The sequence below is a fragment of the Apus apus genome, chromosome 1 (assembly GCF_020740795.1).
Source record: "Apus apus isolate bApuApu2 chromosome 1, bApuApu2.pri.cur, whole genome shotgun sequence".
NCBI classification, from domain to species: domain Eukaryota; kingdom Metazoa; phylum Chordata; class Aves; order Apodiformes; family Apodidae; genus Apus; species Apus apus.
Window position 1 is genome coordinate 112324309 of NC_067282.1, and position 72089 is coordinate 112396397.

The 72089-nt window shown below is 41.6% G+C and overlaps 1 protein-coding gene across 2 annotated transcripts; it reads right to left on the bottom strand.

Moving 5' to 3' along the window:
* Positions 1 to 11844: 11844 nt before the first annotated feature.
* GRPR (gastrin releasing peptide receptor) lies at positions 11845 to 35004 on the bottom strand. 2 transcript variants are annotated; one of them, XM_051613913.1, is made up of 4 exons: positions 34922 to 35004; positions 33967 to 34773; positions 16656 to 17007; positions 11845 to 13149 (listed from the first exon to the last, which is right to left on the bottom strand). In XM_051613913.1, the coding sequence occupies exons 2-4, from the start codon at positions 34383 to 34385 to the stop codon at positions 12757 to 12759; spliced, it is 1164 nt and encodes a 387-aa protein (XP_051469873.1). In that variant the 5' UTR covers positions 34386 to 34773; positions 34922 to 35004; the 3' UTR covers positions 11845 to 12756. The 2 variants fall into 2 exon arrangements, with proteins under 2 accessions (XP_051469873.1, XP_051469863.1); XM_051613903.1 differs by having other exon boundaries at positions 33967 to 34969.
* Positions 35005 to 72089: the final 37085 nt, after the last annotated feature.

The window sequence follows — 72089 nt, forward strand, 5'->3', positions numbered from 1 at the left end:
TTTAGTATTCAAGACAAGCCCATGTTTCTCCATTTTGGAAGGTTCTGAAGGTTATATTAAATCCAAAGCAACACCTAAGTCCCTAATGGGTTCTCACAGCATCCTTGAAGCTGACAGACCATCCATTGCCAAAGCAAGTTAGAGGTGTTGTGCTTGTCTGTGCATCCAGTTCATAATCCTTGCAGCACACAGGGAGAAGATGAACTTGTCATTGGGACTGTAGTTTAAACTGATTGACAAGAGTGATAATTGCTTAATCAAAAAGACTTCATAAAGGGGCTGTCAAGGTTTCCCACAACTCATCATTTAGAAGCAGGAAAATTAACATTAGCTTTTTCTTTCGTCTTGGTATAAAGCCAAACCCTCCCTTGATATCTGTGGACTTGTAGCTCTTACAGTGAAGGTGCCTATGAAAGCACAGAACTAGTATTTTTCTGATATTTGAATTTTGTCTATACTGCACAGATTTTAATTATCAAATTTACTGCAGTGAGAAGCAAAATATAAAACCAAATAATCATATTTTTATCTTTAGTCACGTTCCTCTTCTTTTGTTTAGAAATTATGTTGGGACCTACCTTAACATCCTCCACACGCTGCCAACAGCCATGTCCATAGCTCTCATAGAAGTGAGCATAACAGTTATGCACATTCAAAGAATGTAATGAAAATTAAATTAAATTAATTAAAATTACATGTGATTTAAGTGCTCAGCAGGAGTGAAATCAGTGTGTCTTCCTCTTCAGTGCACAGGTTCAGCCAAGGCTAGTTAAGGCACAGCTGTAGCTCACTGCAGTGCCTGTGCTGGAGGTAGTGGCAGGGGCTGTGATGTTTTGAGAAGTGCCTGGATGTTTTGACTCTGAAAAAGAGAGCAGGGTAACCCTGGATTTTCCACTGAGAGTAATGCTGGCCTGTATGGTAAACTTCAGCCCTCCTCTTGCATTTATCCATCACTTTTTTTCCTAGTTGTTTCCCTGCCCATTTCCCCAGGCACAGCAACTCAAAACAAATCTTGCATTGCTTGAGAAGATTCCACTCATCCTTCTCCACAGTTTTCTTTGAAGCCTTATTTTTGTATGGCATCTAGAAGAAATCTGAGAAGGTAGTGCTGGTGGAAAGAGCCAACAGGGACTGTTTTACAGGGACTATTCATCACCCCTGTGCTTGTAACACCCTGTATGCTGGTCCTCTGATCTCTCCTGCCCATCACTGGGCAGTGGCTCACCAGTTTTGGTGCTCATGAGCCATACCTTCTTGTATGTATACACAATACATAAAGCAGCAGGGCCCTACTACAGGCAGCAATGGAAAGATAACAAATATAATTATTAAGGGTACATCATTAGTGAGTGTTGGTTCAGCTCCTGCTGACTGCAGTAAAAGAAAGCTTCTGTGTGAGCAGCAGAGTGGCACAGGTTTGTGCAGGTGGATGCATGCTTTTATATAGTTGCCTTTGTGCTTTCTTATGTGGAGCTGAGAAAAGACTTAGGTGCATTTATAAGGTTCAGGAGACTTTTAAAGACTGATCTGCCACTAGTGCCTTGGATTCAGAGAGGCTTGTTAACAGACTGCATTAAATGAGATTAGATTGAATGAGAAATAGAAGGTGTTTCCCTTCCACAGGGAACATTTTATCTCCAATGTCATAAATGTTTCAGCTCAAATTTCTCAACTGCTGACACACCTTAGCTTGGTTGTAGCAAGGTTTCAGCTTCTCCTTCCTAAATAAACACGTTTTTGTTTCCAGAAAAGTTCTATCCTTTGGGCAGAATTTGGATAGTATCTTTGCAGAAAGTTATCCTGGGCTGGCAAGGCAGCAGGGAGAGCACATTTTTCTGTCAGCAAACATGTGTTTGTTTCCCACAACACCATATGTTCTATTTCCTTTCTCAGTGCAAGATAATGTAAATCCTCTGCCTTAATTTGCATTTCATAGTACTTTCTAAGATCTGTGTGTCTGTCACTGTATAGTGACTTCTTATCAGATCTGTTCCCTTCTTACATAAAAGCTGCAGTCCCAAGTTTACTGGAGTCTCTCTTGGAGTTTTAACAAATCCAGGAACAGTTACTACTAATAAATTAAAACTGATGATAAAGAATATAATAATCTACCAAAATCAAAGGCCAATATTCTCTGCTCTAGCAGGACTAGCAAGCAGTTCAGATTACACAATAATTTGCAGGACTGTGCCTTACATTAAAAGGGGTGGAGAAAGCACAATGATCAGTTCTTAATCATATTAATTAAACTGAATTGATTACGGGGCTTGAAGTGCCTTAGAGTAACTCCCAGTAAAAACATTTTTTAGCCACATTTGACCAACTCTGAATGAGAGTGCAGCTAATCCTTCTAATATTAAAATAATACAGGAAAAGAAGCTTCATTAACTTCATTGCCTGGTAAGGATCTCCTTTAAACCTGTGCCAGAAAACCTAATAAAACCCAATAATCTGAGGAGGTACTAGATAGAAATTTGAAGTATTTTCTTAATGAATGTCTTAATAAACCCCTAAGTCGGTGGCAGAAAACATAGCAGAAATATATTTCCCAGTAGAGAGTCTGTAAGATCTCCCACACAATTGGAAATGCGTGTGAACTAGTAGTCAGGGTTAACACAGGACATTGCAGAAGAAATAAAAGCACAGAGAAGTGGGCAGAGACAGAAGTTGTGTTCTGGAACATTTCTACTACCTCCAAGTAACGTAAGGCAGCGTAAGGCAATTTTTTCTGTGTATTTTATGAGGAAGCTCTTCAAGAATTGCTAATGCATGCTGCTATACAAAGGTACAATTTTTTTCCTAAGGTTAATTAATAACCAATTTAGTATAATTTTAGAATATATGATCTGGCATTAATATTTAATGCTCCATTTATACGATAAAGCTATTCACGTAATTTCTTATACTCCACGATTTTTGAAAATATCAGTAGGCATTCAGATTTCTTTAAAAACTCCAGCCTTAAAAGCTAGGTAAAATTCTAAATTATTTCTTTACTCTTTCATGTGCTGGATTCATGAGATGGCTGATGTGCCAGCACAAATCACACTGGCCTTGTTTGGCTGAGCAGAGACAAAGCCAGCATGCAGACATGTCGAATTTGCAATCTCCAAGCACTTCAACACATGTAGTGCCACGAATCTTTCACACAACAACACTTTTCTACACTTATCTTCACACTACAGGTTTTACAAGGAGTACCAGAGAATTCCTAATTTTTGGAAAAAAAAAAAAAAAAAAGGCTACATTAAAAACAAAGCAAAACATTGAATGGGAGAGTATTGGGCTCCATGCCTTTTCATGTCAAATTCACAATGAAAGGTCTAAGTTCTCCTACCTGTACTGTCTGAAAGTACCTTCTCAAATGAAGTATTCTGTTTATTTTGTGGTGTTTATTATTATAATACAATGATCACTTGCTCAAAAATGCAACATAAGAAGCAGTTTCTTGTAATAATATGTAACAGAACTGTAACCAACAAGATGGAAAAAGAAATGTAAGCTTTAATCGGTGGATAGAGCTAAAGTGCAAAGAGAACTCCTTCAATAAACAGTCCTTTGTCAATTACCTATCCTGCTTAAGCTTTAAATAATATTATTAATAGTAAGTCAAACATGGAACAAAGTGCGAGCAGCAGTATAAATCTGGATCAAACAATGCCAAGCAGAAGAAACCAAAGTATGAAAGACTCAAACAAACAGCATCTGTTAGTGTGACATTCCACCTCCTGCAGCCCTCTTACATGTTACTGTCTGCGTCCCGCTCACAGTGTTGTTTGTCGTGAAGATGGAAAAGATGTTAAAGGCTTGGTAGAATGGATTGATGACCTCAGGTGCAATAATGCTCAATGAGAGCACCATCTCCTTCAAGCTGCAACTGACTCTTGGAGGGCCAAAACTCTTGTGTAAAGGATGTTCAAAGTGGTATGTATGTTACAGCAAAGGCCACTCACAGTTTCTTTCCAGCGAGGCCAGACACAAAGTCCACTGGTGCCAAAGTAGCACAGGAGAGCTTCCATAAAATGCCACTGCATTTTTCGTTTAATTAATCAATCTAATGCAGCTGAGTTTCACAGCTAATAATTGTTAGGCACATTAAATTATTCTAACACAATTGCTCTGAGCTTTTTGTTTTCACAGGTAACACCAACTGCAGCTTTTCACTGCTCTCTCTGGCTGTGGCCTCCTCTGTCCCCTGTTCCATCTACGGCTTCTCACATGGCGAATGTATCTCCATTGCTGCTGCACACATTACTGGCAGCAGAAATGGGAGTACTGAAAACTTAAAATACCTTTGCCAAGTCCCTAGGGTCTGCACATCTGTTGTTAGTCCAGTGTTGGCCACAGGAGCAAACTGGATCAGGGATGAGGATTCTCATCAGGAAAAGAGAATTCCTGAGGATTTTTTGGTGACATTGCCTCTGCCATTGTCTGTTTGTTTGCTGGAAGATCACCTTTTGTAATATTTGAAAACTGACAAAAAAGCAAGTGAATAAAAATTATTATGAAACTTGAGATATTTTTCTACCTAAAAAACAACAAAAGCCTTCTTATTTTGTATATCATTATTTATTGTCATGTCATTAAATATTTACCATTTGACAGTGTTCAGTTTGAGACCATATTTCTATAGGGGCCATTCATGACCATTTTTAAAAGCATGGTGTATAAAATTAGAAAATATATCCAAAGACAAAGAGAAAACCCCAAATGGAAAGGCATGTTTTCCCTTTTTGGTACCTTTTTTTCTAAATTTCCTTCTAAATCCTATTTCAAGGGAGCTGAGACATTAACATTTATGCAAATTCTCATTTGATAAAGACATTACTTTTCAGTGGTTTTCAAACAAGATTACATAGCCTCTGGAAAAGAGAAAAGCAAAGTATATTTCACGTAAAATAAACTCTGCCTCTACATTGCCTCTGCACACAGCAATTCAAAACATTTGCATTCCATACAGATGGCTGAATGCATACATACATTACTTTACAAAGCAATAAGTAATATTCATAGGATATATTAATTTTACACACACTTTATGAAATACATACAGTCTTGTGGTTAGTAACTAAGCTTTTGCACATGTGCACTTGGAAAATGATATGAAGTGGGATGTGTCTTCAGCTGTCCTCAGAGTGCGCTGGTGCCAGTCTATGATATGTAAACACTTCTCTCTGCCATAGTTTTTATAAAAAGCAAGTACTCTGTGGTCTCTGTCAGATATTTTTAAGTGCATGTCATGGTAAAGGATTGCTGTACTTCCGGAATCGATTCCTGGCAGGTTCTAGATTGCCAGCAACCAGCCCTGAATGCATATTCAGAACAACTAGAAGCACACAATCATTTTTCCTCCAGGAGCAGCCAACTGAGCTGGAAATGCCCTTCTGGAGTTCAGTGCTCCCCTATCATTCACAGGGCTCTACTGCTTGGAAAGAAGATGGGTTCCCCCTGGAGAATTCTACCTGCGCAGTGAGGGAAGTATTTTACAGCTGTAAAATTAGAGGAGTTTTCAACCTAAACTCAAGCCCTTGTCAGAATTGTCAGAATTCTCAGATTCTCAGAATGTCTCCATCACTGGAGACATTCAAAACCCGCCTGGACACGTTCCTGTGTGATGTGCTCTGGGTGACCCTGCTCTGGCAGGGGGGTTGGACTGGATGATCTTTCGAGGTCCCTTCCAACCCCTAGGATTCTGTGGTTCTGTGATTGTACAGTACAGCTTACCTCTTCCCTGAAATGCAACGCTGCTCTTACAGGGAGAAACACACCCAGCTTTCCCAAAGATCACCATATTTCCTTCTGGGCATAAAGAAATTATTTTGTTCCTACAGGTTGCCCCTTTCATGACAGATGTAATATTAGTGTGTATCAGCCCAAGGGCCATGGCTAGTCATTGCTCTTACTTTTCACCTTCAAGCTTTGGCATAGATAGCAAAAGCGTAAGCACTGTAGGTACGGGATTGGCTTGAGAATTTTCTGGAGGTGTTCTCTTGAATGAACCAGCCACGTGAGCAAAAGCCTGAGCCACCACCTGAAGAGGTCTCCTATGTGCCTTGTCAAGCTGACTTATAAGTAGTAAAAGCCCCTTTCTCCTTGTTAAATCATCTTAACAGCCTGTGTAACATGGCATCAGATGTAGTGACAGGGCTGCAGGCAGCAAGTGGTAAGAACAGAAGAATGGGGCATCATGTGTGCCCATCTGTGGGCCAGGCAGGCCAGTGAGGGGTCCTGGGCTGAGACAGGAGAAATGTGATGGGACTTGGCTGGTGAGACATCAGCCATTTAAAGGTTAGGCACCTAGCTTATGCTGGTCATCTGGAGTTGGTCCAGGTAGTAAGAGATGTGACACTGTGTCTCATGCAAAAGAAAGTGTTCAAAGCAGGAGGCATCATGTGCACTGGATGTGCCTGTCCATCTCCATGGATGGTGGAGAGAGGATGGCAGCTGGCTCAGGCTGGGTGCCTGATCTTTCAGGGTAACAGGTAGGATAGAGGCAATCCACCCCTGTGGATTATGTCCAGCTATGTTGCTGACCTCCAGTCAGCAGGCCATGCATTTCCAATTGCTTTGACTTGGTTTTAGGCCAGTCATAAAATACGGATAGAAATATCACTTTTTTGGGGGACAAAATTCCTTGAACCCTTTGGACAAGAAGACTTGCTCAATGGGCAAGTGCTATAATCCTCATTCTCAGCCTCACAGTGCAGAGACTGGTGTCAAACCCACCTCCTGCCGAAAACCAGGGAGATGGTGGTGTGAACAGCAGTAACACACTGTCTGACTCCAGAGCTGGAAGTGCTGATACAAAGCCAAGGCCCATCCACTTGAAAGCAGTGTATGGGATGGACCTCAGGGGCTGACTTGCCTTGGAAACAGAGAGCAGCACTTACAGAGTGATGTTCAGCATAAGGCAGGCATTTTACAATTAAGTGTAATTAATTTCCATTAATATAGATTAATTCATTTATTTTAAAAAAATAATAATTTAAAAATCTATGATCAATTCTCTTTAATTCACATCCACTTATGGTAAAATAGTCAAACTAATCACAGAATTAATCTGAAGTAGCTGTTTCCATAAACAAGCAATTAGGCATTTTTAAAATGAATTTTGGATGTGATGTTAATATAAAATTAGATATAGTTCTCATTGATAATCTTAGCACTAAACAGAGTGCTATTCACTCTTCATTCTTCAAAGATTTTACAATCTCAGTGATTAATTATTATGAAGTGCAAGGTAGACACATAAATATTCATTCAGCCGGCCAGCAGTGATGGACTTTCCAAGGCTGGACCCTTTCCAAACGGGACTCTTTCTTCCCTTTTGTGGCATGACCTACACAGACACCTTGCCTGGGTGAGGTCTCAGGAGAAAAAGTGTGAATCCACATCCAGCTCCACCAGTTTCAAGGTGCTGAGCCTTTCTGAGGCAGCCTGTGCAATTAAACTTTGGGCTTCCTAAGGAAACCGTTACAGAGGAGAAATAAGCTATAGGAAATCTGCAAATCGAACCCAAGTCAACTGCACTAGAGGTGCCTGAAGCCTGATTTGGAGATGAGTAAGGCCTGCCCTTCCAGGGGTTGGGCAGGGTGCTGTGCCCAAATCCCACATATCAGTGTTCCTCGCACCTAGCTGCTTGCAGCCCCATCTGCAGGGAGGAGGAGCAGGAGCAAAACCAAGCCAGCTCTTTCGGGAAGAGCGAGGTACTGGGGGCAAGGGGGTCTTCCCAGAGAGACGTGCAGGCATGCAGCTGGCACAGGGCTGCTGGCTTTGGAGGAGCAGTCTAGCTGCCTTCTGTGCACAGGCACAAAATGCCATGTGCAAGGCAGGGCTGCAGCAAGAGCAGCTTGTCCGTCTCAGCATCCACTGTGGAGACCCACTGAGTGAGCTCTCCTGGGAGGGATGTCTGTAGCTACCCAAGCTAAAATACTTTTTACAGCCCAACAACTTTCCTTTGCTGAATAAGTATCAATTTACAGAAGACCTAAACGAGTGATCTCTTTACAGGGACATTTTTCAGGCTTAAAATACAGTATAATGTATAAAGATTGCATCAAAAATAAAATAAAAAAAACTAGGGTAAGGATAGCACAAATATTTCAGTAAAGGTGCAAAAAACTTCCAGTTTTGAATAATGCCACCTAAATATTTCCTTGCTTCCTTGAACTGCTGCTTCCTTCTTCTTGGAAGGGGCAATATAAGAAATCTCTAATGATTTATTGTGAGTGATTCAGACCCATCACCTGCTGTGGTCTCCCGGGATGGAGAGCATAAGCTATCCCGTTATCATTGTGGTGCCTAGCAGTCACAATAAGCCAAGCAGTTAACATTCAGGGGATTGCTTCCTGCTCAGATAAGCAGCACTGAACTTCTTGCCTTTAAAGAAATAGGCTGAAAGACAGGGTGTTGTTTGTGGTTTTTGTTTTGTTTTTTTCCAATTGAATACACATAGATGGTTTTCTGCTGTAAAAAAAAAAAAAAGTATTTTATGAGAAAAATGAGGAAGAAGGTGTATGATTTCCAGCAAACCATGCATAAAATTGTAATATTTCTGTGTTTTAACTATAATATTCATTCCATGTAAACCAACATAATAGGAAGAATCAGGATGACACATATCACTAACAGATTTCCTGTTTTCTTGTTAAGTAAATAGAGGCTCTTCAAATTTTTTTGTTTGTTTAAAACAAAGAAAAAATCATTACCTTATATATTATTTGGTAGGGTGTTTTTTTTCAATAAAATAAATCTTTGGGTTCAACAAATATTTCCATAAATAAACATTTGTGCTCAACAGTACAAGCCTTCCTTTCCACCATGTGTCATTTTTTCTTGCTTACAACTATTGTTGCCATGCAGCAGAATCCTGCACCTTTGATGTTTCATTTTTAAATATTTCCTAAAGGCAATATTTGGAAACACTGCAGCAAAAATGTCCCTTGTAGGCAGAGCTGAGGAACTCTAAGTCTTTTACCTGGTGTCAGTATTAAAAAGTTTCTGTAATTTTTGATTCTTTGCAGTGATTTTCCAAACTTGCAAGAAATAATTTGAGAGCCAAGCTGCACTGAATAATTGTAAACTAAAGCAAGAACTGCTGAAAACTGTGATTTTTCTCAGCATCTTCATCTCCCACCATGTTCAGTGGGAGCAAAGGGAACTCAGGAATCTCAGAAAATCCAAATTCCTAACGAAGAACAATGTTTATTCCTATATAATTTCTCCTGAGAAATCATGCACATAACTCAATATGTCCCTGTTTAATATTAGTTTCATATTTCACACTGATTCATCTAGTGGCAGCTACATATTTTTAATAACCCTCTGACCTGTAGCACTTCTGACTCAGGAGGAAAGCACAGGGGCACTGCAGGAAACAGCAATACTCCCCCACTATGTTACATACAGCATCCTGATCCAGGGATCATTTTCCCCACCCACCCTCTGGAGCTGGTTGAACATGACACAGCTGCCATGTGTCAGACAGAGCAGACCAAACCCAAAGGGCTATCTGATTCAAGGGGAATCTCATGTGTTTCCAACCTCTGTGGACCACAACCAGAAAATTCCTCAGCCTCCCAGGAGCCAGGCATTTCAGGGACGCTGCCTTTAAGAGCCCTGAAATGCAGCATTTCCCAAACAAGGTGGTCTGAGATGCCACCACAAGACTCCCAGTGCTGGTGGAAAGATTTGAGCCAAGAACAAGAGCACAGAGCCAGCCCTAGGGGCTCTCTCCACCGAGGACTGCAAAGCTTCTCAGGACCCTAGCATGTGGCTCTGGAGTTGCTTGCCAGGGCAAGGGTTTTATCTTAGGCACTTTGAAAATTTATCAAGCACACAAAATGCTGCAGACAACGCTCCAGGCTGAAAGAGTCAGCACTGTGTGTGTGCCAGCAAACACCGAGATAGCTCTAGATAGGCAATTAGATTGCAGCAGAGGTGTAAAGTACATTGTGTTTTTGAAACCAAGGTAATGAGACAAAGAGCAAGAAACAAAAAAACAATTACAGGCACAAATATTTCAATTACGTGCTGGTATATTTCTACCAAATTTCTTGAATCCTCTTGCCCTGACCTGCATTGAATTTTTATTATTTTAATACGAGGATGAAATAGAAACAATTCCAACCTCAGATTTGTTCTTTATATGGTATTAAAAATGATTGTAAGTTTTTAAGATACATTCCAAAACACTTTGCAAGGAACCTTTTTAGTGGATTTTTTCACAGAACCACCTGATTGTCTTAAAGATATTAAATGTGGGCACAGGGATCTGAATAAAATGAAGAATGTTAACAAAAATCTCTGAAAAGGCTTGGTCTGAGTTGCTAAAAGCTAAGAGAAACTGTAGATATCTTAGATTATGATGAAAGGATCGTATTTTGCATGGAAGTCCCCCTAAATTTTTGCCTATCAGATCAAAAAACAAAGTAGGAAGTGATAGCAAATCAATGGTGAGGCTGTGACACATGGGACACCTGCAGTTGTGTTTCTGGAAAGCACTTTCCAGATCAGAGCCAAAACTATCTTTCCTGTCCAGAGAAGTTGCTAGCTCTGTTAGGAAGGGTAAAATCAACAATCACTTTTTAAATTCCACAGTGCTGTATCTTCATAATTCTCCCACCTTCAAAAAACTGTACCTTTCTCAAGGAGGCAGGATCTGTATCCAGCTTAGCTCTGAGGGAGCTACAGCCATGCTATTTTCTCCCTATTTATGATTTTCTCACACCAAAACTATGCTTTCCCTTTTCTGTCTTGGAGCTTCTTGTAAAGCAACAGTAATCTGTTGTTCCTTACCAACCAGGAGGACACAATATGTAGCAGAGATGGTGTGGCTGCTGTAGAAGTACATAATTCCTGCTTCCCTTTGATTCAATTATTACAAGAAAATACTTAATAAAAGTATCTTGTGCCAGATAATTTTTTCTCATTTTGAAATGCCATAAACAGCTCAAATCTTGACCAAATTCTCTGAAATGGTCACAGACTGGGCTTCTGGTACTGTATGTGGCTTCAATTTAAAGGTCAGGGCAAGTGCCATCCCGCTGAAAATTTTAGTAAATAATGAGCTCAGATAGCACAGTAAATTGAAATTAACACCGCAGCTACACAGCTAAGCAAGAAAGTTGTCTCAGCTGTAGGATAACCCCATCACACTAGTTTTCAGGGTGTAGGGGCACTGATGCCTGCAGGAGGGGTTGACACAGGTGGTAGTGTCCAGGAATGGTGGAGGATGCATCAGCAGCACATCAGCATGGTGTAGTCACATCCCACACTCATGTACCTGGGTGTGGAACCACACCAGAAGGTCATCGCTCTCAAAGGCAAAACCAGTTAAGAGTTTTCAGAGCTGTGCCTTGAGCATTGCAGCCCTTTTGCAGTCCCTGGAGGCACCTGCATCCCTGGGGAGCTGCAGTTGCATGGCTGGGTGTTCTCATACTGCACACATGACTTTTTCTACATTCATGAGGCAAGCCCAGCACTAACTTTTACTCGCTTTTGTTTTTCTTTTGCCATGGTAAGGAAAAGGATCATCATCAAATAACATGAGGACCATTAAAAGCTCAATATTCTGTTACGGTGATTGGTTTATGGCCTCATTTTGCAGCAGCTTTCTTTATCAGGTGTGCAGCTTCATTGCCTGTCCTATAGCCCACACACTTTGAGAGTTTGTTATCTGCAGGTCACTGTGCTTCTGTTTCTTGAATAGCCAATACCTGGCACAGGAACTGCTCTGGAGTGAAAATTGCAGAAGACCTGGATTTCCAGTCTCCTAGCCAGTTTTAGCACTTTGTCTCCACAGATTTCTGTGAAGACAGAAGGAAAAAAACTGTGGGTTAGGGATCAGATCTTGCATTGCTGATAGGTTCTACTCAAAAAAACGGGTGTTTTACAAAACACTACTATGAAAAATAACTGTGCTTCATTTTCTGTTAATTGGCTACCCTTAGCCAAACCCAACTAAAATGTTGTTATACCCCTTAGGTGATGGAACTATCTCACACCTTGAAGACAGGAAGAGCAAAACAGTAATGCCTGAAAAATGCCCTGCTGTCTCCTCCACAACATGGTTAAAAGCTCACACATTTGAAAACTGTAAACATATTCCAACTCACATTTATTCATGTTACTGCTTTCACATTGATGTGGTGCAAGATACTGCTCATTTCAGATGGAGCCACCAACACGCCCCAGTAAACTCTTGATATCTTTTATACCATGAATTAATACTGTACTCGGAACATTAATAAATACTTGAAAAGTCTGTAAATTACCTACACTGAACTCCTTTGTAAAAGTGTTTACCTTATTTAAATGGATTTATTTTGGTGTCAAAATATACCATGAACGGCTGGATGCAACTGTTCTGGCAAATTTTGTCCATCTGGTATGGTCTTTGTCACTGCTGTAAATCTGCCCAAGTTTGGGATCGAGCAGAAAGTGATGAAGAATCTGCAGAGCCAAACTAGATTTGATCTTCAGATGCTCACTTTGCTCTCGTTATAAGCAGCAGGTCTTAAAGCAATGCAGCACTTCCCAGGGAGCTCCTGTGGGCTGGTGCTCAATGATCTGCTGCTCTGGTGATGCCACAGTCCAGGATGAAGTTCATCTGGTTTCTTTGAGCACATCACACTCCCTCGCACTCTCAGGTGCATGCCTGTGTGTGTGCACATCTGTGTGCTACACACCACCCCCAGAGAGCAAAACCAAGCAGCCACATTAAGTACATGATGTGGTGGTCCCTGACTGTGCCCTTTAGACATAGCCTTCGTGGCAGACGTGGTTGCCATTGATAAGGCTGAAGGTGGCCAGGGAATGGTTGGTGCTCTTGAGAGAGGTCATTCGTGTGGTGCTCCTGGCCATACTCTGGGACCGGATGAGGAGGCGAGCTCTGCAGCAGAAGAGCTGGTTGTTGAACTGTTTCCGAAAGCTCTTGCTGAGCAAGTAGAGAGCAAACGGGTTGACACAGGAGTTAGTGAATGCCAGAATGCGAGCGCAGATGCTGGCAATGAAATGCAGCACTGAGGTGTCCACCTCCGAGTAGTGGTAGGACCGGTATAAATAGATGATGTGAGTGGGAAGCCAGCAGAAGGCAAAGAGGCACACAAAGACCAGTACTGTCCTGGCCAGGCGCTTACGGGATTCAATCTGGAAGAAGAAACAGAAATGCAGATGAGCAGCTATTCCTAGCTCAGACCAGCACCTAATTTTTCCTGGTGCTCCAGCTTTGGGGTTAGCACACAGCAGGTGGCACAGCCAGAAAAGGGGCAACCTGGACCACAAATGAACACAAAGAGAGTCAAGAACCCTTCTTGTCTTTTCTCAGTCCCCTTCCCCTAAAAACAATAATTCTGAAAATTTATTATGTAAGGAAGTATTCTTCCTTTTCTTGTTTAGAGATAAAACTCCAGTGGCTTTTGACTATAAAATCACAGCTCAGGAAACAAAAGTGTAGGCACCTGCATTAGTTATCCTCATATAATATATATGTTAGCATGTAATTTTTATATATTACCTTATTGTTATTACTATTATTATTATTAATTATGGGGTGGGGGTCTGGGATATTTCACAGAGCCCAGAGGCAGGACTTTCCGCCTTGGGGCCATGTGGTATATGTACACAGAAGTTCTGCCAACAGTTCAGAGCCTTTAGAGACCCAGTGCAGCACAGAGTCCAAAGGAGCTGGAGAAACCAAGAGAGGAAATTCTGTACTTGGAGAAACACTGAGACAATGTCAAAGTGGACCCTTCAGCTGAAATAGCTGGGGCCATGAGATGACGATAGATGTAGGTGGTGAACAGATGGAAGACCACCTTCCTCTAGCATAATTTGAACTTTGTCAGAGAAAAGTTTTTTACAATATCATACAGTATAACCTTCATGCAGAGAACCCACATTTTTGTTTTAGTTATGTGTACAGGCTTGGAGTCAACCCAAAGGTATTGCTCAACTGAGGGCAGCTGAGGTAAACTGTGCCTTGTCTTTTGTCCACCAGTGCTGCACACTGAGATAACAGTACCACTGAAAAAATACATCTTTCTTCCTAATGAAGACAAGAGCTGTGATAGAGGTCACCCAAAAGGAGAGGACAGATCGAGTTTCCCAGAAAGATCTGCTGAAATACCCTGCTCCCTGGGAGAGGTTACACAGCCACAAGTTTGCAGGGACAAAAGGTGTAACACCACCGACTTTTCAGGGCTTCATAATGTTTTATTTTCTGGTAATTCCTGCACCTCTTCCCAACCACTCCTAGGGAACTTGTTGCAACTCACTCCCTGTATTTGACTGGCCTGACACTGTCCCTAGCCCCAGCCCTGATGCCCTTGTTCCTGCCATGGTGCATCTATGATGCCTGGCCAGGCTCCTGGGACACTTCCCTATCCTCACTCCCCTTCTATGCTGCACAGGTACATCAGAAACTCACACAGGCTGATCTTTCCTTAGGACAGCTGCAAGCAGGGAGTAGGCAGAAGAGACGAGACAAACCCAATTTGACTTTATTTTGTGCTTCTTTCACAGCACTGACTGAAAATCAGCCATTGAGCTTAGGCGGGATTGACATGTACCAGATAGTAATGTCTACAGAGAGAGGGCTGAAAATTAAATCCTTTGAAAAAGGGCTCTCCTTGGCTAAACCATACATTCTTTTAAAGTGTATCCTTAATTTGATTTAGGGCTATTGAGTCTGCATCACATAAAGAAAGGAAGCAACACAATAAAGAAATCGATACAAGTTACCTGTAACTCATGGATGCACCACAGGATGGAATGATGGACTGATGATACTAGACTGCAGCCTGGCCTTTTGCTTTCCTTAGAGCTCTCTCCCCTAAACCAAGGGGGGAAAAGGGCTGCTTTTCCCTCTCACTTTGTTGTTACTACTCAAAACAGTCATTGAATCAGCAGAAAAATGGCCTGCAGGGGAGAAAGCTTTACGCACATTCAGAAGTGGAAAAGGATATGGATTTCAGAGATCACACATCATTTAATGGGAAATAAAAACAGCTTTCCAGCCCTACTGCTTCACCTTAGTACCTGAAGGCTATGTGAGATGATTGTGTTAGGTCAACCTAAGGTGGAGACATCAGCTGGGTGAAACTATATGGGCATTTGTTGAGCTGAAGAATGGCTTGTGTCAGCCGAGCTTAGGTTGAACCAAACTTCAGTTGAGAGGAATAAGTGAGGTAAATACTTATAACTTGTTTGGAAACATGTTACCCTGATGTTGCTTTCTTACTTGGACAGCATAAGGCTCAGATGCACTCAAATTTAAGGGCTGATGTGAAATACACTGCTGCTCATGCAGGATTTGGATTTCCCCCTAGGGATGACTCTTCTCTCCAGTTGCTTTGAACAGGATAAGTCAGGAGGAAAAAGTCTCGCATTGAAAGGCTGATGTTAGGCTGGCCAAACCCTGGCTAAATCTCCTCACTTGATTCAGGACTTGCACATTTTCATACATGTTCAACCACACCATGAAACTCACTTGAAATACATGGGTCCCAGCTGAGCCAGCCCAGCCATGACCTCTGCAGTGGGACAGTTTGTGGAGTTTTATAAAAAAGCCTACTCATGAGTGACAGTAGCAGAAGTAACTCTGCTTTCAAGGGTACAAAGGGAAGGTTAAAAGACTGCATTATTCAAAACAAATAGTCTGCTTATATAAATCATAGACTGTCTTAAGGTGACACCTGAGACTACCTGCTATTGGAGGAGAAGACTGTTGACCAGTCTGGCTTATTAGAGGGCAAAGAGGTGTTGTTCTGTCCAACACCACTTCCCTCCAGAGACCCTAGGAAGAGAGGCACTTTTAGGACAGTTATAATGACTAAAGGGTTTAAAGGAAGAAGCCAGGACTCTTCTCCTGAGATTCCACACTGCAAAGATCACACCATCCACAAGGGATGTAACTTCAGCACACCCAAGAGGATCCCACACCGTCCTGCTCTGTCTTCCCTCCTGGGGACCCTATGCCCACCACTGTTCTTCTTTGGTCTCCACTCCCCCAGTCCCTCTCTAGCTTGTAATAGTTTCTCAATATGGCACAGCACCAGGAGATGAAAGCTGGAGCCATGGTGAGCAGAGGAGGCACAGCCACTTTCAAGGAGCAGCTGTATGCCTCCCTGGCCCTGGCTCTAGAAGGGGCTTCCCTCACCTCCACTCCCCCTTTGCTATGTCCCATTTCCTTGTCAGTTCATTGCAGAATTACAGAGCCAGCACCTCCCTTTATGTAAGAGGGACTGCTTCACAGAGCAAGGGTTTATCCAAGGTCCCCTCTCTGACAAAACAACTTTGAAAAGTTTTGATTTTCTGCTGTGTCACCTCTCAGCTTCAATCTCCAAATACCTTTCCCAGCTCTGCCTCTTTTCCTGCATCCTAGTCAATAACTTCCTAGGCTTTGGCATGGGTCTCATGCTGTGTTTGCCATCGTAACCACCGTTCCAGAGCCTCTGAACTTAGGAGAAGTTGCTTTAACTATTTAGCATGCTGCCATCCCTTGCATCAGCCTTTTTAGTTCCTTTAGGCCTCTTAATCTGTTAAAATTAGCAAAACAGATGTAGCCTGTCCCAGTGTAAATTTCCCTGTATAGTGCATTCTTAACTATCAGATTCAAGAGGAATGTGGATTTTTGAAGAAAGTGAAGTCTCTACCTGTTTCCTCACGTGCACGTTTCCTTCCACGGGGATGTTGTAAGCACTCCGGATCAAATTCTTAGCAATGAAGTAATAATATACTGAAATGACAGATAGGGGGATGATATAAAATATCAGAAAGGACGCCATTGAGTGAATTTTGGGATGCAGCCCATCAGAGTGCGGGTAAGGAGCACAGCTGACGAAGGTTTTATTAGTCCCTTTGTCATGGAAAGGGTGCAGATCTGAAAATACTGCTTCAGGGATGGCAAGCAACATGGATACAATCCAGATTATAGCAGCTCTCACACAAATCTTCATCAGTGCATGGGATGCTTGGATCTCCATTGGCCTTACTATAGCTTTATACCTAAAAAATAAAAGAGAAAGAAATAATTTATTAACCTCAAACCTCAGGCATCCTATGCTTGTTTGTCTCGTCCATTTAGAAAAAAAAACCTAACAAAATCCTTCTTTACTCCAGACAGTGAATTTCTTTCTAGTGTTTTAAAATTCAATGTTTTTAATAGATTTCTCATTTTAAACAGGAGCCACCTGTTGTGGGTCCATTCAGTTTCATACGTATTGATTCAGAGTTCATTTAATTTGTAATAAACCCAACAAAGCACAGTGCTGCCTAACATTAATATGTATGTCTCCAAATAGCATTAAGATAGGAAGTGCAATCACAGACTTCTCTTCAAAAGCATACAGCAGTTTATACCCCTTCAACAGTGTTCAGGGAAACTGGGGGAAGGTTTTGCCTCACATTTCTATTTGAGCTGTGAGCATGCTGACCTCTTACAAACTGAATATTATGTTTTCTTAAGCTCCTAAGTGTATCTTGCCCTTTTCTTTTTTTGTTGTTTGGAGGTGCAGGTGGCAATTAAGAGCTGTCCATACCAGAATAAGTAGCCAGAGCTACTAACTGCCTTTCTTGAAGAAAAATATATGTATTGTTGCTTGATAGATATGTAGAAGATTTTTTTTTTTTAATTTGCAATTTTGTCTTTCATGATTTCAGCCTCTCAGAAAATTGTTCTTTAAAATCCAAGAAAATGAAACAAGCAAACATATTTGAACCTGACGTGTGTAATGAGAGGGCTGGAAAACAGAAGAGCTTCGTGTCTGCTGGAGTTCTGCTCTGGTAGGAGTGAACATTCCAAGTAAAGCACAACTCACATATGTTTAAGGAATACAGTAGAAGAAAAAGAATGACAATGTGCCTGCTCCAGAGTCCATTTCTAATCTCCCACCAGAATCCTGGCTCTTTCAGCCAGTCAAATTGGGCACTGGGGTGGGAGCAGAGGTAGCAAGGATAGCACCCTGCCAGAGACTAGGGAGACCACAGCAGGGTCCATCTGCCTGGCAGCCCAAGCCTGGGACACCTCATGTATGCGACTGATTCCCTACGTAACGTAGCCTGCCTTACCTTGAGGATCAACATTTCAGAGAGGACTCTTATCAGTCCTGCATTGTTTTAACTGGGTAATTGCATTATTGGCAAGATAACCACACATTCAACTTCTATAAGCAATACCTTCTTGAGCATACCTACCCTGTCCTTCTGTGTATGTATAGATGTGTATATATGTGTACATCTCTGTGTATCTTATATATATACATGTATATTTATATGCATATATTTTATACATATGCATGTATGTATATGTATGCATACATTTATATTTATTTATATTTGTTTTTCTACAGACTGTATCTGGACATCTCCTCATTAGCAGATGTTTTTTTATACAACCGTACACGTGTCTTGTGTAGACGATTTTTCCTTCAATGGACTGCAAACACCTTGCTTAATACATTAGTCTTCCATTTAACCACTTAATCTTCAAGCTCTCCAGCTCACCTTTATTCCAGCTATACAGCTGCAACAGACAGGCAGTATTTTTCAGGCTTGCTTAGCACCCCTTTAACTTGCACTCTGAAGCTGGGGATTAAGTAAGTGGTGTCATACTACAAAGCACAGTCTTTCAGTGCATGGTCATAACCTCAGATGAAGAAAATCACAGCGTTTGAGCAAACAGAATGGTACAACTATTGCAGCAATAAAAGGGAAGAGCTAGACAGATTACTAAAACAATATAGCTTAAATACCTCAACGTATAGTCTAATTCACCAGCTAAAACATTGACAGAAACACTAGATAACTGAACATCTTCAGTGAACCCTAAGGAAGATAAATGCAAAAGGAAATTAATTACCTATCAAAGTATTCACAAATTTAGTTAATTCATAGGCATTTCTGCAAGGGCTTATTGTGTGCTTATCAACATTACATGCTAGCATAATTATTTCAGGAATTTTCTATGTGATATAACCAGCTGAGAAAGTACTTTCCAGTATTCATTTCCAGTATCAGGAAGTTGAAGAATATAGAGAAAGAGAGATATTTTATTTTTATTAACACTAATAGAGTTGGAAAAGTCAGAAAATGAAACCATTTCAAGTTATTAGTACATTTTAATTAGTGATTCCATTTACAAACCATATCATTCTGAAATAACCTAATTAGAAATGGCTACTGTTTATTAGGCCTCTAGTTTATTTTTAAAGCCTCCTACAGCAGATACAAAAGAAGACCTGAGAGATGTTTTGCTTGCACGGGTTTCAGTGTAGACCAAAAGCATGAGGTTTAAAGCACAGAAAAGATAAATAGAAAAAAACCCCACAAAGCTAGAAAACAGGTTTTGAAAATGTAAGTTTTCCTGCTTTGTATGTCAGGTCAGTTGTGACTGACTTCACAGCAGGTAGGCCACCCCTTAGGGACATGAGTGATGTTGTCCATGCTGTTTGCACCTCCACCAAATGTCTTTTAACTCTTTCAGCTCCTGTTCATGTTATAGCTCTCCATTCTGTCTCCTGTGTAAAGCATGGTCTGCAGGTGGGAATGACCACCCAAGCACTCACTGAAGCTGGATTAATTGAATCCAGTTCTCTGTGTCTGCATTAGACTATGGAGGTGCCATGCACCTCTCCTGCTACAGCTGCCCAGTGCAGGGTGTCTGCCTTGGCATCTGCTATAGTCAGTGGAGAGAAAGAGGCAACTCTGGGGATGATTCCTCCAGGCCAGAAGTAGGTGCCTGAGAGGAGTGGGGTAGTATGTCTTCCAGAGTTTCCCCTATTTCTGCTTGCTGTAGTCAGAGCCTGGACAATGAGGCAATTAGTTTCATAGTTAATTTTAGATGGCTAAACTTAGACGTGAGCCAGAGGTACATAACTTTCCCATGCTTTCCCATCCAGTATTTGAATAATCCAATCCATTTGGAAGAGGACATTGATGAATAAACCTGTTTACCTCAGTGGAGTCATGGACCTAGGCGGCCAGCTGAGTCAGCCCTCGTGCAAAGGTCTTACAACAGCATTATTTTCAACCCATGCAGGATCACAAGCTCTAAGAGTATGTGTCACATCTGATGCTCAGTTTGTCTGCAGGAGATCCAGACATGGCCCTGGGCCTCTGCTGGCTTTCACACTCAGTCCCCCTAATTATTGTTTCATATCATTTTTTTACAGCTGAACTCCTTTTTAGACCTGCTTTTAAAGAAGTTTTTGAAAAATATTAAAAACCAGAAGTATGATTCATGACCTACAACAAAGGTCAAAGCTTAAAAAGAAAAATATGCCTTCTAACGATTCAGTTGAACAAAAAAGAATATAGTCAAGAACTTGTGTCAACCTCAATCTCTCTCCAGCTGTCAAACAGCCCAGATTAAAATGACTGTGTTGCCAATCTGATAGCAAATATGAAAGAGACGCTGACCTTTACTACTTCTCAGTCTTTGAACTTCTCTGTTCCCACTGTGGTTGAGAAGCAGCAACCTGCCTCATCTGCAGCAGCTGCAAATGACCCTCTGGCCAGGATGGATGCCAGTGATCTCTGTGTCTCACAGTCTCATTCAAAGAAGCCCACACAAAGAAATTACACACAGAAGTATCCTAAGTGCAGTTCATATCACCACCGTTCATGACGAACTGTGAGGATTCATCCCACAGGGCAATCCTCCCCTCCACCAGCCACAGTAAACCTAGTGCCATCCCTCTTCTGCAGAAATATGGTGAAAGTGTTGCTTCAACACAGAAGGCCAGAATCGAATAACATATAATCTGTGATCACTTCTTGACCTAATCCCCAAAATTAATTGGGGATTTGATAGGAGCCCACAGAGTGTGTGCCTCTCCATTGGAGCCTGGAGAATGTCTTATAAACATCTCTTAGGATCTCTGTTGTGCTCACTGAATAATTGTTTCTCACAACTCAAATTACCAAAATGACCATAAACCACTAAAATGTGACAAACAAAAGGTTTTTCTGAGGTAAATACTTTCCCCACTGTGGTTAATATGCCAGGAAAACCAGAAAAATATGTCATTATCCTTGTGTTAATAATAAGGTAACTAACAGAAACAGCACCTGATGTACCCTAAAACTTTGACTATGCAAACATTGGTTAATACCATACTCTTAGCGCCAAAGCTGCAACTTTAACTATAAACACAGAAGTAGCTTTATCATAAAAACCACACTTACAGTTAGGGTCTCCAAAGACACAGATCAAAATAAGGGCCCAAATGGATGTCTGCATTTACTAGATGCAGCTTCTTTGACAGTGCAGAGTATTTTAGCCATCTTTGTGTTCCTCAGCTGAGCCAAAAAAATCCACAACTGCTGAAGGCTTTGCCTTCCAAGTCATATAGCCTGTATCTTCCCAAGCACAGAGATATGAAGGGCTGCAATTTTTCTCCCACTCTGGATAATAAAAGACCTTATCCCTAAGGCTGCAGCTTCAGTACAACCCTCATGGTTTTTTCTTGTCACTTTCATCCACTTACTTGAGTTTGCTACAACAGCCACAAGAATTAAATTTAAACAAGTAAAGCATGGGAGGAAAATCAGATGCTTCCCCTAGATTTTAAACTAATTTATCTCCATATATCTCATTGTCTGTTTTCTGGTTTTTCATGGAGGTAACTTTATGCTGTGTGGGGAAGATGGTGCTGTAAGCAGACTGAGCTCGCTTTCCTCTTTTATGTTTGATTTGTATTAAAGTCTTTCTCCAGTCCCTTATGTCAGTAATTAAAGCTAGTAGAGATGGCCCATACAACAGCCCTCATTGTAAATATTGTAAGTTTGGGCTGCAAAAGAAAGACACAGGCTTTATTAAGCTGGGAGATATCACTTTCCATAGTACCTTTGTGGCCATGAGCTGAGATTCTTATAGTACAAGATACCAGTGTGTGTGACTGCAGCTGTTGCCAGTGGCAATGGGAAAGAAACATCCTTCCCTCATGACAGTGAAGATGTCTGGTCACACAGGTAGGTGGCTGTCTGAGATGTTCCTGGTGACAAAATACGACAGCAAGGATTGTACAGCAATGTGCTAGCCACTACATCCCTCTTGTCTATTGAATCTGACTTACAGAGATGCACCAAGTTGCTTCATAACTCTTACTTTCTCACTTTTTTCAGCAGGAGTGTAGAAAGATAAAATGGCTGAAAGAAGCTCTGCCACACAGTACTGCCCTGTTTTATTACAGTCCTTCCAAGCATGTCTAGCTTCCTGCAGTTGAACCTCACTCTTGCAAGAAATATAAGAAAAAAAAAACAACTCCTCCCCATCCTTCCTGCAGGGAAACAGGACACTGCTTCTCCAAAATGAATTTACAGGAGTACTTAAGTTTCAAGGAAACTTTCCTCCAAATAGTTTAATCCATTACTATGTCCTACACCGTTTACATAAAAAGATCCTGGGCCCCACTCCTGAATTTGTATAATGGTTTAAGAAAATAAACGTAGTAAAACCTGTTCAAACAAAATTTCAGAAGGCTTACCTGCCCTTGCTTCGTTACTAGCCCCACTGTTTAGACTGCATAAGGCTGTCAGAAAGATTTACCATATTGCTGCTCTTTTTTCTCTGAAGTGAGAAATCCACTCTCAAACTTCAGAATCTGTTTAAACTGAGCTCTATTTTGAGATGATGGGCTAATGTGAACCTGAAACTTAAATAAAAAGCAAAGATTAGTGGAATGGACTGATGTCTTACAAAAATAGTCATGTGAATTGATGAGTTCTTTCCAGCTCTAGAAAATGACCACCACTTCCTATTGAAATGATGAAAGAACTACCTCTCAGACAGCATGTCCTCATTTCTTCTGTTCCCCTACGTAACCAAAAGGGGGACAAAAGATGTGCAATTCACAGTTCCTCTGATCCCCAATCACGTTCCCATTTGTCAATGTAATGCATGCACATTGATCTGGTCTTGGCTGATCAATAGACTGAACAAATAGTGAATAGACTGAACAAAAAACTCCTCATTAATGTTTTGTAATTATGCTCTACTAGTATCACATTATTATTTCACCCATGTAACATGAAGGACTTGCTCAATTACCAAGCAAACAGGCCTCAAACAGCAGAGAAGTTGTTGTTGGTCTGCGAAGACTGCATAAATGAAGCACCTGGAGCCATGCTGAGTGTGAAGCTTCACTTGGAGAGCAAAGAAAAAGTCTTACTATATATCTGCAGAAATTTAGAGACATGCAATACCCCAAACTTTCTTTATTGTTTCTGTGATACATGTTGTGAATATTTATAGCTCTGAAGACAAATAACTTGATAAATCGACAAAATTGCTAGACTTCAACACACTCTGACAACCTATTCTGGGTCTATCTGCTTTCCAAATACTTACTTAGGATTATTGTTATTATGCATGATTCTTGGCTGAACATCTGCTATTAAAATTTTTACTTCAGTAAATTACATATGGGCACGAAGACCTCTCTAATGGGCTGGTCTTACATACATTGGCAGGTACTGCCTGCTTTCTTTATCTTTTTGCTAATTCACATTTGAAAGTAAAGAAAAAGGATGCATTGATGGAAGTGGCAATAGTTCTCACTTTTTGAAGTGTGTGAATGCATGTACCTGCACACTGCTACATGTTGTCAAACAGGAATTTCAGTCCAGGAATAACTAAGGTCAAAATTGAGACAGAGTGTTTCAGACACCATTGAACTGTGCTACACATTGAAGGAGAGCTTAAAGAGTAACCATCTGATAGTGACTGTGCTATTCCTAATCATGACCAGCCAGAATATAAATGTTTCTGAAATTGACTATACATATGGAAAGCAATGGATCTAATGGTTACTGCAGGAAATAGTGGGTGTACCATGGATGATGCTTTCCTTATTAGTAAGACACAGTTTGCACCCAGGGTATTTATTCTCTGTAAGTGATCTTCAGCCAACTCTCTGAATGAACCTTGATCCCAAATCAAAGAATTCAATGGGGCCAGCCTCACAGTTTGTCACAGTTCTTGCAATCGGATGTGAGACCTGCTGTCTGTGGGAAGGGTAGGACCTACTAGTAAAAATATCCTTTGACTTTAAAACAAGTGAGTTCCCACACACAGCCATTGCCCCAGCTCCTCAGCACCAGCTAATCCCTGTACAGACAGAAACATGTGCCCATGCTCAGATTCATGCCCTGGTGGAGCAGCTTCCTGGTGCCAAGTTAGGAGTGTGCTACACATCTGGAGCTGAGCTGGGAGGGATGATGCTGGAACCTGGGCCACTGTGCATGGGAAGGAGCAAGGCTGGGATGCTTTTCATCCAAGGCTGTGCTGTCTCAGCCCAAGTCTCCAGGGTTGTCAGTGGCACAGGATTGTGGGCTCAGCGTGCCTGTGGACTGAACTCTTACCAGGGCAATTAAAGCTGGGGCTTCAGACACTGACCCCTCATCTCACTAGTGAATCAGCCTTACTTCTCCTAAAAGCACCACCTTTGGTGCATAAACCCAGCATCACTGGCTAACCTAAACGTGTGATGTCACTGTTGGATATCTCACAGAGCCAGTTATAGAAATTCATTGAAGTTTCTAAAAATGGCAGTTTCTCAACCCAAAAAGTCCTGTCTGTGATATGCAATAAATCAATATTGTACCTTGTTCTGACAGACAAAGAAACGTTCACCATGGACCTAAAAATTAGCAGTTCCTTAAACAGTAGCAGCCATGGTGTGTTTACCTTAATTTTGTGGGAAGAGAAAAATAAGATTTTTATATACACACATATATATATATGGAACTTTAGAGAAACAGGTTTGCTAAAGTTAAAGGAGCTGTCAGATCAACTGTCTGGGAACATAAATATAAAGGGGGCAATGCCAACATGCTAACTATACATTAGTAGCTGATCCCTGCCCTCCTGCCTTATCTCCCCCACCTTGCCCTGAAAAAACTGTGCAGGGCAAAAAGCTGCCCTGAATAACAGAAAATGAGGAGTCATGCTAAAATCTCAAAGGAGTAATTAAAAAAATCAATATACAACAGATGGGAAAAAAAGCAAAAGTAAATGACAGCAAATATCAGAGTTTAAATATGCCAGTGACTGATAAGGGAAGCTGGAGAAGTCAATAAAATATCAAAGGTCACTGTGTAACAGACAAATGTGCATTTTTAAATACATAAGGAACAAAAAAAATCAGTAACTCAGGGCATATACATAAATGATGAAGATATGAACAATGATGAGATAAGGTGAAAAACAATTACTAGATATTTGTCTTTAAGACCAGATGTGGAGGAGGTATCCATACCATGTGGGCAGTGCTATAGATGTAGCAGAAAACTCATCAGCTGTATTAAGGAAGATGTGAGCCAACATCTGCTAGCACAAAACACTTTGACATTAGCAGGTTTGAGTAATTTACACCTAGGAATACAAAAGGAACCATCTGGGAACAAATGGTGTTAGTTTTCTTACAAAACTTGAAAAAGTGGAGAAACTCCCAAGAAGTGACTCCAAAGTTGTGAAGTTCAGAAAGCTGGAAGGTGTTATGGAGAAAACTGCAACTATTTGGATTGGCCAAGGCTAGCTCTAGATAGACAAATGGAGAGGTTAATCCTACTAACAGATGATAGTTAATGTAAATCTGTCTTGTCGAATGCATGGCAAATTTAGTGTTTTTTTTTTATAACTTTGTCACAACTTTGTAGGTGACGTTAAGAAGTGTGTGAGCCACGCTGGCATACAAGGGAGGCGCAACCTGCATGGGCACATGGCAGTCATGGCACTCCCTGCACTGCCCATGCAATCCCAGCCCCTGGGATTAAAATGAGAGGGTTAAAACTAGCAGTCTGGCCTGGGAGATCAAGCTGTGCTAGATGGGGACCCTAAGCCCCATGTCCTCACCAGCAGGACCTCAAATGTGCCAGTAAAAGGGCAGAAGTCTGTGGAGCCATTTCCAGCCTGGGTCCTGGGAACCTGCTCTAGCTGCGGTGTTATTTATTGTGCATATCAGCTGCCTTGAACAGGCTGTAAAACTTTTGCTGGGAAAGGTTGCAGATGACACAGTGGTTGACCAGACTGTAAAAATATTGTAGAGTCATTGAGACAAATGGCCACAATCTAACAGATGCCATTTTAACCCAACCCAGGTGTAAAATAGTGTATCTAAGACCCAAGAGAGCAGATTATGCTAAAAAATTAGTGATCTTTCAAGGAAAGAGGAGAACAAAAGCAGACATTGGAACATCTCTTCCGCACCCGACAAATTGAGATATCCTGTGTTGTTCTCACCATACCGTGGTTTTAATGTACTCAGTGCTTGAGCTAGCTAGCATAAAGTTAAGTCAGTTATATGAGGCTCAAGTCCTTTCAGTGGCTTCAGTAAACACAGATGTCTTAAAAGACCGTCACCTCCATATGAACTTTCAGTTGCATGTTGTGGCTGAACAATCTAGTGCTATCCTTGACTGTTCTTATCATAGAATCATAGCATGGTTTAGTTGAACAGAACATTTAAAGATTACCTAGTCCAACCTCCCTTCTCTAGGCAGGGACATCTTTCACTAGATCAGGTTGCTCAGAGCCCTGTCCAACCTTACTGTCAACACTCCAGCTATGAGGCATCCACATCTCTGGGCAACCTGTTCCAGTGTCTTGCCACCCTCATAGTGGAAAGTTTCCTCCTTATCTCCAATCTAAATCTACCCTATTTCCACTTCAAGTTTTTGGCCCTTGTTCTGTCACTACAGGTCTTAATAAAAAGTCTCCCTCTTGTAAGTCCCCTTTATATATTGAAAGGCCAGAATAACATCTCCCCAGAGCCTTCTTTGCTCCAGACTGAACAACCTCAACTCTCTCAGCCTTTCATTTATGCTATTAGTTAGATTATTATGCAGTGGTTAGAAGGCAGACAAATTTCAATTTAAAGTGTGACATAATTTCTAAGCAGTGAGGATAACAGGATGCTGGAGACACATGACAGGGGCAAGGTGATATGTGCACCTTTAGACTAAATACTCAGAAAGTTGCCCAGTGTAATTGAAAAGATCTAGTTTAATCAAAATCCTGTGAGATACTCAGCACTCTCCATGCATGAGTGTGGGCAAGAAATGCTGCTGAACTGAATGGTCAGTGCAGTCAGAGCTACTCCAGCATCTGCATCTCTGGCAGCCCAGAAAGCCAACTGTGTCCTGGGATGCATCAAAACAAGTGTGGCCAGCAGGTCAAGGGAGGTGTTTCTTCACTTCTATTCTGCTCTGTGAGACTGCACCTGGAGTACAGTGTCCAGTTCTGGAGCCCCCAACACAAGAAAGACATGGAGCTGTTGGAGAAAGTCCAGATGAGGGTCACCAAGATAATCAGAGGGCTGGAGCATCTCTCCTATGAGGACAGGCTCATACAGTTGGGGTTGTTTGGCCTGGAGAAGGCTCTGGGGAGACCTCATTGCAGCCTTCCAGTACCTGAAGGGACCTACAGGAAAGCTGGGGAGGGGCTTTTTAAAAGGGCTTGTAGCAAGACACTGGCACAGGTTGCCCAGGGAAGCTGTGGAAGCCCCATCCCTTGAAGTGCTCAAGGCCAGGTTGGATGGGGCTCTGAATAACCTGATCTACTGGGAGGTCTCCCTGCCAATGCAGGGAGGTTGGAATTAGATGGTATTTAAGGTGCCTTCCGACCCAAACCATTTTGTGATACTCTCATTCTATGACTTGGCAGGGCTAGTGCTGGAGTCTCTTTTCCAAACAAAACAGGTTATTGTCAGGGCTGCCTGCGAGCAAATCAGCTACTGGATGTTTCACTTCATTTAAAGGACAGGCTCTGCCTGGTCCTCCTTTTTCAGCTCAAGTACCCTTTATTACTTTTAGCCAGGCTGTTGTCTGCGTCTGAACACCGAATATTACCACCTGAGCTGATGGGACCACTGTGGGCTTGCTACAGCAATGCTGATGTCCCAGCCCATTGTGTTCAGCCTGACACACAGCCAGAAAATGCTCCAAGGCCAGTTACTCTATTTATTAACCGTGTGTGCAGCACCTCGTACCGTGAGACCATGACAACTGATTGGGGTTTTTAGGTTTTACTGAAAAGTAAACAATAGGTAATCCAACTTTTCTTCCTTTTGATTGCTTAAATATTGACAGTCTCCAGCACATTAGCACTGACTCTAACCTCAGATTTGCGCAGCAGTCCCACTGATATAAATGGGAGCTCTAATGCTCCTGGTTATAGAAGTGCATCTATTGTGTTTTGGCCATCTGCTCCGGCTAATCAAGATATTCAGAAAGTTTGTGCTGTTCAATCTGCTTCTCTTGGTGCAGATGGATGCAGGAGCTGAGGAAATGGGAGCTAAACCCAAGGGTGTTAAGAGTGTTTATATTGTATTGACACAGTGGCCAGCAACAAGGGATCTAAGACTGTACATTGGCTGAGAGATATATGTGTATCTCTCTCTTCACGTACCCTGTGCCATCACCACAGGAAAGGCAGAGGCTCAGATGCTGTGCCAGTGGACAGGGTTGACAATGGGCTGCCTGGTGCTCCAGTGGGAAGGAAGGCTCTGGGATGGAGTCTGAAGTCCCTTTGGCTTTCTTCCCTAGCTTGAAGGGACTGATGTTCTGGCTGAGATCACATCAGTGGATCAAAAATGTACATGTGGGGGTAGGTATCATTCTGCTGACTCACATTTATGGGAGTAGGGGCCATCTTGGTAGTTCAGAGTGCCTTTCTCCGCCATCCTCTCAAAACCTTTCTGAGGCTTCACAGCAAACTACAGCACCAGTAAACTGCCCCAAAATAGTGCCTTAGTGACCTGAAAGGGATTTCATTAATGCTGTGGCTAAGCTGCCCAGAATAAAGCCTTAACCACTATGGACCTGACACTTTACAACTGATTGTATTTTAAAAATTAATAATATAAAAAAATCACTCTGTAAATCAACTTCGCAATGGTTTGGCTTTCCACAGCTTTATTTTACAGTGGCACACTTCCCTTAATCCCCTTGTAGAGACATAATCCAGCAATTGTAAAATAAAACAAATGAACTGACACGTTGACATTACTCCTTCTTTGGTGTTCTTACATAATAGTAATAGTAGGGACTGGAGACATCCAAATCACAGAATAGATTAGTCTACTAAACAAAGATTTTTGCATATTTTAAAACATCCTGCTAGAAATTCTAGATTTGTTTATTTCCTTCCACCACTGTATTTTTGGGAGAGAGGATTGTTTGAAGTTTTTTATTTCTTATAAAAACAGTCATATCAGTTCAGAGGAACATCAAAAGTTGCAGCTGTGGCCTGCGGCAAGGGACGCAGCACAGCTGAAAGCACCAGAGCATCCCTGCATCCTTCCCTGCATCCAAGCAATGAGGACATTTCCAAAGCTAATGTCCTCATTTCAGGTGCCAGAGCTCCCGTGTGACTGCAATTCTCTTTGCTTGCAGCTGGTCTTACCAAGGTAAGCCACCTAACCTCACCTGTAAGTCACCCCATGTGTCTCACTCCCTTCCACCACAGGCCAGAAGGCAGCCCCAGGTGGCAGGCATTGCTGTAGTTGTCCTGCACTAAAATCCAGATGATCCAAGGTGCTTAAAGTAAAGATGCTGCTTGCAAACTTCAATTATGCTGTACACTTACTCTGCTGTGTGCTTCTATTACTTCAGGGAGGTTTCACTGCACGAGCACCAGGGCATTTCGATTTTTTATCTATCTCAGCAAAACAGTGGGGAAGTATAAGCAGTGCCTGACAGTTTGGTTAATTCAAATGCAAATGTATAAGCTGTGTCACTCATGGGAGAAACAGTCAATTAAATAAAGACAACTCCTGTGACAAGGGCAATTAAATGGGCTGCTTTTCCTCTTACTGAGTAAAGATTTTCCTTAATTTCCTGTCACTTGCTGAGCCAGCCTTGGCTTTTCTGCCTGGACTAGTGGCCCAGGTGTGACTGCTCTCACAGACACCTCTACACCCCTTCCCCTCAAACTAAGGAGCAGGAGGCCAGTGGGTCAACTCAAACTCCCTCTTTTTCAGGACAGAGCTGAGCAGCAGCTGAAGACACCCACTGCCTAGACAGAGCAGAGCAGCAGGGCAGACAGATGTCCTCCCCCCGTCAACCTCATTTACAGTCCTTCTAAACCACACAAACAAGCATGCACACACATCCACTGCTTGTTCCCTTCTCTTGTATACTCAGCCCTGGCACCTTATCACTCAGGAGGGTGGCTGTAGGCACACCACGGGCCTTAACCCTCTCCTGGCTCCTCTGCAAGTTTGCCAGGCTTGCAGGAAAACAGGTCTCACCGACAGTTCCCACTGCTCTTGCAAATGCATCTGGACAGATGCAAGCTCTCTGCAGCCCGGGGAGCAGTCACACAGAAAATACATTTCTAATATTGTTAACTCTTTTTTGCCCTTTCTCCCACACACTCTTGAATAATGTAACCTTCATCTGGTGGGACCTCAGTACGGTACACACAGGCAGCCAGGGACCCTTTGCCTATGCCCCACCTAACTAAACCTCCTCAGGCATGCTTGTGTGTGCATATGCATGCAGAGCACTCTCCGAGGGTGCACGCAGAGGCTGCTACTGTAGGAAAAGCTGAAATCAGTAGTTTGTTCCTCTGTTTCTACTTCAAGAAAGTTTACACATGAGCAGTCAATCCTCTGGACTACCACCAGGTCTCAGCAGGTCAAACCACTGAGCAGCCTGAGGTGCTCTGTGGTGGAGGTTGGCACTTAGCTGAGAGTTTACAGTCACCAGCAGGTGACATATTTGATATTATTAATCCTGCTTAACATATGGGTAAGAGGAAACAGGAAGAACAAAAAAGTACCTGGGGAAGGTGCATCCTTGTGCCCATGATGTGGGCTGTGCAAAAATCTGTTCAAACTGGCAAAGGTGATCCAAAGAAACTCAGATGATTTGTACAGTTGTTGTAACAGGTAGCATATGTGTCTCACCGCTCTTTGACATACTGTATCTGTCCATCACACTTGCACCTCTGCCTTTCATCTTGTGCTTTGATGGTTACCCCTTTGGAAATGATCCTGTTGTATCACATTCCAATGCTTTCCTTCACACAGCAGATTTGTGATACTGGGTCTCTTGGGGCATCACCACAATATGTTCAGTAGTGCTGGCAGTTGTTACCACTTACTTTGGTTAAAGGAAGAAGACTGGAACTGAGGGGGTTTTATTATTATTTTTTGTAGAAGGTGAATTATAGACAAAAGGTCTGTGAAGCACTGACAAGTCTCCCTTTCCTTGGACACAGTGGCATGTGATGTTATTCACAGCAGATGGTTTATGTTTTTCTCTCGCAGGGTCCATGGCTTTGGTTCATGAGAATAGAGACATTCACATGCCTCATGAGAGCACCTCAGATAGGGTTTATGTCACTGAATATCAGTCATCTCAAATATGGGCATCTAATTAATGCTAAATGGCAAGGATTCCTCAATACTCAAGGAGGATGACAGGTTTCCTTATTTGTGATTTGTCCTGTCTCCTCTGGAAGTGTCTCTTTCAATGGACCAGGGGACACCTGCTGACTATCTTGGACTGGCTCCTCACCTCAGGCAGCAAAAGCCAAGTGAGATGAGCCATGCCTGAGCAGTCTTACCTGTTGTAATCCTGAGTCCTCATGTTATCCTGGTCCCTCCATCATGCCCCTGTCTTCTGCAGGTGTTCCCATGCAGGGCTGAGCTGTCACTCATGCTTCATGCAATGCCATGTCTAAGCTCTAAAATGCTTGTCTATGAAAGCACCCCAGGTGTCAGGCTCAGCATCTCCCTGCCCCAGGGCCCACAGCAGGGTATCGGGCTGCCAGTCCCTCTGCAGACCCAGGAACACATCACCATGCTGGTCACACTCAACCCACATCTTGGAAGTTTTCCCTGTACATTTTGTACCCTAGAATTCAGGGTGACAGTTTTAAGAAAATAAAGATAGACTAGTGGGCTGTAAGCTGACAAAATACAGACTGTATTATTTTGTAACAAAATTATCCCATCACTGCTGTTAATATACCAAAACAGAAACTTCAGTAAACATGATACATAAGGGTCATTTGTAGTTCCATGCCCAGCATTTAAGATTCACAGATCTAATAAAGCTAGAAGTTTTCTGCAGAAGACAACAAATACACAAGAAGAGGGTAACATTACCCATTGGGAACATAAAGTCTTCTCCCACATGCATGCCTGTCTCCCTTATAGCCAAGTAGCATTGAAAAGTGTGGTAAAGTTTGACTACCTGTGCAGCAGGTTAACAGGATCTAGATAAAGCTGAAGTTGAAAATTTAAAGTCACCAAAACCCACGATTGCTGCAGCTGCTGCTTTCTGTTCTGTTCACTCCAGGCAAAAACCACTATTGACGTGCTGCTCAATAAAAGCATTTGTCATGTTTATTTTATGTGACACGTGATCAGACAGCAACAAATCTCTCTAACAATCTTCTTTATGATGCATTTTTATTTTCCTGACACTTCTTAAAACAACTTACATTACAGATTTGGAATGATGAGTTTCCTGGAGAAGTACTTATTCTTTTAATAGTAATTATTTTCTTGAGAGCAGGCAAAGGTGGGGTTTAGCCACTACATGAAACTCAGGAATGAAAATGTAGGTGTTCCTGTACTAGACAATCGGTGCACTGTTCTTATTTTACCAATTCTTTTAGAGCAAATTGCTTGAAGACTTTTGCCTACACATAGGCCTATTTGTCATCTGCTGTTGTGGCAGACAGTGCTTTTTTAATACTACACCAATACAGAAGGATTAATAAACAAATTGACTGCTCTGTCTCTGAAACACTGTGGAGTCATCTGCTTTAATTGACATACTGTGTATTGAAATATGTGTATGAACTACCTTGAAAACTGAACAAAAATGGTCTAATGTTAGGAGAAGGTTAGGAGGAGAGACACAGAGTGGCCTGAAAGGGACTACCTAAAGCAAACCTAGTTTCACTTCTTTGTGATCCCAGATCTTTTTTGAGCAAAGCAAAACTTAAATTATTATTTTCATAGGAAATCTTGGTACTTCTGTTAGATTCTGTAACTTTAGGATTGTGACAATATATTCCTTTATCTTTTTCTGAAGCACCCAAATTAGAAACAAAATACCCTGGCTTCTCTATTGTACATAGGAGTTGCTATAAAAGCCAACAGTCTTACAAATGCTTAAAAACTTTCCAGAAAGGTAGGCTTCATCTTTCCAAATAACATTCAAACTACAATGTTATTTGAGTTTAAATCTGAATGCTCTGAGAGAGTTTTCCAAAGCTTCACAGGAATCTAAAATAGAGCTGGCTTATTACAAGCATATAATTTGTTAAAAATCAAACTTGTTTTCACATATTCTAAAATAGCACAGCTATTACGTTATTTTTACCAAACATTATTGAAAGACAAAGTTTCTGTACCAGCACAGATTAGTTTTGACTGGATAAGGGGCAAACAATCTAATCAAAGGAAATATACTGGCTACAGCAAACTGAGATGCCTGGCTTCAGGCATGTTCATTTTAATGTTTGGAACATATTTCATAAACTAGTGCCTCACATGTAATTAGCCTTAAGGAAGCAAACTACTAGAAAGAATTGATTTTAACTCACTTGAAATTGCTGCTCCAGTGCCTTTACAGTTCATGAAATACAGATCAATTATCTTTTTGTCAAATAGGAACATACTATCTTTTAACAGAGCTTCATTAATGGCTATTTTCTCTCTGTGGTCTTTAGCTTGTTCTACTTGTTTTTTCTTTTAATTAAGCTAGACTGTTAGCTAAAGTCCACAAACACTTTAGTCTAGAAAAAGTATCCTACATTCATTCTGCCTCCTTCTCAAGCTGTGTGCTCATAACCACCAGAAATTAACCAATTAAATGTTCTTTTTTCCCCTCATTAAGTTAAAAATACACTTGTTACTTGAAGAAATGCATTCCTAATAGTGCATTTTATGGAGTCACAGATATGCAGTCTTCTTTCCAAGGCTACAGCAGCAGCCAGCTTACCTGTCAGCCGAGAGAGCAGTGAGAGTAAAGACTGACACCCCTACAGATGTGAGCTGTATGAAGGGGATAAGTTTGCATCCAGTTCTGCCGAACAGCCACTCGTCAGCAAGGTACCTGCTGGCATCCACAGGCACGCAAGTCACTAAAAGCAGCAGGTCTCCCAGAGCCAAACTGGAGATAAACAAATTAGGGACATTTCTCATGGATTTCACAGTACAGAAGATCTTGATCAAAGTGATATTGCCAATAAGGCCTATCAAAATGATGATCCCGTAGATGGTGGGGATGGCGTAGAGGAATGCTGGGTAGAACCAGTCGTCACTGAGGAGGGAGAGGTTTGCACTCTGGTTGACAGAGACGTTGTAGAGAATGAAGTTATCTGTTTCTAGGTCTAACAGAAAGCACTCACCAGATGCCATTGTCGTACTTTGCTCTTCTCAGGAGACAGCTTTCTTCTTTGAAAATCCTCAAATGAATTTCTTGCTGTAATTTTGCTGCTGCTTGCTGGCTTTTAACAGTCAGAAAAGTTTTCAGTCATATCACTTTGTGTCACAACTTGACATTAAACAAACCAAAAAGCAACTGCAGCTTGCTCAACAGTGCTCTTTCCATAAGGTGAAAGGAGAACATCTTTTAGCACAGTTTGAATCCTGAAACTGGCTTCTTCCTCATTGACTTGTCACGCTGTTTGGTACTCCTGAGCTCTGGAAGGCCATTTATAAAATTCAAAGACCAGTAAGCGGGAGGCATTTTCAAAATCCAGGCTTGCTAAATTCCCAGCTTCAGGTCGTCCGAGCAGCACTGAATCTGAAACAAGGGAAGTACAAAAAGCAAGAACTTTTGGTAGTTGCTGTCAGGCTGCATCGCCAATCTCTCCCGCCTTTCAGCACCTGCACTCGCCAGCTGGGTTTAAAGTGAGGAGAAAGCAGGGCTCGGTTGACGGCTGGGATCCTACAGGCAGGATCTTCTGGACGTCAATTCTCCCCCTGCTTCCCATGATGAGAGAGCAGGCTCGCTTCAATGACTGCGGTAACGCCGGGGGAGCCGCCGGCGAGCGCCGGAGAATGCCAGCCACCTACTGGACAGCCTCCTCACTGCCTGGATCGGGGAAAAGGGAGGGGGAGGTGGAAACCCACCAATATCACCGTTAACTCTTTAGATGAATAAATATATAAATAAAAAAAACCCCCACACTTAAATCATTCTGCTCATTTATAGGTCGCGAGATGAAGTCCACCGGCTCTCTCAATGAAATGAGATGAATAAATAAATAAATAATAGTAACAATAATAATACAAGTTCGTTTACTTCATTCTGCAAATAATGTGATCAGCAAACCAATCACACCTTCTTAAATAAGAACACATGCACACTTTGTTTGCACTCTGGTATTCAGTTGTCCCAATGAAAGAGAATAATAACAGGAAGCCAAGTTCATCCCCCAGGGCAAACGAACTGAATACAGCCAATTAAGATAAAATCAACATTACAGCTAAGGTAGGCAAATGAGTACCAACACTACGCAGCTGTGGTCAATCAGAGAAGCCTGAACTCTGCACAGTTTTTGTTAATGTCTTAATTTGGAGGTAACAATTGCAAGGGACAAGGTTTACGGTTTAATGCAATAATTTCTCTTTATGAGGTACCCATCATACTGGCAACTATAGGTAGTGCCTGTCTAGATGCAGCAGAGAGAAACTTGCTTGGCTTATAACAGTCTGAAAATGCCCTTTCATAGAGCTTAATTAAGATATAACTATTACTGATGCCTTACTACTTTGTAACAGATAGGCTGTTTATGATTATATACAAGGACTTTCTGGACTGTGGACAAATACAGTTAATATGGAAACCAGCCTGCAGAATTAAATAAAGCTTTAATTTACATTTCCCCTTGCAACCATTCATTTTTGCAGGCACAATAATGTTTTGCTGACTGCTAGAATTACTTGGAAGCAAGCGGAGAGGTGATTCAAATCAGACATTCAAATGTGATCACTGGTTTCTAGATAAAGGAAGAATTTCAGGACAACCATCTGGAAAATCTCCAGGCACTCAGGAGCCCTCTCCCAGGATGGGATTCTGAGCGGGAGACTTCAAGTAGCTGTTTTTCTGCCTCTTTCTTGTGACCTGGGTCAGTGTTTTCAGCTGCTTTGCCACTGGTCACTGTAAGTCAACAAAGGACTTATGTGTACCCTTAACTTTAAGTAGGGCTCCTTCCATATTTTTTTAAAGCCAAACACCCCAGAGAGAGTTGTGCTGAGAGCCTGAGGGAACAGAGGAGAAGCCAAATTTTCTGGTATTCTGTCCCTCCAAAAGCCTGCTTTTAAAAATAGACCCGAGGTTGCCACGGTTAAAAGCAGAGGACATAGAGCTACTGTGCGCAGCCTGATCAGGGCACACAGGCAAAAGCATTTTGGTGGGTCAGGGCCAGCTCTGTGCGAGGCTGCCAGGTTGTGCAGAAGCCAGCTGGAGGCAATGCCATGTTTGGCACAGCAGGAAGGGCCAAAGACACAGAGAGGCACCGTGGAGCTACTGAAGCAGCTCAGCCCCTTGGCATGGTGAGACACCTCTCCCAGAACTTCCCCCAGGTTAGTCTGGTCAGAGGGGCTGCATGACAAAGGGATGCACACTTCCTCCTCTTTGCCTTCCAAGCTTTGGGATAAAGTGGAAAGGAAGCAAGAGGAAGTGGGAGCAGCCACTCGTAATCCTGATGGATCCCCACATTCAGCAGCCTTGTCAGCAGTCAGTGGTGACCTGCTCTGAGCAGGAGGTGGGACCTGAGACCTCCCATGCTCCCTTCCCATTTAAATTACTTAGTGACTCTGTGATTTGTAAACCCACCACTCAGAGCTCTAGCTCTCATAGTGAACCTTTATTCTTCCAGATGGACAACATAGAGATCTGCTTGCCAAACCCTCTTTGACAGAACCAGTAAGTCATAATTCATCACAGTATAAATGTTTCTACACTGAAGTCTCTCATACCGTTACATAGAAAACTATGTGGGGAACCAACACGAGGAAAGGGAAGTAAAGCTGGAACCACGTCTTACCTTCCAGCTAATGGAGGTGTTGACTGCCCCTTTCTTTTTTTGAGATGAGTGCAGGCAGATCACCATATCTCAGGTGTCTCCATCAGTGATGGAATAGACTCTTATGACTTCTAGGAAGACTCATTTTGCCTTTGCCTTTGCAAGGTTCATATTTCTTTCCAGGAAGCACTTCAAGTCTACAGCTACAGCTTTCTCATTTTCAGTTTTGACAAACCCAGCATTCAGGTTTTAGGACAACCTCTTTTGGTCACAGAGAATGAGAAATTGTAAAGATAAATGCAGAAAAGAGAAACATGTAAAAACCTCAAAACCCAGATTCTGTGAAGATTGAAACTTACTTTAGATAATAAAAATATTCTTTATTGATGTCAGACATAATAAACTGTTGCAGGAGAGATGATTACTACCAATGTGAAGGACACAAGTTTTATTCGCAGTTGCCTAGTCTGTGGACGTTCCCCAGAAGTAACTTAGAAATGTTAAGGATATTTCCCAAAGATGTTTTTATCTTTTGTCAAAATTGCATATGAGAGCTTATCTTTATTATAAATTATGTATCTTTTTTATCATAACACTAGCATTTATCTTCCTGGAGCAGGCAAAATGGCCAGGCATTTGTATGAGCATAGACACCCCTGCTGTAGTGTTCATTTCAAGCTTCCAAGCCTTTCTCCAAAGGAGAGTAAACATCAATACCCATATTTCACCAGTGAGTAACCTTAATACACACACAAAACCAGAAGTGACTGGCAGTTATTTAACAGGCTGTTGGCAGACTTGTGAATAGAATAATGCAGGTCTCCCGAGCCTGGTGCTGCATTATAATGGTTTTCTGTTGGACAACGAGAGATTCCACAGATACTTTCAATAGATGCTTTTTTCCAGCTCTCAGCCTTTATCCAACCTCTAAATGACAGCCTCAAAGAGACAATCTTCTTGCTCTTTAATTGTGGACAATGGAGGAGATTTGTAAAAGAGATCTAGCAGTAAAATTTTCAAAAGCAGCTAAACCTATTTGAAAGGTAATGAAATTTAGGCTCCTACACTACTCATGAGCAGAAATGGAGCCAGAGGTTCCAACAAATGCAATCTGCACTAAAAAAAGTTTATGAGGACCCGTCTTTCAAAGGCACTTAAGAGAGCTGCAGCTGCCACAGTGACAGCTACAGGGAGGTTTTCAAAGAGCCCAAATGCCCACTGTACAGACATCTTTTGAGACACTGATCCTTTATTCTTCATACCTAAGCGAACTTACTTCAAAAATCTAGAGCAACAGGGGTTTTCTTAGACCCTGTGAGATCCCACGGGAGATACTCTGGTGATGGCAGCTAGAGTACTCCACTGTGGGCACCTGCAGACCCTGATGAGGATGGTGGTGGCTGGCACGGCTGTCACCTCAGAGGGCAGGAGCATGCCAGCTGCACCAGGGTAGGCAGCCCAGGCAGTGCCCTCCACAGCAGGCACCTCTGGCACCCGGGGGAGAGAGGGGTGATAGGGATCATCTCACAGAGAGCATGGCTATTCGCCAAGGGTTTATCTTGCCATAATGTGACTTAACTTTGTAGTGGCCTCTTGCATATTCCCTCATAGGAGATGGATAATCTCTTCCACAGCCAAGTGTCAGGAGAAAAGTCTCTGTGCTCGGGACTCCACTATTTTCTGCTAACTGAATTGCTGGGGCTGGAAGCTGGTGAATCAGGAATTACTCCCTATTGAGCTTGTGGAGTGCAACATCTGCTTATACACCAAATATTCTTCTTCTGCACACTGTTCATCCCCCAGGGAGAACAAAGTGGTGGGAAGCATCCTGCCTATAATCTCTTCATGCAAGTTTTTCATTTTCATTGCTCTTCCACCTGATCACATCATGCTTTGTGTCTCACTTCACCACTCTGTTTCAGACACCAAAATTAACAATAACTGTTCACAAAAGGGTACTTTTCTATCTCAATCCATTCCCAGGACATAGTTTACAGCAAAGCTTTACAGACAGTTAATTACATATATATATATATATAAAGCAGTGACCTGGGCTCACACCTGCATGACTGAAGGCCAGAGGGTCTGGGAAGGGAACTCAGTACATCTCCCAGTGTGTCCTGGTCTGAGCCAGGATGAAGCCACTTTTCCTTTTACTGATATTATTTTCGTCAAACAAGGACAGAGTGTCTTGGCAGCAGCTCCCCTGTAGCAGCCTCTCTGCGCAGACTGAAGGAGTGACACTGCATTGTTTGAGAGCAGAGAAAAGAAAGCTCCAGTACGCAAGACACAAGACAGTGGGTCAGAAAATTTTAGCTACAAAATGGTTAGGAAAAGCTACAATGAATATATATGGAGCACCCCCTGCAAGACAGGCCTGAGAATGCAGAGAGAGGAACAAGTGGAAGGTGGGCTTGAGTCATAAGCAATCAAGGAAGGTGCTGCCACCGTGGATCAGAGAAACCATTAACATCTCTCTTAACCCTGCTAAGCTCCTACTGGTAACTGGTCATTCTCAAGGAAACATCACAAGACAAGATTTTCATTCTGGTCGATGGAGGCAAAGCAAAGTCAGAGCAATTTTAAAGTCTCCTGCATGAACAGAAGAAGTAAGTTTCTGGATGGGGACAGGCTGGAGGTGCAAACAAGGATACAAAGGGAAGAGCATCCCAATATCCCACAAACAGCTGAGGGTAGATGAAAAGAAGGCATTAAAGATTCTGTAGAAGGGAAAAAGTTGGCAGAAGAAGAGAGGGAAGCTAAGGAAAACAGGGGAAGCCAAGATCTGGGGTTAAGTGTATGGTCAAATATATAATCCTAAATAACTACCTGGCCAGGGAGAGTGAGGCTAGTGGCACCATTTTGTGCAAGAAATTTCAGTGCAGTAGAAGGGGGTGAAGCGAGATTAAAAGTCTGAGCTGCACCTGAAAAAGAAATTTTTCTTCTTCCATACAAATTCTGTTTTCTAGGGCAAGTGGAAAAAACAAGCCAAAACAAAACAGAAGTGGAAGTCTGCAGGCAGCAGTATTAGAAAGGACAAGGAAAATGCATATACCCCATGCTTGTCCTCAGTTTTGTAATTCTTCTGGAAGGGCACTTCATAGCAGGCACTTCAGTCAAAAGTTCCTGGCCAGCTCTTCCCAGCAGTTTCTGGCTCCTAGCAAGGATGTAGAAGTATTTCTCAAGGATCAGTGCTGGGTTCAGTCCTGTTCAACATCTTTATCAATGACCTTGAAGACAGGACAACCTGTCTTCTCAGCAAATTTGCTGATGACACAATGCTGGGAGGACCGGCTGATTCACCTGAAGGCTGTGCAGCCTTTCAGCAAGATGTGGACACACTGGAGAGCTGAGCAAAGGGAAACCTAATGAGGTTCAACAAGAGCAAATGCAGAGTCCTGCATCTGGGAAGCAACAACAAAATGCACCAGTACAGGCTAGGAGGTGATTTGCTAGAGAGCAGCTCTATGGAGAAGGACCTTGGAGTCCTGGTAGACAGCAAGTTATCCATGGGACAACAATGTGCCCTTGTGGCCAAGAAGGCAAATGGTATCTTGGGGATGCATTGAGAGGAATGTGTCCAGCAGATCGAGGGAGGTTCTCTTCCTCTCTACTTGGCCCTAATGGACATCACTTGGAGTACTGTATCCAGTTTTGGGCTCCCCTGTTCAAGAGGGACAAGGATCTACTTGAGAGAGTGCAGTGGAGGGTTACGAGGATGATTACGGGACTGGAACACCTGTCTTATGAGGAGAGGCTAAGAGACCTGTGGCTTTTCAGTCTAGAGAGGAGAAGACTGAGGGGGTATCTAATTAATGTCTATAAATACATGAGGGCTGGACAACAAGAAGGCAGGGACAAGCTCTTTTCACTTGTGCCCTGTGATAGGACGAGGGGCAATGGATTGAAACTCTACCATAGGAAGTTCCACCTCAACATGAGGAAGAACTTCTTTACTGTGAGGGTTACAGAGGGTTACAGCCCTTGTAGCTTTTTCCCTAGGCTCAGCAGGATGGTTTCATCATTTTGCACCCTTCCCTGCTACATCTCAGTGCCCTCCTATGGGCTTCTAGGGTTAGAACGATTTTTTCTTCCAGTGCTTTTACTGACAAGCAGCTGGTGCAATAAATTATTGCTGAATACATGCTACTCTTTCCCTTCTATAAAGAAATATGTACTGAAGATGTACTTTTTTTTTCATCTTAGTAGTAATGGAAGAGGGCAATTCCCCACCTACACAGGAAACAGACAAAAATGGTAATATTGTTATTATTAATGATAAAAATTGTTCTCTTGGAGATGGGAATAAATGAAACAACACAGCATCAAATATATATGTTAAGAAAAAAAAAACAACAATAAAACTTGTTGTCAGCAGGCTGTTTATAAACTTTTTTTCTAAACAAGTGATTCCAAAGCTAGCTGGCAGAAATCACCCAGAAACGTACTGGACAAACACAGCAATGTTTATATTACAATTTACAATCTTTGTCTTGTACTTGAGGGGTGTTTCAGAAAGAAAATCGTGTACTATAGAGGCATTCAATAATGATAACTCTTAAACCAATTGCTTTTCTCTAAATCTAGTGTCTGATTTGCTTTCTGTTATCTTCTCTCACACGAGAAAGAGAGCAGATCTCAATAAAAGGAGTGGTGATTCTATGATGATTTGACTTCCAAATTAAAACTGAGGACGGCTGCAGTTGTGACGGGCAGGAGCAGAGACAGCCAAGCCTCCGATGGTGCTCTGGGTTAAGCCCTGGCTGGATCCCAGCATCAGCCTCGCAGCCTGGGCCCAGACCTACATCCCTGCGGTATGCCAAGGCGGCTTCCCCTGGGGGAAAACACCCCACCTGATCCATCACAGAAGCACTGAGGGCAGGAGTTCCGCTGCAGAAACTCCTTTGAGATGGACCCGGGCTGCCTGTGTGCTTCCCTGGGGCAGGCAGGAGGGGGGAGGCTGCCGTGTCTCTGGGGAGGCTGCGGCAGCCCCGACCCGACGCACCCCCTGCCGCTGCCCACGGCGCTGTGAGTCAGACATGGAATCAGGGTTTGGGCTGCAAAAGACCTTCAAGATCGTCACATCCAACCCTTAACCTAGCACCGCCAACTCCACCTCTAAACAATGTCCCTAAGCGCCACATCTTCCTGTGTTTTAAATACAACCAGGGATGGTGATTCCAGCAGTTCCCTGGGCAGCCTGTTCCAGTGCTTGACAGCCCTTTTGATGAAGAAATGTTTTGTAATATCCAATCTTAACGTCCCCTGGCACAACTTGAGGTCACTTCCTCTCATCCTGTCACTTGTTACCTGGGAGAAGAGACTGATCCCACCTTGCTACAACCTCCTTTCAGGTAGCTGCAGAGTGTGATAAGGTGTCCCATTAGCCTTTTCTTCAGACTAAACAACCCCGGTTTCCTCAGATGCTCCTCAGAAGACTTGTTCTCCTGACGCTTCACCAGTTTTGTTGCCCTTTGGATGTCTGCGTTTAGGCTTCTGGCACCTCTACCCTTTGCATGGACATGGAGGTGTCTTCCCCTGTTTTCTGGTGTGGCTCCTTGCAGGTATAAATTTTCTCATCAAGGAAAAGGAGAGCAGGGCTGAGTGTTAATCACAGAGACTTCTCACTCTTGATCGGGGCAGCAGCCCTAATATTATCTGAGAGCCGGTAACAAGAGCTGGGGGAGACTGCATAAGTGGACAAAAAAACACAAAAGTGAGACTGCCCTTTTTTTTTGCAATCAGTATGTCAGCAGGAGAGGTAAGCCAGCAAGGAACAGGTAGCAAACCATAAGGGACAGAAAAAGTAATCTTTAATAAGTTCACAAATAGAGTCACATAAAAATGATGGAGATCCAGCTGTGAGATGTTTGGAAAACATCCTGCATGAGCACTTAATAACAAGCCCACCCTCTGGAACAGATAAATGACTAAGACTACACTCTTGGGGGACACATTGAAATGGGAAAATGAAATGCCAGAAAACTACTCCACTGTGTTGAGCTGTGCTGATGGGTGACAGATTTGGAGGATCATCCTACAAAGATGAGAGGAGGAGGCAGAAATTGGACTAAGCTTCCCCTCTTGTCTCAGTTTAATTTAACTCCGGCTTTAATTTGATAGGTTGTACTTACTTAGCCCCACCACTCATTTGCAGGATTCATTTTAGTGGCTTTGCATATCAACAGAACATCTTGTCTGACTGTCTCCATCCTTATTGCTTAACTCCAGCTGATTTAAGATATGAGCATGTCTGAGGAGTCAGGGAAGTATGGGATGTTCTGGAAAGCAAAACCACCTATCAGTTAGGAAAACAAAACCACATCTTCTATTAGTTTGGCAGTGCTGGATTTTTGCCAGGAACTGGGTTTGCTCTGGCAAAAAGGTAAAAGAATGAAGGATGGTGCAAATGTCACACGGATGACCAAAAAAGTGTGGAAAGGGATCTAGGGGGCTGCAGGACAGGCATCTTGCTTCTGGTGTCTGAAGAAAACAATGTAGTGAAGAATAAAATGAGTAGCTATGTGGAGAAATACACGGTGTTGGGGAGAAAACAACCTACTATTTGTAGAGGGAAGTCATAGTTCAGACTTAATACTGTTTAAGTGAAGTGTCAGTGAGGTTGTAAATAAGGGTAATCAGACAGTACATGTAGGCTTGGACTCTCTGAAAGCTTTCAGAAACTTACAGCTTAATAATGGTTACAAAATAGGAAACCAAGAGTAGGAATGAGGCACTCTTTGCCAAGGAGAAAGGCAACCAGGGGCATTCTGGGAAGTACTCCTGCACTCTGTGCAAGCCAAAATATTCAGAAGTGATCTGGAAAAGAGAGTGAGCTGTGAGGGACCAAAGTCAGTTGGTGGTCCTGAGTTGCTCTAGACAGTAACGAAGAAAGTTGGTTGCTAAGACTGGCAGAAAATTTGATGTTTGGGTTGTAGGGGCCAACAACAGTATATGACACAAAGCACAGTGTAATACTCATGGGAATAAAAGACTTTGGCCAATCATACCTGTATTTGATAGGATCCTGTTTCCAGTAAGAAAAGCAGCCTTGGAATCTCTGTGATTAATTCTCTGAAAACATCAGCTCAGTGCATGCAGACCTAAAGGTGAAGAAGGAGGAAGGTGCAATGAAGGCATAAAGAGAGAATGAGTCATTTTAATGCCTGGGCTTCCTGTCCCTTACAAACAGTAGCAATATTCACATTAAACAATGGGAACTGCTCTGCATGGCCTGAAATGCCTTAATCTGCATTTGCCAGCAGTTATCACATGGTAGAGTCTGAGGCTGCTGGGACATACTTATTTGCAATACAGCAGAAAATTGGACTATGCTGAAGCACTGGCTGGCAATCTTTAGTTTTTAGTGTTCGACTGTAAATACGTACATCGTCTTGCACTGAAAAACTAGTTATATGCTACTGAAACCATGGGTGTTATCATCCAGAACTCCTGAAGACATCTGCAGGGTGATCATAAAGACATATAACCACCATTGGCCCAGGTCCACAAAACCATTTAGGAATATAAATCCACTTGTGATCATTGGGAGTTAAGTATCTAAATGCTTTGTGAATCTGGTCATCTGCAGCCAGCTTGGTATTTGTTGGCCATAGATAAACAGATTGGATAAAACATAGATTAAATGTTAAATAATGATCTTTAGATGTTCTTGACATTCTCGCGCTAAATAATAGATTGACATATGCAGGAGTTACATTCTCTGTTGAACACTCGTATTTCATCTATAAAGACAAGATATGAGCTCTGGGCTCTGCCAGTGTGCTAGCCAATGTATCGCTGTCAAGAATATGCCAATATCATCAGAATCCAAGCTGAGATGAAGGTTACAGTCTATCAACACTGATTCTTGGGCTCAGAGGAGAATCGATGTTTAATGTAATCACCACCTCAGTGACACCTGAAAGAGCTCCACAGCTCTGCTCATCAGTGAAGTTTACATCTACTGCTACAGGTGCCATAAGCTTCAGAAGTTAGAATAGTAAAAAAAAATATCAATATCTGCTGTCACCATTATTAGATCATCTAATTAGCTAGACAGAAAGACAATGAAAGGGAGCTACAGCTTCAGACAAATATGGATGTCTGTGATAGCAACCATGCTTTTAGTTTCACGTTCCTTGAGTGAATGAAATCTCAGACTCCCATTGTAAACTGGGATAGTTCAGTCTTTTCTCAACTCAAGTGAGAACAACTGACAATGAACTCAAAACATTTCATTTCAGTGTGCTCCAATAAATTAAAATTAATTAGTTGCAATTTGGCTGAATAAGTCATTGCATTTCCCATTTTATAACATTACTGGGTGACAGTTTTATTTAGGGAGCCAGCTGTCATATCTCTCTCTTGTAAGCCAAATCTTACTGCATACCTTCTTTTTCCCTACATTACTGGCTTTGCAAGAAAAAACACATTTGCACTCTGAAAAATACAGCTGGATCCATAAAAGAGAACAGGGCCATAACTTATAGTTCTATGCAGGAGCAGACTGATATGGTATGTAATTTAATAATTTGCTTATAATGGATGCTGGATGAGACATTTCTAATCTGTTCAGGAAAATGGAGGATTCCAGTTTGAATCAACCAAAATCTAAAGCCTTAATTTGAAGTTTCCTGATGAGAAATTTGATTTTGTGTTTTCAGTCAGAAAGTCATTCTTACAAAAGCCACAAGAGCCCCTGTACTGGGCCACATATGTCATGCTGTCCTTGTCTCTACTATAGAATGCACAGTCATCATTCTGCTCTTGAAAGGGAAGAAGATTCAGGCTCAAATAAACAAAGCTAAGACATCCCATGGGAAAACAAAAAATACTAAGCTGATAATGCAAAATAAATGAATAGACTCTTGGATTGCTCTGTAGCTTGTTTAAGTGTAGCTTGCAACAAACTACCATTTTATCAGTTTATGAAAGTTGACAGAAATACACGACTGCCCCAAATTGTAATTATATAGATGAGTGGATCTGACAGCAAAACTATCAAAGAAATTTACAGCTAAAGATCTGCAGGTTTCAGTGGGCTCCAGTAATGAATGAAGACCACAAGGGGACAGGAAATTGTAGGGGACTTGAGACTTTCTGCAATTCAAAAGAAGTGGAGCAGTTAAAAGCAAAACAAAGCAAAAACTTGGGGGTTACAGCCAGATGAACAACTATTCAAATACTTAGATACTTATATTGAACCAGGCTTGCAATCTCATAAAGTGTTCGGTAGTCACAGCACAGCGGTGAGGTGCCAGTAGCCTGGTGGGGGAAGTTATCTTATCTTGTCTGAGCATGCTTTCCCTGATGTAAGACCCAACTCAGTAGCTCACTGAGAAAGGGTTTTGAGGACAGCAGAGGCTTAAATAATTCCTCTCTCCTCTGCACTAGCAATAATGTTTCCTCCACCATCGTGCTGAGAAGGAAGAGAGAGAGAGGAAAACACACATGGCTGCCAGGCAACCTGTACCGGTGTCTGGCTGGGACCAAGAGCCTGGGGACTGGATGGGACTTCCCCACCACAGGACCTCTGCTGCAGCCCTCCCCATGTGAAACTGCACCCTTGCTTCAGGGTCTGGGGTTACCACTGAGAAACAAACTCTTGTTAGAGAAAGGCAAAGCTAAGTGGCCAGGGAGATCTTGTATTCAGAGGAGTGCTTCGTATAAACAGCTCCTGATAACACACGGGTTGAAAGATACTCAAAACAGTCTTGTGGTATCTCTGAGCATCTAAGCTATGATGACCTAATGCAGAAAAAAAAAAAAAAAAAGGGAAAATCAATCATTTGCAACAAGAAATTATATTAGCTACAATGAAGGCAGAAGGAAGGTGGAGGCTTTGAAATAGGATTACAAGGATGCAATAACTGAGCTTTTGTCCCCAGAATAAATATTGTATCAGAAGGCAACCCGAAAGTGTGAAATTGGTCAAGCTTTATCTTATTTGGAGTATAGATTTGCTTGGAATGAGACAGACAGCCAATTCTGATATCACACTGTTTTTATAATGGCATAACTTCCCTGAAATCAGTGGTTTACTGTCTTGATTTACCACAAAAATGCATGTAGCAATCTTCAGCAAATTCAATTCTGCATTTGTAGCATCTGCAGAGAGAGACAAGATTGAGATGTAGACCAATGTGTGCACTTAGAAAAGTCAGGCTTAAGTCAGGAGAAGAAGGCCCAGCAGCCTTTGTAAAGAATAAAGGCACAGTGTGTAGCTCCCACTCCATCTACAGATAACTCATTCATAAACATGTCCCTAAACTTCACTGGGGAACCAGATTGCAAAATGTTTGTAGAGAATGTGCCAGTGGATATTGGACCAAGATGTCAATTCAGTTATGTCATTCCACTAAAATATAGTTCTTCTTTGGCAACAGTTTCCTACACTGGATGTTATCCATATGAAATAAGAGAGATGGGAAATCCCTGGAGTTTGTAGCCCAAACAGTGGCTGTAATGCCTCACTGTGAATGCCATAGGGAACAAGCCTTCCAAAGAGATGCCTAAACCCTCAGCTAAAATTAAATCAAAGTCAGTGTAAAGCACTGTCTCAATTCATGTGTGTATTGACAGCTCTCAATATTCGTTTCTAAGTTTTGGCAAGTCCGTGGCGCATCTTATTTAACTGAATAAACAAATTATTAGCTTTCTGGGCAGAAAGACAAGTGGGTGGAAAATAAATTACTCTTTGAATCATTTCCTCAGCATAGCACTGTGCTTCAGCAAACATCCTATTCATACAAATCTCAAAGAAGTGGCTCCTGATACAATACAACAAGAAGTATAACTATTGCTTTTTCTGCATTTCATGGAAGTAATCCTATTATCTGTCAGACTGCAATATTACAAGAGACAGGAATTCAAGTACAAAGTGAATGTATCACAGTGGAAGTTCAGTGAAACTTTGAATAAAGGAAAGTACAAAAGTACCTGACAAATGCTTTGAGGATCCTTTACCAAGAAATTATTCGATGCAATCATTCAATAGAAATGTAGTTGTGACACATTTATCCATTTGTTTTGATCCTTTTTCTTGAGACAAGTGCACATAGAACATTTACTTACTTTGGGGTGATTTTCATCCACCGTGCTCTCTACTTATTATCCTACTTCTAGTTTGCCTGGTTTGTTAATTTGGATACAATATGCTGTGCTAGAAAATGGAAAAGGACTGTTCATAGCTCTCAGTAAAATTTGAGCTCACAGAGATTTCTTCCAGCATAATTAACCAGATTTGATCCTAATATGCTCCCATATTATACATATAGATGTACGTCACTTCTAGAAGAGATTCAGTTTCCAGCAGTCATAGGTCAGGAGCTACAACTTCAATATTTACACAAGTAAGCCTCCCAGGTTGTATGGAATATGCATTTTTTTTATATATTTTTCTCCCACTAAGAATCAAATATAATGTAAACCCCTTAATTTATGATCACTGATAATTACTGTGCTGGCTGAATTCCCTCTCAAACTGTCCCCTGTGTTGAATGCTGGGATGAAGGAAAGAGCAAGGAAGTTCCCCATCATGAGGAGATGCTGTACCATCACATAGATGGTATCTTCCAAAAAGTCACAGGTAAGTAGACTGAACAATAGACAAATTATACAGCCAAAAGACAGCTCCCCAGTTCATTCCCAGAACCTGGTCCACTGGTTTTCCATGCTGCATAAAATGTGACACCAAGGCTGAACCAATTCATTTCCTCCCAAACAAAGCCAGGACCACCTCAATGACTCAGTAGGCTTCATCAGGTTTGCCTCCTTTAACCCAACATAGTCCTCTGACACTATTTGTGTGGGTGTGACACCCGTATGTATTCTACTAAGTTTTTTATGCTACCGCATTCCAAAGCATTTCCTACATCTTCTTGGTGTCCCATTGTCAAAATAGCGTTCTGGTGGACTGTAGCCCAGACCTTCATGTAGTTCAGACACTACAACTGAGAAAACACATGTCAAAGTATGTGAGTACTGGGCTGTGAGTTGAGACCCAGAGGAGGCCTGAATCAAGCACTGAACAGTGTATATGCACCAGCCGACCTCTGCAGGGCAGGCTTGAACAACGAGGGTTAGACCCTGTGAACACTGACAGTCAGAAGCCACTTCCCAGACCAGGAGGATGTAGCAGTACAGGTAACACTAGAAAAGTAAAAAATTATCTTGAACACTCATGAGCAGCACAGTATCAGCTGTGAATATTCATTGTCTCAAAATGGCTATGTGTTAAAATTAAATCAAAACCAGAAAGTCTTGATTGACACGTACTCAAATACCAGTATTGGGTCTGGCTGATATGCAGCTGGTGCTGAGTTATTAATAGAATCATGGAATCACAGAATGGTTTGGGTTGGAAGGGGCCCTAAAGATCATCTAGATCCAACCCGCCAACATGGGTAGGGACACTTTCCACTAGATCAGGCTGCTCAAAGCCCCATCTAACTTGCCCTTGAGCACTTCTTTTCAGACAAAGGAGTTAACATCTTGCACAATTTGAACACTTTGTGGACTGAAGAATATATGGGTCCTCAGATTCCACTTAGTAAATCTGACAGGAAAAACAAGAGCTTCGGTAGGGATTTATTTTGCAAAGATATTGCCAAGAAAAATAAAGGAGAATAACAACCCCCAGAAAAATGACTTTTGTGGTGGGATGTTTGACACACAGAAGAAAGCCATCAGAGAAGCTTAAATTTTCAACATTTGTAACACAGCTGTTATGCTGTCACACTGAAAACCCTTTCTAGGAACTTGAACAATGACGGAGAACAAGAACATCCTTCACCCACTTTCTGTGAGATTTAACTTCTAATCTAGTCCAGTCTGATGTTCTGGGTGTGCCAAAATACAGATATCATACTAATGTGAAATACACTAGGGAAGAAAAAGTAGAAAGAATGAACTGCTTTGCCCTTCAAATCTAAAAACCACTTAGTCCCTTAGAGGAAAAAAAAAATTGATGAGTAGTACTGAGAAGACATTTTACAGCAGTAATAGTTCAGGCCGCTCTCTGTAATGTATCATGCAAATGAACCATTTCAAGTTTGTTAAAAGTGATGCAGGTAAAATGAGAACAAGTCCACTGCAGTATCTAAAACAATTTTCAGACAGACTCAGCCCAACACAGCTGTAAAGCTTCAGCCACATCTGAAAACTCAGTACAGACTTCGTGGTTCTTTGTTTTTAAACTCTCAGTAGTCAAGTGGCGGGTTTTCCATTAACACCAGTAGGCTGAGCTGTGACCACTCTTTGCCAGTGTCTAACCACAGCCAATTTCTGCCATGAAAACCTTGCCTAAACTGTAGAATAAAAAGTATCGAGTTACCTGTACACAGAAAGACCACTATATTTCCCATCTGAATAGCTCTGATTTGAGACTAAAGAACCAGAAAAGCTAGGAAATGTTATTATGAAATCTCTGTGAGGGACCTAAGAGATGAAAATACCTTTTTTTGACAGAGACCTCTGTGCGTGTAAAAGCATTTTGAAGTGCTCTTTTTATCTGGGCTAACACAGCAGGTGGAGGCACTTCACCTCACTGCCCAAGCTGTTCTTTTGCTCAGAATGGTTATTAACAGTGCTCATTCAGTGTGTCATGAGGATAAACTAACACATAATAGAAAGATAAGAGCAAAAGTCTTCCACTTTGAGAAACCATGTATCAGCTTGTCCATGGAGTTCAAAGACTCTTATAGTTGCAGGATATTTGTTTGGAGTTTCAGTATACATCTGTCGATGTTTTTAAACCTGTAAATTTTAGTCTGAAATGTGTAATTTTCGCAAGTTAGGTTGATAGAACTGCAGGATTCCTGAGGGGCTGAGTCCACTTGACTGAGCCCTGAGAGCGGATGCACGTTGCAGCAGTAGTGCTGAGACCCCTAAGTGCCACCAAGCTCAGCAACAATGGAGGCACAGCACTTCCAGGGAGACTTTCTCACCTGTAAACTCTTCACCTCTAAAAAATGTGGCTCCCCACCTTCTCTCTCAGGAAATCATTAGCATAATTTCCTGGGGGAAAATGATTGCTACATTTTGGAAATATGCATGGCTGGGGAGAACCCAGACCTGCAGAAACCAAGAGTGAAATGCATGCTGACTTCAGCGCAGGCAGGATTTTACCCCTGAGGCCTTCAGTGAAAAGCCTTGTGAGATGACAGAAAATAAAGATGCTTCTGTAGCTTGTTTTCTTCATCCGCAGCACACTGAAGGAGTGAAGAAGTGGGAAGACTGGAGAGGTAAGCACATGTTAGTAGGGTAGGGCTCTCAGATCAGTCCCGGGACCAGTGTTCAAAGCACCCACACAGTATCACAGCTGGCTATCCTTACATTTCACACCTTCGCTTTTCATCTTCTTCCACTTCTTGAGCACTCTCTGTTAACAACTTTGGCTCTGCACCTTCCCTGGATGCAGCAGCCATTACTCCAACCAGCCCATCAATAATAATTTCCCTCACTGTACCTTTCCAGTGGTTGGTTCAATATTCCATTTTCACTGGAGTTGGCCCAAATGTCCCTAATCAAGAGGAATTGGCACACTGGCAAACTCTTTGCAGATACCTGTCAGGGATGAAGTATTATCACCTTTTCTGTAATTGATATCAGGCTTTGAAAAACTATCCCTCTCCTCATCTCCCCCAAGTTCATTATTCATTAGAAACAGAGGAGAGGATATCAGATTTTTAGATTAATGCCACAGGTCCCACCCCTGTATCATGAGAAGAGATGCAGGTTACAATATATGTTCCTTTATTCATTTTTTTAAATTTTTTTTTTTTTTTTTTTTTTTTTTTGTCTAAAATGGTTTGATGCTTCTTTTTAGGTTCAGGCATCACAGCCTATAAATGAAGAGGTAAATGCCTGCTTGCTAATGGCTTATGCCCTGAAATTAAGTAACTTCTCTTACAAATGCAATTCTTGTCAGACAAAGGAGAAGGAATGTTAAATTCTGGAATTACTGGCACTTTGTAATAATTTATAGAAGTACTAGCCTCAGCTAAATAAGCAACTCCTCATCAGTGTAATCATTTAGCAATTTCATGGCTGTGGGAGCAAAGCCCTGTGAAGTAAATGGGCACTCACTTCTCTGTCACTTAAGAGAGAAACAGACAATGAGGATGGACTGAGAGACAGCTGAAACCCAACTCATCTCCCTGCAAGAGAATTACCAAGCTTAGGTGTGTGAGCTTTGGCAGAAATACTTGCTCAGAGCAGCAATGCATATTGTCTGGAGGATTCCAAGAAAGAAATGGGACTGAAGTGCAATAAATGGAATGTAGTCATAAATAAAACTCAACCATACTGGAAATAAAGATTCTTTAAAAATTCTTTAAAAATCAACCACCTCTAAAACATTAACACAATCCATGCTCTGCCAGGGCTCCTGTGTAGTTGTTCTGTGTCATGAGTCTCTTCCCTTGGTTTTGTCCCCAGTGATATCTCCTCTCCGTGTTTCACTGACTCCATTTCAGCTTGCTGACCACTTTGGCTCCCATTTACAATTGCAGTTGTAGTCTCTCTACAAGACTGGACAAGATTAAAAGTTTATAGATCTGAATGATGTTAGACAGTATTTGGGTTGACATGTGAAATGAGAACTGTGCATCTTACTAGCTGTTTATTTCTTCTTGGAAATGCAGAATTTGCATGTGCCCATTCTGCTGATGACTTGTCTTTATGAAGATTTATACTTGAGTCACAGATTCTCTAAAATAGCCTGAGCATCCCACAGCAAATGTGTGACAGGAACATGTTCAAGACTAAAGAGGATTGAGCTGGAACAAGAAGACTTTTCATGCTGACATAATAATGCTTTTACATTTTATTTCTCTTTCTGCTATGGCTACCATTGCACCTGGGACCCTGCTGCATTATCTGTACTGATGTTGGTCAGTCTCTTACTCAACAGGTGAGATCAGTGAGACTTCTCATGATGTAAGATGCTGCTCCTGTAAGTGATGGTATCATGGTCCCTAATAAGTTTAAATTATTTAAATAGTGATCAAACGACAAGTGTGGAGTCTATAGAAGCAGATAGAGATAATGAGTTAGATTGTGTGTGTGAAGGTAAATCTTTTTCTGTATTTAGAAAGATAAAACATTTATGAAGAAAGCTCAAATTATGAACTACTTAACTGCCTTTTGTATCAGATGTCTAATTCCTCTTTCCTCACTTTTGCAGATTGTTGTTTTTCATAGAACAATCTATAAAATGAACAGCTTGGGTATTTTTGGAAGGAATCTTCCCTTTTTCATTAACCAAATGCAATAAAAATCACAGCAGGCTCTACAGTATATTTTTCTTTAGGAACATGTGAATTGAGATTAGTTAACAATTAAGTTATCTGGTATTGATTTTACATGCACTATCAACTGATTAACTCCCAGTTAGCAGAAACTCTTGGCACTGTGAGGGATAGAGTCTTTAGTTTAATATTATTGTTTACAAAGGTAAAAAACATCTGCTGTTGCAATTTTCACAAAAATATTCTCATTCTAATTTACCCATATAAAATAGATATATGAACACCTTTCTTCCTTAAATAGTTGTTTGACAGAAATAACTTTGCCCTCCTCTGACGAAACCTAATCCCCACATTTTCAGGCAAGTAAGCAGTATACTAAGTTGGAAAGAAGAATGCTTGGCTTTATCTTTTACCCATTTCTTGGTGACTGTCAGCAGAACATGGTTGAGATGATTCCCTTGTTGTGTGGGGGATGATGATTTCTCATTTAAAGCAGTGAGATTTGGTAGCATCCAACATTTTACAGAACAAAACAAAAAGTCTCCCCTTTAAAAGCCTGTACTAAATAGCATCCATGGACAGATCACCTTTTTTTATCTAAAAGACAATAAATGCTTGACCAACTCCACCTCAGCAGGAAGGTGAGCAGACTGGGTCTACTTGGTGAGACAGTCATTTCACTGGCCGCGCAGAACTCACAGCAACAGCCACATGCCAGTTGCAAAGAGCTAACACTGCCTTGCTGCTGGAGCTGCAGAAGAGGAAAACATTAGAGGGATCAGTAGAGAACAATAACAAGGTGGGTGCCACGGTGGTGGATTCTTGGGAAAAGCAATTTGCAGGAGCAAAGCCTAGGCCATAGGTAGCCTGGGAATAATGAGTGCCTTTTCTCCCAGCAGCACAGCTGGGTGACAACTTGAGGCTCAATATCCTTGAGCTGTGTGGTGTGGTCAATGTGCTAGAGGGAAGGGATGCCATCCAGAGGGACCCTGACAGACTTGAGAGGTGGCCCTGTGCCAAACTCATGAAGTTCAAGAAAGCCAAGTGCAAGGTCTTGCACCTGGGTCAGGGCAATCCCAAGCACAATTACAGTTTGGCTGCAGAATGGATTGAGAATAGCTCTGAGGAAAAGGGCGTGCTGGTTGATGAGAAGCTCAACATGAGCCAGCAATGTGCACTTGCAGCCCAGAAAGCCAAATGTGTCCTCAGCTGCATCAACAGAAGCGTGACCAGCAGGTCAAGGGAGCTGATTCTCCCCTTCAACTCTGCTCTTGTGAGACCCTATCCGGAGCAGTGTGTCCAGTTCTGGAGCTTCCAACACAAGAGGGACATGGAGCTCCTGGAGAAAGTCCAGAGGAGGGCCACAAAGATGACCAGAGGCCTGGAGCACGTCTCCTATGAAGACAGGCTGAGAGAGTTTGGGTTGTTCAGCCTGGAGAAGAGGAGGCTCCAGGGAGACCTTACAGTGGTCTTCCAGTACCTGAAGGGGAAAGCTGGGGAGGGGCTTTTTACAAGGGTATGTAGTGACAGAATGAGGGGTAAGGGATTTAAACTGGAAGAGGGGAGATTTAGATGAGATATTAGGAAGAAATTCTTTAGTGTGAGGGTGGTGAGACACTGGAACAAGTTGCCCAGAGGAGCTGTGGAAGCCCCCTCCCTGAAAGTCCAGGTTGGATGGGGCTCTGAGAAACCTGATCTAGCAGGAGGTGACCCTGCCCATGCAGGGGGTTAGAACTAGATAATCTTTAAGTTTCCTTACAACTCAAACATATCAGTGATGATTCTGTGATCCTGAATACAGCCAGCAGCAAGCATTCCCTCAGTATCTCATCTGCAGCCAGCCAAATGAGAGCTGGAAACTTGCCTGCAGGGAGCTCTTCCTCAGAGCTCTGCCAGATCTTCTGTGCTACGTTTCCCCTGACATGAACTTCAATCACTTGTTATATCAGTGTAACAGAGACTCTTCTGGTTTATCTACACTTTATCTCCACTTCAATTGATTTGGATTGGAAAGTTGTATTACAGTTGGAGTGTGATACAATCTCAAAACTTGTACCTCTCACTGATTTAGCTCTCTTCCCCACCAGGTTCTTCTGTGGTGAATAAGTCTGTGGTATTGCAACTGCTTCAAGCTACAAAAAGGGTCAGCTGTCAAAAAGGGAGGTCCTGCCTGCTGTTGGCCAGTCCATGTGTTTCCCATGTCCACATTTGTGCTCCCATGGGCACTCACACATTTGCACAGCTTTGAGAAGAAGGACCAGTTGACAACAGGAGCAGCAAGAAATTAAGAAATGTTTGGTTTTTAATCAAGGTTAGCTCTCAGCAGTGGCCAGAGAAGGACAGTGAAGCTGGAGAGACTTCAGTGGCTAAACTAAATGCTGTAGAAGGATGGCCCAGACCCTCCTCACCTACCAGGCACTGTAGAGGGCGTGAAGGGTCTGGCCCAGAAAGGGACCGTGCATTGCATCAAAACGTACATTGTGCTACAAAACAGGGGACAAGATCTTTCAGCAGCCTATGCCAATTCTCAGTGTGTGTTGGAACTACCAGGTACTTTGTTAGAGGTAAATTGTAATCAAGCAAACATCTGTCTCCTGTTATGAGCTCTAGGAGGGTTCATTGGGATACAGGGACCAAGGTCAATTGTATGAGGTTCACCAAGGCTAAGTGCTGGGTTTTACACTTCAATCACAAAAAGCCCTATAGGTCTGGGGTGGAGTGGCTGGAAAACTGCCCAGGACTTAGTGATGTTGGTCAACAGCCAGCTGAATATGAGACAGCAGTGTGCCCAGGTGGCCAAGAAGGCCAACGGCATCCTGGCCTGCATCAGAAATAGTGGGGTCACCAGGACTACGGAAGTGATCATACCCCTGTACTCAGCACTGGTGAGGCTACATCTTGAACACTGTGTTCAGTTTTGGGCCCTCCACTACCAGAAAGACATTGAGGTGTTGGAGTGTGTCCAAAGAAGAGCAATGAAGCTGGTGAAGGATTTGGAGAACAAGTCTTCTGAAGAGCATCTGAGAGAACTGGAATTGTTCAGCCTGGAGAAAGGGAGGTTGAGGGGACACCTAATTGCTTTCTACAGCTACCTGAAAGGAGGTTGTAGCCAGGTGGGTCTCAGTCTCTTCTCCCTAGTAACAAGTGATAGGACAAGAAGAAATGGCCTTAAGTTATGCCAGGGGAGGTTTAAATGTGATATTAGGATACTGGAAAAGGCTCCTTGAGGCAGTGGTGGAGTCATCATCTCTGGAGGTACTTGAAAGACCAATAGATGTGATGCTTAGGGATATGGTTTAGTGTTGGACTTGGCAGTTCTAGGTTAATGGTCATGCTTAAAGATCTTAGAGGTCTTTTCCAACCAAAATGATTCTATTACTGTGATACCATGAGGAGGACAGCATGAGCTTTAGGGTTGGCAGTGCAGCTAGGCTCTTCCAGCCAACCACTGTAAGAGAGGAGAAGGGCCAGAAAGGCTAGAAAAGGAAAATATACTTCCACTTTCTGAACAGTAGGAAAGCCTTTGACACCTAACCAGAAGCGTGACAGTATATTCTCTCCTCTCACCCCAACACTGCCTTGTCTTCATCCCGTGTCCCTCCATTTGGGAGTGGTAGTTGCCAAGCAAGATACAATGGGTGAGCTACAGCACAGGCAGACAGGCAACTCAAGGGGAAGCAACAAGGCAGGTGGCTGCTACTGTATGCTGAAGACAAAGGCTATACTCCCACCCCTGTACCATGCCCAGGAGCACCAGAGGAAAGCGTATTATCTTCAGTGCCTCATGCTGTGCCTGCAAGGCCCTTTCCTCCTGAACACCACGACTGCAGTGTAGTAGGATGCTCCATTTCAGTGCTCAGTGTGCCTGCCTCAGTTTCCCTTTATGATTCAATCACTCTCTGTCTCTTAGTTTTACAGGCCCAGGCCTGGAGTAGAAAGTTTCCCATTGAAAAGGAAAGGGCCTAGCAAGCTCTGGACAGTAAAAACCTTGAAAGTACAGAGGGCCAAGTTGATATTCATAACACCAGCTGCTCTCTGGTGTTGAAGAACACAGAGTCCAGCCTAGCCACAACTAGGCCAGAAATGGTGATAAAGTAAGAACTAACAGATAAACAGAAGAGTTTTCTTGGTGAGAAAAGGGCATTCTTGGCTTTTTCCATTTTTTTCCTTTTATACTCTAATGAGAGATTTTGGATGTATGGCTAAATAGCTAAATGACAGCAGTCAATCCAGTTTATTCTGTAAAACCCTGGTCCCATCCTTGATCAGGGAGACTCCTGTATGCTTTTCCTAGGAGGTGTGCTGGAGCTTCTCCTCTCCACTGGGGATACCTGCTTGAACAATTACTCCTTCGAAGTTGAGAAATGAGACAAGGGACACCCAGCTGTGGCCATAAGAAGATGAGAGATAGCAACTCCCTATATGTCTTTATTAACCAGTTTTTAATATTAAGAAATCTTTCACTGTTAAGTTCTAGAACTTTAAGACCTCAGGATCCTTTTAGAAAATTGTAATTATTGTATTATCACTTTGCCTGGTATTACTTTAATAATTGTTTTAGATAAGGTCTATTAATAAGTAAGTTGTTAGCATTTAAATGGTCAACCTCTGCTAACTAACTGACTATTAGTCATGCATTTTACTGTTAAGATAACTTTTGCATTATTTCTTTAACATTCTGTTCTGCAACCCTGATATTCCAACAACCATACCATCCAGTTGTGTTTTTCTTTGGTGGTTCAGTCATTAAAACTTTATTGCTGTTTGCAATAAATCTTGTTTTGTACATATACATCTCACCTGCTAACTTGCCCCATTTGGGACAGGCAGTAAGGGAAGGCTGCATTGCATTGCCCCATCTAACTGTGCAACAGCACATGGCCACCTGCAGCTGCTCCCCAGCCACTAAGCTCTGGGTATTCCTTGAAGTTTCTTTTCCGACAGCAATTACTCCTCTGATAAAAAGCAGGTTTTTTAATGACAGTTTTTTTCGCTCCATTGCCTTTAAAGCAGGGCTGTAAATCATACTAAATGCCTCCACATTAAGTAAATTGTCTCCTTTGCAGAACATTTTTCATTCAGCATAAACACAGCAATTACACCAACCCTTTGCCCAAAACTGCTATTTCTTTTGCCCTATCCAAAGGAGAACTTTTAATCGGTGCCATTTTTTCTCTTGTGTTATGCATTAAGTAAGAAAATGTTGCAAATGTTTCATCCTAACCCTCCTTTTTTAAAAACATCTGTCTTTGACCTGCTATCTCTTCTGATATGTCTCCTTTCCACTGGTCCACTCCATCTCCATCACTGTTGGTGCATTCTCTTTGTGTATTAGGTGGTACTTTCCTTTCAAGTTACTTTCTCTCTTTTTTGAATATTTTTAGTGTTTTTCTACAGGGCACTTAAGTATCCTCTTTCACCATGTCATGGCCAGACTTCTTAAGCAGCTTCTTTATGTCAGTTCATTCAAGGTCTTGCCAAAGCACCTCTAGGTTTCTATACCATTCATCCTAGGGATGTCCTTGACACAGAATTGGGTACCAGAGCACTTCTGCTTCTCCGCAGCACTGATGTTGCATTATGTGCTGGCTTTGTATTTTGCTTCAGATTTACCTACAACAATGAGGCTTTGAATCTAAAGATCCAAGACAACCCTAACAAAATGACAATGAAAGTAGCAGTTCCTGAATATGGGTTTTAGAGAAAGGCATGGGAGACTCAAAAATACAACAGAGCTCACATTTTCCTAAGGTGTACGGAGAACAACAGAAATAAACAGATCGAGGTGGATATTTTCAATAACACATTTCTTTTGTCTGGTTGATGACTAATTACTGAGGATTATGGTCAGCTTTCTGTGCCATTTTAATAAACTTAAGATGTAAGTTAAAGGTTGTCTGCTTTTGAACATCTAAGGTGATTACTGAGTTGCTCAAAGTTATAAACTATAATGCAGTTAAGAAACTCCAACATACTCTTTGGTTAAAAGATTAATTTTGGTGCAGTTGAAGTCAGATAGATCTTCTTTATTGCTGTAACTATTTTAGATAGAAAAATTCATTATGATAGTTTGCTTCTCTATATAATTTATTTTCCTAATTGTTTTCCTGCAGTGCTTCTTTAATAACAGAGACACATGGAGTCAGTCACCCTGACAAAGCACTTTCAGTTAGCAACATTTTTCAGACTGAAGTCTCTGTAAGTACTGCTAGGAACTCACTGTTGGTTTCATCCCTACAGGCATCATCTTTCCTTGTCTTTCTGTCAGTGTTTTCAAACAAAAAAGTCAAGTAATTCTTCTGCAGCCCTACTTTTTTAGTCAGATTTATCTGCAGTGCTATAAATGCTTCAGCACTTCTGAAGCTAAAGCAGTGAAATGTGTCCATTTTTCTCTTGGCCAGCATATACAGTGCATTTTTAATTGATATAGCCTTTACGGCTGTTTTCTAAAGAACACTCTTTACAGTCTTGGTAGGAAGCTTGCTGCTATACAATTATTTGAATGCTTGACCACACTGACTGCAGAATTTACCACAGAGTGAATTAGTGAATGTTTGCTGCTACAATTACTCTTTCTTTTCCTTTTTCTCTCTCTTCTCTCTCTCTCTCTTTTTTTTTTTTTCCCAACTAATTAATATTCCAGTGGTTGGAAGATATATTCAATTTGTCAATCAACACAAAATATTGGTACCTCTGCAAAATCAGGTCTGCACCAAAGGAGGTTTTGTTCACTTCAGTATAACTGGCTGTTGAAATCTCAGAGGGTTTCCAAACCAACTGAACACTTCCAGCTGTTGTCCCAAAATGGTGCTTGTCTAGTCAGTGTGCAAGCTGGTAACACACAGAGTTGGGATATTAGCTATTTACTAGCAGTTCTGTACAGAAAGGGGTGCTAGGGGGTGTTCCCATAAAGCTAGCACACACAACATTTTAACAGTGATATATTTATACTTTGTAAATTAACATGTTTAGCATATTCATAATTCACTAGGTTTTCACTAGGTTTTTGCTGGAGCTTATGATCCATTATCTTGAAGCTGACTGGAATAGGCTATCCTCATCTTCATTTAAAGGTACAGTGTGTTTTAATTCTACTGTACAAGCTCAGTGGGTGAAGGTCTTCAAGTGGAGGCAGGTATCTTAACTTATAGAGGTGTAGTTTTTGTATTATAATTAGTCATGTTCACCTAAAGGTCACATTTTTAGCTGATTTATGCAGTATGGCCAAGCTTCTTGGGGATTCAGCCCACTAAAGTTTCCAGTACCTAGTTTTAGCTCTGCATGTTCCTTCCCTTCCATTGTCTCATTAAGAGGTGATTTATATCAGTTACTTATTTTTGTTTTTTTAATTAAGAATTACGTCCATAAATATTTTGACATTACAAAACCCCCCATTTTTTCGCTTCCACTTCACCAGCCCTCGCCCCCTGCCCCACTGTATTATCTGTTTTTGAAACAATGAGACTCTTTTTTATCTTCTATCAGCTAATTCTTTAACCGATCCATCAAGCATCTCATGACCTTGTTCTGGGAAATAGCTGACATTCATTCAACAACGCACTGCCATAACCAGCTGTCCACGAACAACCCATGAAAGAGACTTCATGTAGTGAGTAAGGCAGGCTGATTAGGCAGCAATTAGAACAAAGATTATATTGTTCTCTTATTGCTTGTTCCATTTGCATGTTCTTTCCTTTCTGTGACCTGTGACAATTTTCTTTAAAATTGTCTTCCCTCTTGAGCTCTCACCTTCCAAACACAATGCAGTTTCATAAGAAGTTGAAGTGAAGGGCAGGATTTTGCCTCCAGCAGCTGCAGTCGAGTCTGGCTGGAAATATTATTGAAATCAGTTGCTCTCCTTAAAAATGAAAAAAATACTTAATGACCACTTTCATGCACGTGACCCTGTCCATGCTTTACCTTTGCACTGCGTTTTTTTTTTATATGATGTGTTTTCCCTCATCCAAGAAAGAGAGTAAGAAAGGAAAAATCTATGGACTTTAAACCCCTCAGGAGCCTCAGCTCACAAACTAAGAAATTACCTTCTGTGAGAGTCACTGTTTACCATCTCCAGTCACAGAAAATGCCTCATGACTGAAATTGTAAAAAGTGTTTATTTAAATCCTTAAACCAGTGACTGTTCTTTCCATCCCCATCAGAGAATTTTTAGTATATCCTTTATTTTATTTCAACACACTGTGGGCAAATCATCCTTGTTTGCCTCCATGGCAACCTGCTCTTGGCCTTCTTTTCAGTCCTTAGAGGGGGAAACCTTCCTTGCCTTCGCGCCTCCCAGAAACTCACTGCCAGCCCTGGACACCACTTTGACACTGTTTCCACACCCTTCTGATTCATTCCAGCCCCATGGGGCAGCTGTTACACATTGTTCCTGCAGCCCCTGGGCTTCAGATGCAGAAGAGAGGAGAACTCCTGGCTTGTTTACAGTAAAGCACTACCTGCTTTTGCCAGACAGGGCCTAACAATGCTGTGCCTGCTCTCAGCAATGCCCCACAACATCAGAGTCATTATCTGTCTTGCTAAAAGCAGCAGTGTTAATTTTACAACACTAGGTTATGCAGGAGATAAAAGGCACAAATTTCTGGTCACATAAGTTTGCTCTGTAAGATGCCCCCTGACCCAAATGCTGCAGGTTGGGCTTGACTGTGCTTTTGGCTGGATGATTTGAGAGGAAAGGGCAGCTCATCACTGTGGAGCAGGAGGAAACACAGTTAGAAAACCTAGCAATAAAACTATTTCCCCTGGGGCTTGCTCTACATGGGTGCCATGCAGGAAATCTGTGATGTACCACAAAGCCAGCATCCCCACTGGGATGAGAACTTTAAGGGCCAACAGGGCTGTCAACTTTATTACTTGTGCTGGTCTTATAAATGATGCCTATTTCCAAAGTTCTGGCCACTAGCATTGACTATTGTCAAAGTAAGCCAGATCTCCAAGGAGCACAGTTTTTACAGAAGGAGAAAATGGCACCAAGTTTTCTTGGCACCTCTTTAGTCCAGCCTTTTGGTGTGTGCTACAGTGGTGGGCCAGGGCCATTTAGTGAAGTCTGAAATTCCACCCTAGACAAAGCCTCTGGCAGCAGACAGGCAGCATGGCTGTTTTGTGCTGAAAGTTTAGACACTCTGAAACCACTAGGCTGTAAAAGTATTTCATCTTGACTCATTAGTTTGACTGATCTTTGAATATTTTAAGGAATAAAAGCTGTGATTTAGTTTTCATTTATTTTCATAACAATATTTATCACTTAGAGTAACTAGGACAGCTTCCTGAAATCTGGGCAAACCTTAATGAATTCTTACCAAATTCAATGAATCACCATGGAGCCCATATTGCATTTCAAACATTTGGAGTGTGCTAGTCATTACTCACCTACCTCTAACTTTCAAACAACAGCTCTAGGAGGCAGAAAAAATGAAAAAACATCTGTTGAAATATAGTCAGAGAAAGTGTTTGCTACTGCTTACAGAAATTAAATGTGGTTGTAGGAAATTGAATGATTCCATAAACGCTTCATAACAGGAGTATATTTAGTACCAGTTTTATTTGTAATGATTCAGTCAGCCAATTATAGAAGTAAGTACTTGATGATAAAAAATTACTGTTATTTAGAAATATGATTTTGACATTGATGCAAAGACAGTCTTGATAGAATGGCTTGACTCTTTCGCATTTAAAGTTCAGGATGACAATAAGAGACCAAGACACAGTGGATAGATGATGTAGTTGAGAATCGTATGTTGAGAATGGGGAGCTTACTCTAAAGGTTTGTGAAAAGGACCTTGCAAGCTGAAATCACAGATCAAAGCCAGTAAACACACATGCTTCGTAGCCTAACACTACCTCAAAAGCCCATACAAAATTAATTATATCTTCCCAAAATGCTCAACACCACTAAGTCCAACTGAGGCTATGTATAACAAGGACATGAGTACTAAATAAATACGATTTCTTTTCTTTTTTGCTTTTGTCCTCCAGATGGAGGACAGTGAAGATGGAAATTGAATCTCAGTACAAATCAGAAGTGGGTACAGTTTCTTGTTTGATGTTCTGAATATTTTAATTTATTTTCCAAAGTGTTTTTTTTCCAGCTCTTTCTATTAAATGTAAATGAACCCAATGGACTTCATGTGGAAAAAAGTGCAAGTGTAGTTTGCTGATGGATATATTGTGACAATCCAAAGGAATATTAGATAGTTCAAAAAGTCATTAGTCTCCTCTAGGAAATTATTTCAGCAGAGAGTAGGACTAACTGTACTTACCTTTGTGGAAAATTGAGTCAACATTAACTTCTGGCAGAATACATAGATGGCTGATGGCTGTATGACATGTAAGGGCATACAGAAGAATGAACTTCAGAAGACTTAAGTAGGATAGTTCTATGATTCTATGATTGTAGACAGAAATTTGGTCTGTACAATTACCCATCAGAACTATGAGTGTCATGATTCTTTTCTGTCCTTTTTTACCTACAGAAAAATCTAAGCAAATTGTACTGGCTGCCCCAGAAATACCCTTTGCCTGGACTCTTTGATGATTAATCAGGTTTTGAAGTGCCAGCCACTTACTGTAGGCATGCTGTTAGGCGAGGACATTCTGAATAGACAGGGCAAGGCTGAGCTAAATCTTCACTGCACCCTCACAACAGAGATCAACTGGCTTGTGTTATTGTACTAGACTTCACCACATTAGCAAAACATTTGCTTCTCCTGTTTTATGACATGCCTTCTTCCTTCAGCAAGGGTGTTCATATTTTAGTTACAGGGGAATAATATCTTTTTACAATGTTTGTGTCTGCCATAGCTTTCCTCCTTTCTCTAAGAGCAATCACCATCAAGGGAGGGAGAAGTTCTTTCTTACTATTTTATAGTCACTTTTAATACTGGTTAGTCATCAAAAGAAATTGCCACAAAGAAGATAATGTTTTTAGGTCTACAGGAGTAGCATGCAGATGCCTTGGGCCACATTTTCCCCTCAGGGCTTTGCACTGCAGGACAGCCCAGCCCCAGGTAGTTGAGCAGTCTCAACTCAGGTCCTGGGGGAAATGGTGGGAGAGGGCTTTGAGCGGCCAGGCAAGCCAGGGGCTGGGGAGCTGCACCACACAGGATGATGGGAGAGAAGCAATGCTGGATCTCCCATTGCTCCTCTCAAGAAAGCCAGCCTGCCTCTCAGCGCACTCATCTTCAGCAAGGCTCTGTGGCCACAGGACTTGAGCACTTGCACCTGTACCTGCATGTGGGCTGATAACCCCACCTGCTGTGCTGCAGCTGCTCTGACAAACAGGCAGCTGCTCCCCAACATGTTAATATTTTAATGAGATTTCTATCTGCTTGCTCTTATTGGCCTGTGTTGGGGCAAGTCAGGTGTGCAGTGAGGTAGCTGTGAGTGACATGAGGAGGCAGAGATCTCATCTACCCTGACTATTAATAACGTTTTATTTTTATCATTCAGACCACTTCCTTACATAGGATGTGCCAGGTTTTGTATGTTCACATCTCTTGAATAATCATCCTCTCAAGCTGCTTTATTAAGAGGCCATCTTCAAGGTGGGTAATGAATTTCAGTGAAGGGGTTTCCCTTACAGCAATAACATGAAACAATAAAGGAGTACCAACAGGGATGACATGTCACTGGATGTGAAATTTGTTAAGTGCTTCATATGGATGCCATGAAAGGCTCTGAAACACACACAAACCAGGTTTACAAATCCCCCTTCCCCTCTTTTGGTGTTTTTTACATCTTGAGAGAAATATTAAAAAACTTTTTTCAAGGTAGGGTACCAAGAATATGCATAAATGTGCTCAGTCTTCTGCCAGGTTGTCCCTTCAGACTTCTGTAAGTGTGTCAATGCTTATATATACTTGAGACACATATATGCCACCAATCAAGCTCTCTGCAAATGTACTAAGACATGTCCATGAGCAAAATAAATGCATTTCATCCTTGATGTGCTGGAAATAATTCTCTCTCTCTCATTCTCAGCACTATCTGTTAGCCTGAGCCCTGTAACAGGCCAATGGAGCTAGAGCTGTCCTTAAGAGCAGGGTCTGTGTGCACTCCACTGTGCAGCCTGCTCCCATGACTGTTGAAAATTCTCCTAAGAATGAGCTTCAGAAATAAAGCAGGACTAAATTCAGAATAAATTGCACAAAATAGCATGCAAAATCTAGCAAAGACTTACTAAAGAACATCCTTTTCATCAAAGCTTTTCTATCAGTCTCCAGAATACAATAGAAACTCCATGAAGCTTTGTAAGACTTAGTCTGCTGGAGCAATTAGGAAACATCTTCCAGACTTTCAAGTGCTCTTATACTAATCAGAGAATTCTCTATTATCTTTGTTATAGTGTCAGAATTTTTTTGATGCAGTTCACCAGAAGGATGTAGCTCCTAGACAGGTTATTACAGAACTAAAGCCAGTTTAAATTGGCAGGTCTAGAGGAGCAGTTCTTCAAACCATGCAGTAAAACACTGAGGAATTCAGCCTGAGAGAGGCAGAAACGTAAGTAAAAGGGACGCTGACATTTATGAGCACACATGCATCTTTGTATTTCAATCTACATTATGCAAAAGGTATTCTGCAACTGATTGGTTTTGCATCTGGGAAGAGAAGGGAGCAATAAAAAATTACTAATTCAGAAGATGACATGACCACTTAAATTCAGTTTTAAATTCATGCCTATTTTTGAAACTGTAAGACATGGACACTTTGAGTGTAAATCACTTCCACTTGAACACAGCTCATGAGAAACATTTCTGAGCAATTTTCTCTGTTTCTATCTCAAAGAGGTTGAAAAAAAAAAGTGTGGCTTTTTTTTTTTTTTTTTTTACCACGAAATTTCTCACTCTGCTTATTCACCATGTAATATAGCTGAGTTTTAAGTCTTTGTGAAAAGATACAGATTTTGCAGGGTCGTTCTAATCCTCTGTGATGTTTGAAAGGCTTATTGTTCTTTACCAAACCTGTTGCTGTGTTATGAATTCACAGTATTGACAGTATTCATTAGTATTCATAAAAATATTGATACAATAGTTTGTAATATGTTTTGCATTGTGCAGAGCTGGATCTGGGAGGCATTTCCAAAGTAATACTACTCAATTATCCTTTCTGTTTGAAAACCTTTGCATGATGTTAGTGTATAATCGGGGGTAAAGCATGAGTCCATGTATTTCTATCACATCGTACAATAAAATATGCTGCTTCCCTTCAAAATACCCTAAGGGAGGTGTCTTACTTTCAATCTGTAACTGTATAGACTTTTACAAGGTACTGACATCCGGCTCTAATGTCAAGCAGAGAGAGACAGAGAGAGGGAGACCTGCATATAAGATGCATAGGAGAGCTGGTCACCATTTCTACATGATGTCTGTGTCTATGGTTGTAAATCAAAGTAGTGTGGAAATCAGATGCTTTTGGAGGATGCTCCAAAATGGGTCAGTGCTATCCAAACTGCCACTGTTGTAGGTAGCCTTCAACCAGGCTGGCTCCCAAGTGGTGCCTGGGATGATTGGGTACCGGCTGGCCCAGAGCAGACCATACTTTGGACTCTTCTAACAATTTGCTAGTAGAGATGAAGAGGACTCACTGTCTGGAAAGTTCCTGGAACTGCTTTAATTTGAAGACAAAATCACACAAAAGTGGAAAAAAAGAGACTCTCTTGCCATTCGTGTTCCAAATGCCAAATCTCTGTAACAAAAGTACAATTCTTTGTTCTGGAGCAGTCACAAACAACACACCTGGATCTGTGCCAGTGGTATAGGTACCCAAGGCTGTCTCTGACATTGGAAAACAGCTAAATAACAAGAATGGGGATCAGTAAGAACAGCACAAGGCTATTAAGACTTTGGGGCCAGAGTATGCATCTCTGGAGCTATTGCACCTCAAAGTCATTTGCTCTAATGAGCCATTCCACTGTTTTCATCATGTCAGGCTGCCTCAAGCTGCTTAAAATTTACTTGGTATTGCAATACTTTTTGGACTTCATCTAAGTGTGCAAAAGTACAATTCCTAATTCTTACACCTGGCAGATGCTTGGCTTCTTGAAACTGGGTGGGAAATGTAAAATGCTTTTCATGTCAAGCTGAATGACCTTGTTTTGCCATTAATACCCTAGGCACAGACCCAGACCATGCCATGTTTATTTTAAAGTCACAGAATCCTCATAGGAATCATTAAATAACTTGTTTAAATTGAGCTCTGAACAAAATAACATTTGTCACATTGCTTCAAGCAATAACTGTTTTCAGGGAAATTACCTTAATGAGAATATATTTCCCTTATTTCTCTTATTATTAATACATTTCTCTTATTATTCACATCCTCCTGTGGATTTGCTGACACTAGCACAGTTGTACACAGGTGATAAATGGCTTTTTCTTTGGGATTGATTTTCCACTTTTATCCCATCTCTTAAATTGCAACAAAACAATAAAACTAAATAGAAAGTAGCTATAACACCTACAAATTCAAATGTGACAGCTCATTATGGAAATTCTGGCAAAGACCTGAAAAAACAAAGACCTTTTGACATTCTAAAGCTCAGTTAACCTGGATGAGAGGGTGGGATTTTATGAGTGTAGGGATCTCTTGCACTTTAACAACTTTTATTTGGGTAAACCATCAAACATTCACCTGTATTTTCACCCCAACCCAGAAAGTGCAACATACACTTTCAGTTTGATGTGATGAAACACTGTCCAACAGGCTGCCACACAGTCCCAGCATCACTTTGGGAACCTTGACCATTTTAGAGCTCTGGGCCATTTAGCCTCAGACACGGGGATTGTTCCTTGGTCTTATCTTTCCTTGGTGTAGACCTGTCCAAGGGGGCTCCAGAGGCAGGTGGTCCCAAATCAAATGTATTTCCTGAGAAGTAAGATGAATGCTGTCCACAGATAAATTGCACAGTTGTGTTTCAAGCATGCTTTCATCATCATTATAAAAGTGATGGCAGTAATACACTTGGCAGGTTTCTCATCTGTCCTTACCAGTGTAGTTTTAAATGCCAGCATTAGTCGGGCACTGGGAGCCAGCATTAAAATCTTGTGTGATGGACTGATTTGGGAACCAGGACTGAGTAGCATGTTTCTGATGGTGGTGAGACAGCTCTGTCCAGAAACTGACTTTTACCTTGTGAAAGTTTATAGACTCAATGTAGCCGTTCAGCCATGCACAGAACACACACTGTAGCAGAATAGTGCAAACCCAGGTTTCTGTAGCATACAGTAAACAAAGCCAAAGCAAATATCTGTACCTAAGTATGATCTAAGATGCTTCTTCTAGGCAGCCTGGTGGAACAGTGCTAAGCTTCTGTAAAACTGGATCATTTGACACTTGCAAAGCTTGTCAAACTGTTCTGAAAATACCCAAGGCACTTTACCATATGCAGTAAGAAAAAAAAAATAAAATAAAACAAGCTGTGGTGTCTAGCAGCTGGCATGTCATGGGTAAGTAAAACCAACCTAAAATTGTAACTATTGACATAAGAGATGTAATAACTTCCGTAGGCAAAATGGTGAATGCAGATTGGCATAGTTTAACTGAAGTGAGTGATTTTGTGCTGGCTTATCCCATGGATGTGCTGATCCTGAAGCATTATCAACTGAACAGGGGTGGTGTCCTGGTTTAAGTCAGGATGAAGCCAGTTTTCCTTTTACTGATTTTTTTTTCCTTCAGCAAGCTTTCTTTTAACTAGACACAGAGCATTCCAGCTAGGAATGATAATAAACAGTGAAATGTTTTTGTAACTGCTGGGGCTTCAAGTTTGCACCTTCAGTCTGCTGGCTCAGACACTACAGGGAGATCTATGACCCCCCAGTAGGAGGCTGAGTTAGACAGACAGCAAAACTGGCCAGAGATATTCCATTCCAGGTATCTACGTAAGCTCAGAGGAAGATCAGAGATCACAGAAGACAACTTCCTTCCTGCTTCTTCTTCCCTTCTCTTCCATCTATGGCCGGCGTCTGGGGAGGACTCCGTCCATCCATCACTGTCGACCCCCAGGCTCGAGCTCTCCTGACCCTCATCACTCTGTGCTTTCTCCAGCAGCAGCTCCGGGACTTTTCAGACTGTTCCAGCTGAGGGGAGTGCTGCCGGAGTTGCTGGGGGTGGGGGGAGGCGAGAGGCTTTTGGAAATATCTGAACATATTTGTATATAATTGTATATATTTTCTTATATCATTCATTAGTGTTTAATTAAAGCTGTGTAGTTCAGTTTTTTATCCAGCCAAGTCCCTCTCTTTTTCTCTCTCTCCTTCCCTACCTGGGTGGGAGGGGGAGGGGATCGAAAACATTGTTGTCGGACCCAAGTCAAACGGTGACATGAATAAATAAAAGAACAACAGAATGAGAAAATGAGGGTAATGAACGAATAAAAGAATGACAGAATGAGAAAATGAGCAAATGAATGAATAAAAGAACCATGAGTCAAATGGTGACTTGCTTTATGTCACTTTTAGCCAAGATTATTTCTCTTGTGTCACATTGAAGCCTCAGAAACATGTGGGCAGTCGTAATTGAAAGGGCTGCAAATTACTTCATAGTAGCAGAGCTGAAATAGTCAGTGATGAGAACCTCTTCAGCCAGGAGACAGGACCTAAGGAAAAATGGAAATGTATCCATCATTCTGCATGTTTTTGCAATTGAAGAGGAAAATTATCACTTCTTCTTTCCCATTGGCATCACTGTTATCAGACAATTATCCTTGATAACTCCAACCTATTATAGCTTGGAAAGAAAATTAAGGTTTTTATAGGCAGAATGTCTCCCAGTTATAAAATTTAACATCTTGATTTCCAGTCATTTCATGCATCTTATATGTATAGAGATGTATATAGTCACGTATATATATGCAAATATACAGATATACACACGTATTTGAACACATAAACACACACAGAGATACTAGAGATAGAGAAAGCTAGAGATACTTATGTATGTAATTCCTATTCAGTCCCACTGTCTGTGAATTTTATATTTTTTTTCCCTTTCAAGTATCTTGAAAATGAGTTATTCTTCTTTTGGGCAGTGTTAGCACTGTAAGTTAATTCTATCACCTTATACCTCCAGATACTTCAGATAATCTACTTAGAATGAAATATTAACTACTTAGAATTAATATAATTAATGATTTTAAATTTCAGTCAACTTTACCACCAACTGAAGAAAGTATCAAAAAATTTAGACATGAGGGTGAGCCCAGGTAACATGAAGTAGCAAAATATCAGATTGCCCCAGTCCTTTACCAGTTTATCGTCCTTTTCACCTGCTTCCTGATGACTTTTTTTCTCTCAGCAGTGAAGCAGTACCCATATTGCTGGTGTTTACTTAGCCCTGCAGAAGATTTTTATAGTCTCAGCATCCGTGGTGCACTTATTCAGCTTTACTTCAGTGAAATGAATTACAACACTGATTATTCAGTACAGAAAAAAACCCAAACCAAACCAAAACCAAAACAACAATAACAAAACAAGCAAACAAAATAAAAACAAACAAAAAACAAAAAAAACCCAACCAAACAAAAACAAAACAAAACAAACAAACAAAAAAACCCAAAAAAAACCCCCAACAATCCCAAAACCAAACCAAAACTCCACAGGAATAATAGCTAAGGCAAGTTATTTGGTTTTTTTTGGAACACACTGGTAGATTCTGCTACTAAAAAAAAATCTGAAAATCTCTAATAGCCCTATAATCTGAGCAATTTATTTTCCCCTGAGTGCCTTTAATTTATTAGTTTGTGCATTTTTAACATCTGTTTACAGTTTCAGTGCTATTTGTTACCAGCTCACTTTTCATTTCCAGGTGCTCAGCTGACTTTACCAGCAATTGCAGCAATCACACAGACACAGCACTTGCTGGCTCAGCTTACTACAGCCTGTTTGTATGTCCTGTCAAAATCAAGAGTAGCAGGAAACTCTGGTCCAGAGAACAACAGCTTTTCCTCTAGACTATGTAGTCCCCAGCCCCCAGCAGCTGAAGAAACAGAGGCTGTGACAGAGAGATGAACTGTTCTGCTTTTATCAATTTTTTTATCAAGATCACACATAAAAGCCTGTTAAATCAAAAACTATATAAAAATCCCAGCTATGTCAATTTATTTCTGCTCTCTCATTTGTTTGTGGTATTTTGTTTTGTTGTTGTTTTTTCTTAGTTTGGTTTGTTTTTTTAAGTCAGCCTGATGACAATAATGAAGTGATACTTTGGTAATATTTATATTATTTATATCTAACCTGAGTTGTATGCAAGTGTTCATTTTGACGGCCATTAGAACACTGAGTTATTCTAATTAAACTCATTATTCAGATTACTTCCTATCCTAGTTTGAGCCTGGATGAAGATGCTTTTCCTTTTACTTATTTTTTTTTCCTTCAGTAATTTATCTTTTAACTAGCAAGTTAAAAGCGAGTTTTCCAGCTAGTGGACTGATAATACTGGAATGTTTATATTACTGTTGGGACTTCAAGGTCACTTTGCTCTACTTAGTGACTCTGCAGCTCAGATGCTAAAGGAGCAGAAGAGTCATATCTGCAGCCCTCCTGTAGGGAGGAGTGGACTAGATGGACAGGAACATTGACCAAAGTATTCCATTCCATGTATGTACATAAACTTGGTGTAAGGTCAGACATCACACAAGTCAAACCCCTTCCTTTTTCTTCGTCCCTTCTCTTCCATCCACGGCTGGCATCCAGGGAGGACTCCATCTATCCAACACCACTGATCCCTGGGCTTGTGCTTTCCTGACCCTCACAACTCTGCCCTCAGCTCCTGCCTGCTCTGCTGCTCTCTCCAGCAGCTCTGGGACATTTCAGGACTGCTCAGAG

What these genes read in the sequence shown, in the direction of transcription:
- GRPR (XM_051613913.1), bottom strand. Translation starts at nt 34,385, where the DNA reads ATGGCATCTGGTGAGTGCTTTCTGTTAGACCTAGAAACAGATAACTTC. An exon ending in ACTGCTCTCTCGGCTGACAG is followed by an intron (nt 17,008 to 33,966) that starts GTAAGCTGGCTG and finishes TTTATTTTTTAG; the next exon opens with GTATAAAGCTATAGTAAGGC. An exon ending in ACGTGCACGTGAGGAAACAG is followed by an intron (nt 13,150 to 16,655) that starts GTAGAGACTTCA and finishes TTCTTCTTCCAG; the next exon opens with ATTGAATCCCGTAAGCGCCT.